Raw genomic sequence first — 60,948 nt, forward strand, 5'->3', positions numbered from 1 at the left:
TTTCGATAAAAGGGTGAAACACCCCTTAAAAGTCATGAGCTGCACAAATTGACTTGATGAAGTCGTTTTCCCAGATTCGACCCTCTAGTGGGCTAAAGGGAGAGGAAAAATTAGAAAAAATTAGGTATGTATAACATACGAGTGGGTGATCGGATCTTGATGAATTTTGATATTTAGAAGGACATCGTGACTCACAGCTATTATTTTATATCCTGACCGGCATTAAGCCTCTTATTTTCCTTTTAAGTCAATCTATTGATTCATTGAATTTTGTTAGAGCTCATACCATATGATCTCTTGGCTCTTAGCTCTTCTTGCCTCGTCACAAGTGCCATATGAGCTCTTAGCTCTTGTTTTTTGCTTAGTTTCTGATCGTTTTTGTATAATGGCGGGAAATCTAGTTCCCCCTCTATGGTAAATTCTTTTCCTCCTCGATAAATTCCCTAATGGAAAGATTCTCTCACGTACCCTCCCCCGCCAGAGAAATCCTCCCCCAAAAAAACATCCATCCCAATTGCCAATACTATATATAAGCAATGGGCCAACTGCAAAGCTTGTAGCCCTTCCTCCGGGGGCTTTAGGGGGTGAAGTCATCATCAAAGACAGCTATTAGAACTTTTTAATATAAATTGAGCAAAATGGCTATCCCAAAATTTTGGGAAAAATGGGCGTGGGAGGGGGCCAAGCAGCCCTCCAATATTTTTTCACTTACAAATGACACTAGAACTTTTGATATCCAATCAAACGAGCCCTCTCGTGGTCTTCTAGGATCACTAGTTCGACAACTTTCAACTAAAAAATTCATTATTGATCAATCATAATAAATTATGAATCGGTAAGAGTATGTGTGAGTGAGGCATAATTTTTTAAATTAAAAGATTGAAGCTTAGAACAATATTTTTGTCCATCTGTGAGATGAATCTGGCAAACCATACAAACATAGTATTAGTAGCCAGTAAGTGGGAAAAAATAGTGTGGATCCAAGCTTTTTAAACCAATTTCTTGCCATATAAATAGTCCCTTTTTCCGTAGGAATAAGACATTAAGTTCAAGCAAGTCATTCCAAAATCTTAGCTTGTTTTATCTACAGGTTTTCGCTTGTTCTGAGTAGACTGCAAGCATCCATCCCCTTGCTTACCAGAAACTTCTGAAGTAGCTTGCGATGACATTTAAAATGAGTATAGCAGCTCGCGAAACAGCAGGTGTTAGTTCTTGAATAATTAAAGCGGTTCAAGGCAACTCGAGTAGTAAAAAGATACGACACAGAATGATAAAATTGAGTCATGATAATAGTCAATATTTTCGATAAACAAAAAAGAATCTTACAGTTTATACGCTGGGCCGAATATTATCTAGGGAGTGTCTAGGGAATACACACTTGGGTTATGCTTGAGGTGACCAGTGTGAATGACAGATCAAAGAGAGGCTCAAAGGCAGAGTTAACTTAACTATTTAGTTTCTTAAAGTTAAGTTTCTTATAGGCTGAAAGAAAAGGCTGAAAAAACTAAAACTTTTTAGTTTTACTGCTGATGATGGACACTGTATATGTGTTCAAAATATACAGTTAAATAATTTTATATCTATTCACTGTCAATAAAAAGGTTTCATCCCTATTTTGAACTGCTTTACTTTCGTCATGGAAAGGCAGTGTGGTCTTCGAAGTTATCTACGTCATTATATGGATTTCCGCATGTTTACGCCGTTGTCAAAGAAAAATTCCAAGTCCTTCAACAGTATGCTACATGAAAGGGTATCTCCCTTTCAGGTATGTGTTTGTAAATTAATAGGGGGGGGGGGTATTGGTAAAAGAAGTTAAGTATTACAGTATAAAACTATTTCGTCACAAAAGAACTGACTTCAGAATAATGTCTCCCGCATACTTTTTTTCTTCAGATTCAATTTTGTAATGATCCGCTTGGTTTACTGTATCAATATATTTTATTATGAATTGTTGCCTAGCAAAAGACAGATTATGTCAATAAAAACCAGATCTCAGAAATAAAAATGTTAAAAACTTATACATAAAAAGGATCAGCTTTTCAAAGTTAAATGTAAATACACTTTTGTCAGTTTTAATTTTCGCCTTCAAATGGGAATGCATAAGAAAATTAACATTCAGATTAACGTTCAAAAGTATACACTTTTGTCAGATTTAATTTTCGCCTTCAAATGGGAATGCATAAGAAAATTAACATTCAGAAGTTGGCTAATATGGGCGATAATTTACAAGAAAAAATACTATCGAAAATAATTCTTGGACTTGCTCGAAAAGTTGCCTGTAGTCTCCTAGCTTCAGGACTTACTGCCGCGGGGTGACGTAATTTGACCTAAATATTTAAGCAGTCCATCTAAAGGACCATTCCTGCCAGTCAATAAGACATACAATTCATGAAATTATGTGTCTGGTACATGAAAATCTGTGATGAAATGTGTATATGGTCCTCTTTGTGTGATAAAAATTAGTAGAAATGAGTCTATAACTGTACGCGGACTATTCTGAGCCAAAAGACAGCTAACTTTTACGTAACGTATTCCGTTTAAGAACGAAAATAAAAACGTCAGTACGAATAATAAGGATTATACACGTGCAGTTTAAACTTTGTTTTATATCTTAGCCTGAACGGTCCTTAAGATGAACGGCTATTATAGGCCGTGTCATCCTTAAGATGAACCGCTATTATAGGCCGTGTATAGGGTAGCACCAACGGTTTATACAATGTCCCGTAGTTCAGCATCAGCTATTAAAAGGAAGCCCTGTGGATTTGTGTCTATGTGTGTGGGGGGGGGGGGGCGGGGAGGTCATCCAGTTGCGGTTCTGGCTTCTTGCGCCCATTGTAAGATCTTGGTTAGTGCCTCCAGGGAAAATTTTGACAAAAATGTCATTTACTAACAAAATGCTACAAAAACGTAAAAATCAATTAAATTTGGTATAGTTATTTATTTTTCAAAAGTTGTGATGAAAGAAAATGTCGGAATCAGTTTGGTTATACTTACTGCGTACTACCCCATCTACTTTATTTTAGTAAAAATAACAAAATTACAAAATGATTATAACCGTTAAATTATTTGTTTGGAATTTTGTCCTCCTAAAATTTTTGCACCCGGGGCAAGTGCCTCCTCTATCCCCCCTAGAACTGTCACTGGGCACTCCTCAAAGTACATTTTCTATGCTAAAATATGAAAATTTGCTTCAAACACCGTTCATTTCAATGTCAGAGATGGGGATTTGCCCTGCCCCCCCTCCGATTCCTCTTTGTTTGGAGGAACATATCTGAACCAAGCGTTCTATATTGATGTAAAGAGGATGATAAATCTCCTACTGTTACAGAATGAGGTGTTTTGAACGTAAAACTAGTTTTTAATTGAAAGTTGATAAAAGTTTTGCTTAACTCGTAACAATTAGGGCTTTGAGGGGGTTGGCAACCTTCTGTATATTTAAAAGATCAGTAAACATGACAATTGTAATTACTAATTGACTGTATTTGTTGCATTCTATAGTGTTTTCAGGAACAAGCTAGTCAAAGCGTAAAAAGTAGGGGTGTAAGGGGAGCGATGACCCCCATCATGTATAGGATAACTTATATTCGATATATTTTCAATTTTGCTTTATTTTCATTTGAAAAATAACTTGTTTTATTCGCTGCTTAAAAAGGAATTTTCCGATGGAATGGGCTGCTTTAACTAGCTTGCCCTATATTTTTTTTTACCATCTCGAAACGATGTATATACAAGATCATAAATTGTTATTATTATGGGTGGTACGCAAATAATGGAGTATTGGATGCTAAACTGGGGGACACAGTTGCCGAGGGTAAGGTCCAAAATCTGACAGGGTGTATAAAGGATTGAGAAATTGGCCCCTAGTCTTCAAAACGGATGTTATTTGGAGGGACGTTAAAGAAATGGGCCCTTGGGTCCTCAACTTCGGCTCATTTTGGTGAGTTCACCCACAACAATAATAATGGGTGAAATAACCAAATTAAAGTTATTACCTCCACGGACCTAATATTATATACATATCTGTTGTGGATCTGAAACCTTTACTGCAACTAAAAGCCGTTGTGAGGAGATATTTTGAAGATTAAATGTCTTCTGTCTTATATAAAAGATTTTTTTTCATGTTAAAATCTCTCATCTTTAAAATTTAACAAAAATAATTAGCTCTTTTAGTCTACTGGTGATAAAAAAATTTTATGGACTTTTTGTTAACTATAAGGAGAAACAGAGTTTTCAATTACAATTAAAGAGCTGTGTTAAAACTGAAATGAACGTGAGCTTGCCTTAGGCAACCCATCCTCAGAAAGTTGGAGTGGGTGCTTGAGACGAATCATTCTACATGTTATTATTGACGACATGTTTTTTTTTTTTTGAAGATCAGCATAATTTTTTTTTTTACTAAATGAGCTTTGTTTTATTATATAGTGTGTTCTAGGGTAAACGCCCATTTGTAAATTATGAGAGGGGTGTTAAGATGGCTCTTTCAAATCCGTAGTATTTTTGGCCATATGGCCCTATTTTCTGGCGCAGTCGCAACAGATTCTAAGAAGCACGTAGGGGTCAAAATTACCTGTCGAGTAGGGCCTTTATCATCGTCCGTCAGACGTCCACTCGGTTGGAATTACTGGTAAAAACGAGCTAAGAGCTCATACGGCACTTGTGACGAGACCGGAAGAGCCAAGAGCTTATATGGTATGAGCTCTAGCAAAATTCTAAGAACCAATAGATTGATTTAAAAGGAAAATCAGAGGCTTAATGCCGGTCAGGATTTAAAATAAAAGCTCTGAGTCACGAGGTCCTTCTAAATATCAAAACTCATTAAGATCCGATCACCCACTCGTAAGTTATAAATACCTCACTTTTTCTAATTTTTCCTCTCCCTTCAGCCCCTCAGATGGTCGAATCGGGGAAAACGACATTATCAAGTCAATTTGTGCAGCTCCCTGACACGCCTACCAATTTTCATCGTCCTAGCACGTCCAGAAGCACCAAACTCGCCAAAGCACTGAACCCCACCCCCTAACTCGTCCAGAGAGAGCGGATCCAGTACGGTTACGTCAGTCATGTGCTTACGACATTTGCTTATTCTACCCACCAAGTTTCATCCCTATTTCTCCACTCTAAGCGTTTTCCAAGATTTCCGGTTTTCCCCTCCAACTCCCCCAAGTGTCAACAGATCTGGTCAGAATTTGAAATAAAAGCTCTGAGACATGAATTTCATCTAAATATCAAATTTCATTAAGATCTGGTCACCCGTTCTTAAGTTAAAAATATCTCATTTTTTCTATTTTTTTGATTTAACCGTCCCCCAACTCCCCCCAGATGGTTGAATCGGGAAAACGACAATTTATAATTTAATATGGTCTGGCTCCTGATACGCCTGCCAAATTTCTTCGTCCTAGCTTACCTGGAAGTGCCTAAACTAGCAAAACCGGAACGACAGACCGACAGACCTACCGACAGAATTTGCGGTCGCTATATGTCACTAGGTAGATACCAAGTGCCATAAAAAGGCTATAAAAACTGTCATGTTCCACGCCACATTGCATTTGAGATCTGATACTGTCAGAAAGGGTTGATAAAAATATGGTACTTACGTGTTATAGTGACCACACTCAAGTTCTTGATATGATTAAAACCAGTTTCTGTGTCTAAATTCGGAAATAATTAGCTTAGGCTCAGTGAGATAAACTACTCTACAGGTATATTTTAATTAAATATTTAATATACGGAATTGGTTAGGTTAAGTATTTAACATAAAGCGTTCTGGGCGGCCTGCTTTTCATAATTCTCTGTTTCAGTTTTCATAATTTTATTACTAAAGTATTATATTTTCATCGTATTTTAGTATCAAACAGTTCGTGGTAACGAACTGTAGTAAGGAGCGACCCGGCTCAATAGTAACCAAAAATCTAAAAAATTGAACTTTGATATCAATAGCTACATCAAAAGAATCGCATTTTAATGCTGATTTTAAATACATAAGTTTCATCAAGTTTAGTCTTACACATCAAAAGCTACGAGCCTGAGAAAATTTGCCCTATTTTAGAAAATAGGGGGAAAACTCCCTAAAAGTCATTGAATCTTAACGAAAATCACATCATCAGATTCAGTGTATCAGAGAACCCTACAGTACAAGTTCCAAGCTCCTATCTACAAAAATGTGGAATTTTGTATTTTTTGCCAGAAGACAAATCACGGATGCGTGTTTGTTTGTTTGTTGTTTTTTTTTCCAGGGGGGATTGTATCGACCCAGTGGTCCTATAATTTTGCGAGAGAGCTCATTCGAACGGAAATTAAAAGTTCTAGTGCCCTTTTTAAGTGTCAAAAAAATTGGAGGGTACTTAGGCCCCCTCCCACGCTCATTTTTTCCCAAAGTTGTCGGATCAGAATTCTGAGAGCAATTTCTTCAGCATAGTCGAAAAACCTTATAACTACGTCTTTGGGGACGATTTACTCCCCAAAGTGCCCGTGGGAGGGGCTGCAAGTTACAAATTTTAACCAACGTTTGCATATAGTAATGGTTATTGGGAAGTGTAAAAATTTTCAGGGGGATTTTTTGGTTGGGAAGAGAGGTTTAGAAGAGGGGATTATGTGGGGGAAGCTTTTCATGGAGGAATTTTTCATGGGGGAAGAAGATTTCCATGAAGGGGGGTGCAGCATTTTCTAGCACTATAAAAAATAAAAAATGAAAAAATAAATATGAAAAAGTTTTTTTCCATTGAAAATAAGGAGTAGCATTAAAACTTAAAACGAACAGAAAATGTTACGCATATAAAGGGTTCACCTTCTCCTAATACCCTCACTCTTTACGCTAAAGTATTTTTAGTAATTTCAACTATTTATTCTACGGCCTTTGTCATTCAGGGGACAAAATTTAAGCTTTAGCCTAAAGAGTGAGGTATTGACGAGTGGGCCAACTCTCTCATATACGTAATAAAAACATGCGATTATAGAAGTTTGTTATGTAAGTTAATTCGTAAGTTACGTATATCTTTTACTAATGAAAACATTCGTAAAAAACTAAAAGTTCTAGTTGCCTTTTTAAGTACCCAAAAAATTGGAGGGCAACTGGGTCTCCTCCCCCCTCCTTTTTTCTCAAATCATTCAATCAAAACTATGGGAAAGCCATTTAGCCAAATAAATAAATATGTACATTTTGCTTTAATTATTCATCTGCGGAGAGCCGAAATCAAAACACGGATTAACTAAAAAATGTTCAGAAATTAAAAAAAAACAAGTTTTTTTAACTGAAAGTAAGGAGCGACATTAAAACTTAAAACGAACAGAAATTACCCCGTATATGAAAGGGGCTGTTCCCTCTTCAACGCCCTGCTCCTTACGCTAAAGTTTTTACTGTTTTAAAAAGTAGAGTTGATAGAAAGAGCCAAACTTTAGCGTAAAGAGCAGGGCGTTGAAGAGGGAACAGCCCCTTTCATATACGGGGTAATTTCTGTTCGTTTTAAGTTTTAATGTCGCTCCTTACCTTCAGTTAAAAAAACTTATTTTTTTTATTTAATATTTAATATTAATCTAAACGTAATATTTTATGTTCGGTTTAAGTTTTAATGCTACTCATTACTTCCAGGTGAATTTTTTTGTATTTAGTTTCTCATTGTTTTTTTTTAAAATAATACTAGAAAATCCTGTGCTCCCTTCATGGAAATTCTCTTCCCTCATGATGAATTCCTCCATGGAAAGATCCTCGCACGTAACCCTCTCCCCCCGACCCACTCCCACCCCAACGTGAAAGTCCCCCTGAAAACGTCTTTACACTTCATAATAACCATTACTATATGTAAACAATGGTCAAAGTTTGTAACTTGCAGCCCCTCCCCCGGGGACTGTGGGGGATTAAGTCGTCCCCAAAGACATAGTTATTAGGTTTTCGACTAGGCAGAACAGAATGGCTATCTCAGTTTTGATCCAGTGACTTTGGGGGAGAATGTGCTTGGGAGGGGGCCTAGGTGCCCTTCAATTTTTTTGGTCACTTAAAAAAGGCTCTAGAACTTTTAATTTCCGTTAGAATGAGCTTTCGCGACATTCTAGGACCACTGGGTCGATGCGATCAATCCTGGAAAAAAAACAAAACAAAAAAAAAAACAAATAAATACGCATCCGTGATCTGGCTTCTGGCAAAAAATACCAATTCCACATTTTTGGGGATAGGAGCTTGAAAGTTCAACAGTTAGGTTCTCTGATACACTGAATATGATGGTGTGATTTTCTTTAAGATTCTATGGCCTAGGGTGTGTTTCCCCCTATTTTCCAAAATAAGACAACTTTTCTCAGGCTCGTAACTTTTGATGGGTAAGACTAAACTTGATGAAACTTATATATTTAAAAACAGCATTAAAATGTGATTCTTTTGATGTAACTATTGGTATCGAAATTCCGTTTTTTAGAGTTTCGGTTACTATTGAGCCGGGTCGCTCCTTAGTTCGTTACCACGAACTGTTTGAAAACAGCGCCTGTCAGTCAGTGTGGGCGGTTAGTTCCCAACGCCCATGATCAAGTTGGTATCGAACAAAAAAAAAACACCAACTTTCTTCAACAATCAACAAGATAAATAAAGAAAACTCTGAATCTAAAGGCTTGAGCAGATCTCCCCTACCCCGAAAAGCTTTGCCCGAACTTAGTACCTGTATTAAACCCAAACTCAAAGACTTTATCACTCGTCTACATTTTCATGTTTGCGTTTCAAATTAATTCTGCAATTGACTGTTTCACTTAGAATTGCTTTAAAATAAATCAAAATTGATTTAAAATAAGATTTAAATTAATCTGAAATACGATTCATTTCGGGATATATGAGTTTATCTGCTCACAGGCAAGATAGAAAGCGTCTTCTTCGGGAATTGATTGGGAAGCGAAGTAGAAACTGAAACTGGAAAAAAAAAAATTCAGAAAAGGGAGAAACCCAGAAATCCCTGCCCCCCTCGCAAAAAAATTAACTTGCCATAACACTTTTATGTGCAACTTCAAATTGACCAATAAATGAAAAAAAAGAAGACACATCGTCTCATTTATCCGCATTAAAAGCCAACTTGGATATATAGTTGCCAAGATGTAAAAATTGAAAATCAAGTTTCAGTTGACTGCATCAATTGACTGCAAATATGTCAACAAGTGACAGAATAGATAGAAATTTAGAATTTGGACTTTATATTTGCACATTAGGGGGGGGGGATAAAGTATTTGGACAGTGTGAAGTTAAAAAACAATTCTTACTTCATAATATGCAGAATAGTTGTGCCTTACACATTTTGCATGCAGATCCACTATACTTTACTACCCCCCTAATATGCAAATATATAGCCTAAATTTGTTTCTAAAGTATTAGGTTTTCATCATATTTGTGATATTTTATTAGGATTAGTCAGAGAAACAGGTTCTACTTAGATAAAGAACTTAACATAGACACTATAACAGAAGTAACATAGGCACTATAACAGAAGAACCGTTTTTTTTGGACGTAAGACCCAGAACTGTAGTGTTTTTATGTACCTTTTTACACTACAACATACAGTCTAATTTTCTCCCGTCAAGCCTCCTTCTTCCTCTACCCTCCCCCCCCCCAAATATTGTCCAGTAAAGTAGCCACAGAAAATTTTCCTTAATGAAAGGTAATGACAAGTTTGTATCCCCTTATTTATGTACAACCAAAAATCCTTGTGTAACTATGTATTTTCAAAATAACGGCTACAGAATGATAAATTTACGCGTAGCTGTCCCAGGTGTTCATTTTAGGTATGAGATAGATATCTTTGATGTTTCGATAGTTTTAAACGCGATAAAGAGAAAAGGGTAATGATGAACTATTTAAAGTTTCATGACAGAATAATTTTGTCAAATTAGGTGCATACAAAAGCTTTATTTAAGTGAGAAGCTTTTAATTGTTTTAAAAAGTAGAATTGTGGCAAAGAGTCAAACTTTAGCGTAAAGAGCGAGGGATTGCGGAGGGGACAACCCATTTCATATACGGAGTAATTTCTGTTCGTTTTAAGTTTTAATATCGCTCCTTACTTTCAGTTAAAAAAAAACTAGTTTTTTTTTTATTTATTTTTAAGTTTTTTAGTTCAAAACTACTAGTTTTGTTTTATTTATTACTAGTTTTGTTTTATTTATTTTTCCAAAATAAGACATATTTTCTCAGGCTCGTAACTTTTGATGAAAAAGACTAAATTTGATGAAACTTGTATATTTAGAATCAGCATAAAAATTCGATTCTTTTGATGTATCTTTTAGCATTAAAATTCCGTTTTTTAGAGTTTCGTCTACTATTGAGCTCGGTCGCTCCTTACTACAGTTGGTTACCACGTACTGTTTGATATATTTAAATTGTAAGAGCAGAAGTAGTAATAGTAGTATCTTATAAAGTTTCAACTTAGAATCCCCAATTGTTCTCGATATATTGCTGAGGTGTCTTATTGGCAACTATAAACACAATGCCTTTTTAAAGCAACATTTGGTTTTAATACATAATGGGCCAATTACATCATTGTGGGAGGCTTACACACCTAATATCTCTAAAAACATTATTACTGGACCGTTCTACTATGCTGAGCACGACTGTATCAAAATTTTGAGTGGACGCGGTTAGAAAATGAATGGGTTTGAGAGAAAGACTGCTTGCCCTCCAATCTCTTTTTACACTTAAAAAAGTCATCAGAACTATTAATTTTGAATCGAATTAGCTCCTTTTAAAGGTCAATTATATTCGTAGCTATTACAGAGCGGTGTTGCCTATGATATTGTTTATATACCCTTTTGAAAACTTGCATGCATACAGTTTTTCGTTTAATTGTGGTAGCAGTATACGCATAACACCTTTAATTTCTTGAACATTTCCCTCAACACACGCTGAAAGTTTCAGCTTAATACACACCGTCAACCGCTCTTGAAGTATTTCTTATGTGTCTGCTTGACAACCTGTGTGGGCTTAGTGTGTTTCAAGTTAGTTGCAAACAGTTTCTGTATATTCAAAGATTTTTGCTTTAATATCTTTAGTTTTACTTGATGTAGCAGTAGCAATAAAATAAATTTTAGTTGCCTGAGCTTTAGTGGCAGTAGTAATGATAGTAACAGTAGCAGTAGTATGAGTAGAAACAGTATTATTAAGCTGCAAATATTTTCTTTTTGTTAGTTCAACATCCCTCACAACAAGCCCTGTTAGTTTCAACTTCACATAACAAACTGTTCCTAAGATTTTGCTGTTTAACACTTTCGACAATATGCATGTAGAGGGCGTGTACTAATTTCACCTTCATAACCCTAGGCATAGTTGTAATAGTAGTCACAGTAGTAGTATTGATATTACTAGTAATAATATTGAATAGCGGCAGTATTACAATCATCTTTTTTCATTTTGGTCAGTAGAACATCCATCTCATAAAGTCCAGGAAGTTTCAACTTAATACAATTAGCCATCGTTATGACATTGCTGATATGTCCTATTGATAGCCTGTATGTTCATATACTTCTTGAAACTTTCACCTCATTGCTCTTAGCCCTTCAATTAGCTACAATAGAAGTAGTTATACTAGTAGTAAATGTAGCAGTAACGGTAGTATTAGCAGTAGTTGAAATGATCTTTCCCTTTAATTATTCTCTAAAAATTCCAACTTAATATCCAAATCAATTCTTGGGATAAACTATTTTTACAATGTGCTTGCATATGGAGTGTTTTGGTTTAGTTCAAATTTCCCCTTAATACGCCAAATGGAGTAGTGTGGTTTTAGTAGTGGGGGTAGTTTTAGTAGTATTTGTAGCAAATATTGCAGCCACCCATCGCGTGGTTTACCCGCTTCAATCCAAACTGAAAACCAAAACTTAGCAGAAAATCAAGTGTTTCGGAATTTATAATTAGTTGACCATTGTCCCGAAGACTGTGGGGAAGGTTACATCCCAAAAGACATAATTATTGGACCTTTCAACAAGGGTGAAGAAAATAAATCCATTAAAATTTTGATCGGATATGTTTTGGTGAAGGATAGGCTTGGAGGGGACTGATGGCCCTCCATTAATTTTCGACTCTTAAAAAGGACACTAATACTTCCGACTTCCAATCAAATGAGCTCTAGCCGATCCAAAGCTTATACGACAAACCATTCCATAAAAACCTTATATGCGCTGGGGCATAACTTGCAACTGTTGCCCATGGGCTCTGGGGGGATTATGTCCACCCTAAAGACATTGTTATATGATTCAGTTATATGATGATTGTTATATGTTATATGAGGACGTCAGGGAGAGGGGGGGGGGATAGCTGCTCTTCATAATGTTTGACTTGAAAGGGAACTTGAACTATTCATTTTAAGTCAAATGAGACTCTTCTAAAGTTCGAACAACCACCCCTTTCATAAAAAACTTATATGTGCCTGAGGCATAACTTACAACCCTTACCCTCAGATTCTGGGGGATTCTGTCAACCCCAAAGGCCTTATTATATGATCCTTGGACTTTTTCTTGAACAAATGGCTATCTGAAAATTTCTATTGGATGTATTTGTGGAAAATACGACGTTGGGGAGGGGGGATTGGCTACCCTCCGACCCCTTTGACTCATAAAAAGGGTAATAGAACATTCTATTTCTAATCAAATGAGTCCATTCCAGAGTTTTTGCGACCAGGCTTTTCAAAAAAAAGATTATATGCTCTTGGAGCATAACTCACAGCCCATGTGCTGATAGCTGTAATTGGGTGGGGGATGTCATCCTCAAAGGCATAATTTCCAGACCCTTCAACAATCCTGAAAAAATGGTTATCTCAAAATTTTGACTAGATGTGCTGGGACTTGATGTGCTGGGTGGGGGGGGGGATGCTTGTTGCCCTCCAATCTCTTGAGTAATAAAAATGCCACAAATCCTTTACATTTCCAATCGAATGAGGCTTCTTCGAAGTTTCTACAAAAGCAAATAGCCATCTCCAAATTTCTATCAGATGCATTTCGGGTAAATATGAGGTGTGGGTGGGTATCCATCCTTCGATCACTCTGAATCTTAAAAAGGATACTAGAATCTTAAAATGGATACTAGGATACTGTTATACCCCCCAGGGTATAACACAACCCTTGTCTTGAGGGCTCTTGGAGGGGGGGGGAGGGTTGTCATCCTCAAAGACATTATTTCTGGACCTTTCAAATACGTTGAAGAAAAGGACTATCTCAAAATTTTTATTGATTGGGTTTGGGGATATGATGGGCATGGGAGGGGGGATAGTTGCCCTCCAATCACTTTCGACTATGAAAAAATGCTCTAGCCCTTTCAATTTCCAATTGAATGAGCCCCTTTCGGAGTTTTACAACAAATGGTCATCTCAATATTTGTATTAGTAGCATTCTGGGAAAATATGAGGTGTGCGTGAAGGCGGGGGGGGGGGTATTCACCTTCTGGCTGCTGAATCTTAAAAGATGCATTAGAACTTGGGATTGCCAATCTAATGAACCCCCTCTGAAGTTTATTCGATCACCCAATATACATATATACGTTATATGCCCAGAGCATATTTTTCAATTTTTGCCTTGAGGGCTCGGGGGGGGGGCGGAGGGGATCTATCTTTCTCAAAGAAGTACTTTCCGGACCTTTTAATTAGGTTGAACAAAATGGCTATCTCAAAATATTTATTGCATGTCTTTTGGGAATTTGTGGTAGTGTGGGGGGGGGGGTTAGTTACCCTCCAATCAATTTTGACTATTAAAAAGAGCACTAGCCCTTGTAATTTCCAATCGAATGAGCTCTTTTTGAAGTTTCTAGGACAACAAATGGCCATCTCAAAATTTCTACAACATTCATTTTGGGAAAATATGTAGTTTGGGGGGAGGGGGTCTACCCTCCTATCACTCTGAATCTTAAGAAGGGCACGAGAACTTCTAATTACCAATCATATGACCCCCCTCCGAAGTTTATACAATCACCTTTTCTGAATATACTTTATAGGCTCCAGGGCATAACTTACAACCTTTGCCCTGATAGTTCGAGGGGGGGAAATTTTTCCTCAAAGACATAATTACTTTGAACAAAATGGCTATCTCAAAATTGTAATTGGTGCGATTGGAGATTCCAATCGAATGAGCCCTTTTTGAAGTTTCTACTACAGCTTCTATACGAAATGCCCTGGTATAAAAAAAACATAAAATGATAATACATTTTACCCACATTGCTCTTAGCTTGGAAGCGCTATGGAGCTGCCTATGATTTATATGTTCTTTAGTTGATATGTTTGTTCTATAGTTAGGCTATTCTGGAGAAGCATTTTCTATAACTGATATAATTTTTGTATTTACCTCTGTTTGTCTGAGATTGTTTAGACTTGACCAACGATTAAAGACAGAAATTGAAAATTTCACTTTATAGAAAAGGCGTATCAAGAGAAAAAATTTATTTCAATGGGTCTCAATTCCTTGGAAAGAGTAGACCCTATCACTGGATTGTCAGGGCTAGAAAAGGACGCCATCCTTAGTACATGGGGTAAAGTCCGTGGAAATCTCCAAGAAGTTTGTAAAGCTGCTTTTGGAAAGTAAGTAACTTGTTTAATAATGATAAATTTTAAATTAACAAAGCCGTACAGGAAACTCGGATGTTTCAACCAAATGATCCGAAGAGCCATTATATAAAAAAAACATTTGAGCCAGCTCTCACTCCACTACTGTTACCCTCATTAGGGTTTCTTCATCTGCTTTAATAAGCCAAATGTGTTATTATGTCCTTTCTTCAGCATATACTATCCTGCTGAAATTTGAGAATAACATTTTTCAATTAATTGAAAAAAAATTCCAGCTAATGGAATTTATGTAAAAAAGATAAATAATGCATTGAAAATTGATAAACTGAATAAAAATTTCCATTTATTGAAAATAGACGGCAGGGTATAATGAAATTTGAAATTTGAGAATAATATTTTTCAATAAATTGAAAAAAATTTAAAAAGATATTGAAATTTAAAAAGATATTAAAAAAGATAAATAATGCTTTGAAAATGGATAAACTGAATAAAAATTTCAATTTATTGAAAATAGACGGCAGGGTATAATCAAAAATTTTATGGGCCATTTTATAGCCTTATTCGAACGCATTTCGTTGCTAATACATGTATAGTTTACGTTAATTAACATGGCCTTACAACAAACGTGGGCGGTTTTCCCACATCATTCAAAGAGCTATTGTGGAAAAAAATTTTTTGGGCTGCTCCCACCCCAAAATTGTTACCCACCATCAGGTTTAGACTATGCAGCTTATAACGGCATCATAAACAACTTCTAGAGTTTCGGTTTGTGAATATTTCTTTTTTCTCTTTATTGTAATATTACTTCTAACTATTGCTCTTGAAAACGGGGTAAAATTCAAAGAGCCCCTAAGAAGAAACGATCAATAGTTGGGCCAGCTCCCAATTTAAAGTTTCATTTCTCATTAGGATTTCGTCAAAGGCTTTAATAAGCAAAATTTGTTATTACGTCATTTTTGGGCACAAACATGACCCTACCGAAATTTGAGAATAGCATTTTTCAATAAATTAAAACACGTTATTATGCCCTTTACTTCCAAGAAAACTAGGCAAATGTTACTATTTCCAATTTTTATATTTGTCATCTGCGCATATAGAAACGGAATAAAATGCAAATGGCATGAATCACATTTATTCGACTACTAAATCTTGAATTCAAAGTTTTAAGTTTTCTGGCAGTAAAGGGATCTAATTTTATTCGGTTAAGTGAAATGAAGTCTAAAACTAAACAAAAACTAAAACAAATTGTATCAAACTACCAAATAGTTACATTCGTTGTACTTAGAAAAGCTTTCCACTAAGCTCTATAGGAACCATAGCCTAAGGAGTGGGGGGGGGGAGAGCAAGGAATGGGGGCTCCACTCATACAGGACGTATTCCGTTCATTTTAAGCTATAATGTTTCTCTTTACTTTCGTTTGAAAAACAAGTTGTTATGTTTGTTTGGTTCGAGATTTACGGTTCAAGATTTGGTTCGGGATCGAGATATGGTTCGAGACATAAAATGTGATTTTTTAAGTTTGAGCTAATTCCCCCCCCCCCCAAAAAAAAAAAAAATTTTTGAAGTTTTTTGGTTTTCCATAACCAGCATTTTTTTGGAATCGGTGATAATCAGTGTATTTTGCTTATCGGCAGATCAAGAGATTCGATTCTAAGATCCTCAATGGTGTCTTCAAGAATCATATCCCTCAGGATATCCTTTCAAATGGAAGTGCAAAATCTTTTAGAAATCATATCCCTTGGGAGGGGTGTGAATCTTAAATTACATGCCCTCCTTTGAAATGCACCGGGATGTGAACTTCCATCCAAATCGAAGTGCTGTGTCTTAGAAAAATGTTCTTCAAGTTGTCAATGATGGATGACCAATATAATATTCAAAATTAGCGCAATTTAGTTGTTCGAATAACAAGGGAATTTATGCATTAGTAAACAAAATCTTGTAAAATTCTTATTAAGAAAAAAATTAAATGAGGGGCATCACAGGAGATGGAAGGTAAATGGCCCTGTCTCAGATTCACAAAAAAGTAATCATATGAATCTGAAAAGTTTGGTTTATATATATGATGATGGTTTGCTAATTATGATTGTTTTTACAATTTCAGGCAGAAGAGGGCCAGAAATTCGGGGCTTGTGCCTTGTTATAGCCCCTATATTAAAAGCATCTTTCATGATCAATTTCATCGAATACGATCCCCAAAACATTATTTTCATGGATGAGGAGTTTCTACTCAGCAGAAAAATCTAGATTCTTATGATTCTCCAAATATGTTTCTCTTATAATCTACTTTTTTTTTATCACCCCCATGCTGGAGTAAATTCCAGCAGACACACCGTGATTTAATTTCATGTATCTGTCACTTTTGTATCAAATGTTTTTAATAACTATACTATGATATGGTTTGTTACATCGTATTTTATGATAATAACATGCTGCCTTGCTGCTACTGCTATAAATGCTCCTACTATTAACTCCTCACAGTGTTAAGGTGCCTGAAACCACCAAAATAGATGCATCACCTTTGGAGCCTCTGATTTCTCCAGCTCCCAATAAACTTTCAAATTTTAGAACCATTTTTGTGTATTCTCCTCAAAACAAAATTTGGGGCGCCAAGCTATTCTCCTTTCCCTTTGTGAAATATTTAGTAAATCTATTGAAAGCATTTGGTCTTTATGCATCTCATAAATATCTTAAATATTAAGCCATCTTAAATATTTTATATATATAAATGCTAGGTTATATTTGGGGAGGGGGGACCGTGTTTGAACAAAGGCCCCCAAAATTTTTGTCTGACTCGTAATAAAGCAACAAATGGATATAGACATTTTTGATGTTTTGTACCCCTTCCTCCCAAAAAATTAAAACCTTTCTCCAGTAAAAAATACACCTTCCCCCCAAATCCAAATAATACATGATACGGCCTTGCATGTGCTTAGTTTTTACATGTGTAGCATAATTTTTTACAGTGTTAATTACGACCATCAGTTAGTATATTGTGATGGTCAATAGGTTACTAGGCATGTTTTAAATTGTTTCCTTGTTCTCATTTTTGGGAACTCTTAAAGACAAGATTTGGTAATAGAAAAAAAAATATAGTCAAAACATTGATCTTGGTTTTTGAATATATACAATTCTTTGCATTAAACTAGTTCTTAAGAAAAAAGAGATGAGAAATCCGTTTTAAAAACAGTAAAAAGTACCTACCAATTAAGGAATGAATATTTTTTTAGACTATTCACTGCTCATCCAGAATACCAGCAGATGTTCCGCTTCTTCCAAGGTGTGCCATTAGTTAATCTAGTAGAGTCTCCTAAGTTTGCTGTCCATACCCAGCGTGTCGTGTCAACTCTTGACCAGACTCTCTTGGCTTTGAACAGACCATCAGACTTCGTATACATGATCAAAGGTAAACAATCATTTCTTTCAATGAAAATCCTTAGGTTTTTCAAAATATACAAAATACCTGACATTTCACAATTTCCCAAAATACCTGAACCAATGATTAAGTATTAATATGAACACGTGTTCATTTATTCGGTTATATATCTATAGGTAACACGCAGACCATAAAAAATGAGGGATGGGCATTTAGAGGTGGTCCAAACATCGGATCATTCGATATATATTCGGTGAAAATTGAAGACTACCTATAATCAATGTATTTGGTACATGTTATGTTTCAGTGCAAGATAAGTTTGGGTGCATATATTCGGTGCAAGATATGTTCTATCCATTTATCAATAATCTAATTAAAGAAACGCCAGAGACCTTTCTAAGTATAGCTTAATTGTGCCTGTTTCATGTAATATGACGAAAGGATACTGTTTATTATATAATTATTGACACTCCTAAGTTTGTCTAATGTGTGTGCCATGCCATTGAAATATGATTAAGTAGTCTTAATCGGACTGTTTTCACCTGAGTTAACTGTGGCGCCATCTTTTTTTTTTGCAAAAATTCTAAGTTTAGCTTAATTGTACCTGTTTCACGCAATATAACGAAGGAATACTATTTATAATATAGTTATTAACACTATTAAGTTAGTCTTATGTGTGTGCCATGCCATTCAAATATGATAAAGAAGTCTTAATTGGACTGTTTTCACCTGAGCTAACTGTGGCGCCATCTTTTTTTGCAAAACTCGTAACATTAAATTTGCTCGGAAGAACGCCAGATGACAGACCACTGCCCCAAGAGCTCCTGTCTAACCGTAAGAAGCGGAAGCGATGCCGCAAGCGTGGCGGAAAACGAGGTCAGCTGATGATCCCAGTTATCGTTTCATTAAGATCAACTAGTCTTGCTCCGAAAACCTCACCCCATCAACGTATCCTTGTTAAGATAGACTGTTCTACAAATGCCAATATGCCATCTCTTATTCCCTTCAATCAAGCTCCGGTATGTTCGACTAGTAGTGATCTGCATCCCCCCTCTATTAAGGTCAGTGACTTTTAATTCGAAAAATAGAATGCCGAATTTTCTCGTTATAAACTGCCAGTCATTATGTAACAAAATGGAATAATTTGAAGTTATCGTCCGTCAAAATAGTATCCCAGTTATCGCAGTTACAGAAACTTGGAATCTTGATAGGTTGTCAGGGCATATGGCAGGCTACGAAATTTTCCTGAGCACACGTGCTGATCAAGGTGAGCATAGACTAGGTGGAGGTGTTGCCTCGTACATACGGAAAGACATCCCCTGCAAATTATTACCGGAATTATTTGATCCAACTCATGAAGTAATCTGGGCTATTTGCAAACCTAAATCTCTTCCCCGGCGCTTTTCCTGTATTATAGTCGCTTCAGCATATTACCCGGTAAGTGCAAGAAACCGGGGTGACTTGGTCTTCTACCTCCAAACGACTGTTGATCACCTGAGAAGTATATACAGTAGCCCTGCTTTTATTATAGGAGGAGACTTTAACCAAACCAAGAAGAGTTGGTTATCATCTTGTTTGTCTTTAAAACAAGTAGTACACATACCCACCCACTCTTTGGGGGGCATATTGGACCTTATACTCACAAATTGTGATGATTTTTACTCCCCTTCCTTTTCTCTTGGTCCCGTTGGTATGTCAGACCACAATCCAATTCTTTGGAAAGCAAGAGAGTCTTTACCAAAGCCCAAACTATCCCGTGTCACTGTTCGTCCTTGTACGGAGTCGGCCATCTGTGAATACGGTCGATGGATTGGCAATTATGACTTCCCCGAAGTGTACAATACCGGGCTCTTGGAAACTAAGGTATCCGATTTCAATGCCACGTTATACAGTCAATACCTAAAGATCTTTACAACAAAATCATTTGTTGTTAGTGAATACGACAAACCATGGATATCTCCAGCTATTAAATCACTAATAAAAGAGAGGTCTCGCCTCTACTCCCGTGGTGATATAATCAACGGCAAGAAATTGCGAAATCAAATAGTCTCTTTGGTAAAGAAAGCCAAAGCTCGGTATGGTCGTGAAACCATGCCCTCCCAATTACTTACTTCAGACCCCAAAAAGTGGCACAACGCTGTGAAAAAGGTGGCCGGCCAAGCTTTTGACAGCAGTGTAAAGATCAGCAATGATGGCGGGTCCTTAATCAGTGCAGAAGAAGTGAGTGAATTTTTCACCAAGATCTGTACTACCTATCCAACTATTACGGCTCATGAAAAGTCCACCATACTTGAAAAATGTGAGCCTAAGAACAACATAATAGTCAGTGAGTTTGATATTTACACGGAATTACGGAAGATCAAACCGAATACATCTTCATACCCTGGTGAATTACCTGCCAAACTGCTAAGTGAATATGCAGCCTTCATAGCATTACCACTGTCCAGCATCATTAACGAGTATTTTGCTTCTGGCTTTTTCCCGTCACAGTGGAAAAGGGCCTATATTAGAATTATTCCAAAAACGCGCGCCCCTAGTGCATGCGACGATCTCCGCTCGATCTCACTTACATCTTGTTTGGCGAAAGTAACTGAGACCTCTAAAATCAAGTTTCTTCTGAAACAAATTCATGGGCGTATTGATAAATTCCAGTACGGTGGACTCCCCAAGTGTAGTACTACGATCTACCTAGTACGGATGTTTGACTGCGTCCTCCAATGGCTTGAAAAAGGTAGCTGTTTCGTCGACATTTGCGCAGTGGATTTCCGAAAGGCCTTTGACCTAATCCGCCACCGGACTGCAGGCATGAATCTCCAGGAAATGGGGGCCAAAAGATGCACCCTTGGCCTTGTACTTGACCTCTTAACTGGCTGAAAACAAAAAGTCTTTGCACTCCACGAAAACGATTCGGATTCATCATGGTCAGATACTTCTTGCGGGGCCCCACAAGGCACAAAATTAGCTGGAATAATTTTTCTGGCTGTAATTAATTCCCTGCTTAACCATCACGACGACCGTTACAAGTTTTTAGATGATCTGTCCATAGTGCTCGCTTACCTGGTCGAAAACACTATCATAACAAAGCAGTTTTCAGACCAGTTATTTGATCAGCTAAGGACCGAATGCTCAAGTCATGATCTTGCCATTAACGTAGCCAAGTCGAAGATAATTCGATAATTCTGAAGCGGAATATAGATATGCCTCTAGTGTCTTTCCCGATTGTGAACGAAATAAAAATCTTCGGAGTAACTTTCACTAGTGACTGTAGTTTCTGTGCCCATATTAATTTAACCGTCCACAAGGCTAATGCAAGCCTTCAGACACTTACCATAATGAGGCGTTTTGGGTGTGATACTAAAAGCCTTCTCCATGCCTACACGTGTTATGTTCGCCCGTTGCTCGAGTACGCGTGCCCGGTGTGGGGTGCATCTGCTATCCGCACAGCGTACCTATTACTCGACATAGAGTGCGTCCAGAAAAGACCAACAAGGATTATACTCCGAGACCGTGGCATACCCTACGATCAAGCCCTCGCTAAATGAAATTTATCTCCACTTAAAGTCCGGCTGGAACACCTTATTCACCAATTTGGAAAATTCATCCTAGCCAATAAGAGCCACCGATCTTTACTACCCGAACCAGCCCCTCCCAATAGCCGAACTCGATTACGAAATAAACTTGTACCCCCTAAAGTACGAACCAATCGATACGCAAACTCATTTGTGCCTTTTTTGACATCAGTTTTTAATGCTGAGTTGTAGTGTGTGATTTTTGTTTAAATGTATAATTTTTGTGAAAAAACTGAATTTAGCTCTATGCTACGATGGTTTTTAAATATACCGATCTCTCTCTCTCTCTCTACCTATTATATGCCAAAATAAATGGTCATTTGTTTTAAATGTGGCTAGGCTTTTATCCTAAAACATTGTATCTTCTTCTAACTTAAAACATAAGAGAAAAACAAAATAATATACAATGGCTAAACGGTATAACTGAAATCTTTCGTGACTTTTTGTGTCAATTTTAGCACACAAAACATTAAGTAAGTAAATATTAAGTAAGCAATGGGTCTCAATTCCTTGGAAAGAGTAGACCCTATCACTGGATTGTCAGGGCTAGAAAAGGACGCCATCCTTAGTACATGGGGCAAAGTCCGTGGAAATCTCCAAGAAGTTTGAAAAGCTGCTTTTGGAAAGTAAGTGACTTGTTTAATAATGATAAATTTTAAATTAACAAAGCCGTACAGGAAACTCGGATGTTTCAACCAAATGATCCGAAGAGCCATTATATAAAAAAAAACATTTGAGCCAGCTCTCACTCCACTACTGTTACCCTCATTAGGGTTTCTTCATCTGCTTTAATAAGCCAAATGTGTTATTATGTCCTTTCTTCAGCATATACTATCCTGCTGAAATTTGAGAATAACATTTTTTAATTAATTGAAAAAAATACCAGCTAATGGAATTTATGTAAAAAAGATAAATAATGCATTGAAAATAGATAAACTGAATAAAAATTTCCATTTATTGAAAATAGACGGCAGGGTATAATGAAATTTGAAATTTGAGAATAATATTTTCAATAAATTGAAAAAAATTAAAAAAGATATTGAAATTTAAAAAGATATTAAAAAAGATAAATTATGCATTGAAAATAGATAAACTGAATAAAAATTTCAATTTAGTGAAAATAGACGGCAGGGTATAATCACAAATTTTATGGGCCATTTTATAGCTTTATTCGAACGCATTTCGTTGCTAATACATGTATAGTTTACGTTAATTAACATGGCCTTACAGCAAACATGGGTGGTTTTCACACATCATTCAAAGAGCTATGGTGGGAAAAAAATATTTGGGCTGCTCCCACCCCAAAATTGTTACCCACCATCAGGTTGAGACTATGCAGCTTATAACTAGCATTATTTAACTGTCATAAACAACTTCTAGAGTTTTGGTTTGTGAATATTTCTTTTTTCTCTTTATTGTAATATTACTTCTTACTATTGCTCTTTAAAAGGGTTAAAATTCAAAGAGCACCTAAGAAGAAACGATCAATAGTTGGGCCAGCTCCCAATCTAAAGTTTCATTTCTCATTAGGGTTTCGTCAAAGGCTTTAATAAGCAAAATTTGTTATTACGTCCTTTTTGGGCACAAACATGACCCTGCCGAAATTTGAGAATAGCATTTTTCAATAAATTAAAACACATTATTATGCCCTTTACTTCCAAGAAAACTAGGCAAATGTTACTTTTTCCAATTATTATATTTGTCATCTGCGCATTTAGAAACTCAATAAAATACAAATGGCATGAATCACATTTATTCGACTACTAAACCTTGAATTCAAAGTTTTAAGTTTTTCTGGCAATAAAGGGATCTAATTTTATTCGGTTAAGTGAAATGAAGTCTAAAACTAAACAAAAACTAAAACAAATTGTATCAAACTACCAAATAGTTACATTCGTTGTACTTAGAAAAGCTTTCCACTAAGCTCTATAGGAACCATAGCCTAAAGAGTGGGGGGGGACAAGGAAAGTTGGTTCCACTCATATACAGGACGTATTCGGTTTATTTTAAGCTATAATGTTTCTCTTTACTTTCGTTTGAAAAACAAGTTGTTATGTTTGTTTGGCTCAAGATTTACGGTTCAAGATTTGGTTCAGGATCGAGATATGGTTCGAGACACAAAATTTGGTTTTTGTGAGTTTGAGCTAATTTCCCCGCCCCCAAAAAATGAAGTTTTTTGGTTTTCTATAACCAGCATTTTTTTTGGAATCGGTGATAATCAGTGTATTTTGCTTATCGGCAGATCAAGAGATTTGATTCTAAGATTCTCAATGGTGTCTTCAAGAATCATATCCCTCAGGATACCCTTTCAAATGGAAGCGCAAAATCTTTTAGAAATCATATCCCTTGGGAGGGGTGTGAATCTTAAATTACATGCCCTCCTTTGAAGTGCACCAGGATGTGAACTTCCATCCAAATCGAAGTGCTGTGTCTTAGGAAAATGTTCTTCAAGCTGTCAATGTTGGATGACCAATATAATATTCGAAATTAGCGCAATTAAGTTGTCCGAATAACAAGGGAATTAATGCATTAGTAAAAATTTTTTTGTAAAATTCTTATTAAGAAAAAAAATTAAATGAGGGGGATCACAGGAGATGGAAGATGAATGGCCCTGTCTCAGATTCACAAAAAAAGTAACCATATGAATCTGAAAAGTTTGGTTTATATATGTGATGTTGCTTTGCTATTTATGGTTGTTTTTACAATTTCAGGCAGAAAAGGGCCAGAAATTCAGGGCTTGTGCCTTGTTATAGCCCCTATATTAAAAGCATCTTTCATAATCAATTTCATCGAATAGGATCCCCAAAACAATATTTTCATGGATGAGGAGTTTCTACTCAGCTGAAATGTCTAGATTCTTATGATTCTCCAAATATGTTTCTCTTATAATCTACTTTTTTTTATCATCCCCCTGCTGGAGTAAATTCCAGCAGACACACCGTGATTTAATTTCATGTATCTGTCACTTTTGTATCAAATGTTTTTAATAACTATACTATGATATGGTTTGTTACATCGTATTTTATGATAATAACATGCTGCCTTGCTGCTACTGCTATAAATGCTCCTACTATTAACTCCTCACAGTGTTAAGGTGCCTGAAACCACCAAAATAGATGCATCACCCTTGGAGCCTCTGATTTCTCCAGCGCCCAATAAACTTTCAAATTTTAGGACCATTTTGTGTATTCTCATCAAAATTAAATTTGGGGTGCCAAGCTATTCTCCTTTCCCATTGTGAAATATTTAGTAAATCTGTTGAAAGTATTTGGTCTTTATGAATCTCATGAATATCTTCAAGTCATATTAAATATTTTACATATATAAATGCTAGGGTATATTTGGGGAGGGGGGTGACCGGGTTTGAACCAACTCCCCCAAAATTTTTGTCTGACTCGTAATAAAGCAACAAATGGATATAGACATTTTTGATGTTTTGTGCCCCTTCCTCTCAAAAAATTAAAACCCTTCTCCAGCAAAAAATACACCTTCCCCCCAAATCCAAAAAATATATGATACGGCCTTGCATGTGCTTAGTTTTAACATGTGTAGCATATTTTCTTAGATTATTCACTGCTCATCCAGAATACCAGCAGATTTTCCGCTTCTTCCAAGATATGCCATTGGCTAATCTAGTAGAGTCTCCTAAGTTTGCTGCCCACACCCAGCGTGTCGTGTCAGCTCTTGACCAAACTCTCTTGGCTTTGAACAGACCATCAGACTTCGTATACATGATCAAAGGTAAACAATCATTTCTTTTGCTGAAAATCCTTAGGATTTTGGTTAAATCCTTAGGATTTTGGTTAGGATTGATGCTTAAACTCTTCACTTGGTTTGTTGAAATTTGTAATGTTTCTTAAAAATTTGTTACAGTTTTTTCTAATTTTTATCTTTGAAGGGGTGTTTCATTCGGACAGTTATCGAAACCTTAATTGTATACGTCGATTCATAAGTTATAACATTAAAGCTTACGTGGGGCTATTAGATGTTGATGCCTTGGGTTTCTTTATAGCTTTGGTTGCAGCTGATCTGTTGATTGCTCTTGTTGGAGCATTGTATGTGTGTTGGATGTCTTGCTTTGTTGAGTTACTGTTCAAGTATGACTCAATATCAGATCGTGTATAATTTTCAACTGTAAACATTTTCTTCTTAGGTCAACTTAGTCTTGCTGTACTGGTATTGGGGATGTTGATCTTCGTTATAAGAATGGGATTGAAGGTGATTATTGAATAATCATAGTTGGTATTTTCCCAAACAACTGGTATTATTGAGGTGGTCTTGTATTATTGAGGTTGTTTTGGTATGGGAAATATCAGTTGTGTGGGTTTTTGGGCATTTTTCGGTGGTTGATAAATCATGGCAATAGATGTTACTCTTTCCTTGATTTTTTACCATAATGGATGGTTGGGTGGTGCCATAGTATTATAGTTCCTATAATGAAAATTTCTTGGCAGAATCACATTATTAATAAGCAGAATAACACACAAAAACAGGTAACATCATTATAACAAAATTGTAAATAATACATAAGTAATTTTTAAGCATTATTACTTCGCCACTAATTACAACATTGTGGCGGTGAATACAAGATCACTGTTTTATAAAATAGCTAACTATTTGGTAAGTGTTAGAGGTCTTAATTTTCCATATAATATATTCTGCCAAATTGTTTTTTTTTTCTGATGTATGATTGTGTCGAAAAGAAATACAACTTATTGTTGCATAGTCTTTCAACTTCTATACATTAGCAATATTTATTTACTTTAGGGACTGGATATTGCAATATACTAAGAGACGACCTCTTAATTCTCCTGTATTGCTATATTCTCCCAGTTCTTACGGCTCAGATTGCATCGGGAGCAGTGGGGTTTAGCTGATGCATTTCTTATGTCGTGTTTGGGCTTTTTTGCAGTTTTAAGAGCTATTCATCTCAACGTTAGCAGTGCTCTTATTGTTAATGAAATGAGAAATACCAGAAATATAGTAATTATAATATTGCACCAGGAAATTGGCGAGAATAATCCATACTGTCTTTCTACATATTTTACTCTTTGGTCCTCATTAGTGAAGTGGTATATGTAAATCTAATGCCTCGTTTAACTTCGTCAATTGTATTGTATCTTTGATTTTCTTGATTTCTGGCCTGATAGAAGATTTTGATTCCTCATTGTTTATATTTGGGATTGCGAATGACAGATTTACTCCTTGAGAGTCATTACTTTCTAGTCAGTAACCTTGCTTAATAGTGATTGTTCCAACGTCCTGTAAGAGTAGTTCTTTTTGATGAATGGAGTCAATTTTCTCTGTACTGTTGTAACAGGATAGGGTTCCTACTGTCTTTTGGGTACAGTAAATAACCATAGAATATTTCGTAGATTGATAAATTTTTCTCTTTTTGTTCTTCCTATTAGAGCTTCACACGAGTTAGGAATATCTTGTTACTGTGATTCTTTTAGAGAAAGGTCCAAAATACATGATCCTATTTTCACGCTATAGATTGCGAAAAGTTGCTCATTAATTTCCGTGATATGCACCTTCTGTTTGATATAATAATTTTTATTTTTATTTTCAGGCCGAAAAAATAATTTTTCATATTTTCTATAATTTACAAAAAAAAACTACAGAAAAAAGAGTAAAAAAGACTACTCTAATTACTAAAGACCAATTAAGTTTAGAAACACTAAGTAAAGACAAACTATAAGGAAAGAAGAGTAAAAGTTCATTTAAATATTTTATCAAAAGCGAAAGAGTAAAAGAATAATTGGCACAGTCACAGATGATATCAAAACGATTTTCAACACCGCCCACGTGCAGAGTGTATTGTCCATTTTCCCGATTCTGCGAAGGATATAATTTAGGTGGCTATGACCAGTTATAAAATGGGTTAAGGGAGGAAATGAACTTTTTACAAGACAAAAGGTCATCCTTACTACAAAAAATTCATTGTTCATCTACCCAACTATTTAAATATAGTGTACCAATTATGATATATTGCATTGGTGAAAACGGTACATGGCAGAGCCAGATGGGATTGGTATTGTTTCTTGTATTATAATTGAGCAGCTAAAAAATTGAGCAGCTAATTCTTTAGTAAAGGTGCTATAATCAGCAGAATGATGAAACAACGGCAGTACAGGGGGTGAAAAATATAGCCAGACACTGAGAAAATCTTTGTTAAAACAGCGTAACAAATATATTTCAACAGCCTTATGATTATTTGGAGTTCACCAGAAATGGCGTCTATGACCTCAATTTAAAAAGTCCTTAAAGCCAGAATATGCAATAAAAATTCCATTCAATTAAAAATTCCATTCAAGCATTGGTTAAACATTTAAAGTACAACAGCCTTATAAAAACTGAAGAAACATTTGAAGTCCCAAGGAGTTTTAAAACCGGGTATGTATTACTTTAATTATGGAAAAGTCAGAGTTTAGTAGAGTTGGTAGTCTGTCATCAATTATTACATTCTGCCATGGCCATACTGCCAAAGCCTAAAGCGGAAAATTCCAGGATATTCGCCATAGTTAAAGGACTTTTCTTCTGGTATGACCTTCTTCAACTGAACTGGATTTAGAGTCAAACTGATCATTGCCGCCACCAGCCAACATCTGCCTCCCTGCTTCCCTTGAACATTGTGCCTAGTCGAGTCTCCCACCAGAAACTGTGGTACGTAGTTTCTATGATACATAGGTACCATTTTTTGTGATATTCCTCATCTTCATAAACTTTATTAAAACTTTGGGATTTAAGCGGACTACCACCATTTTCGTAAAATATTTTCTGAAATCCTTAAAGGTCATCCAAAACTCCCCGTCAGGTTGGAAGCTTAGTCCTGTCCTTCTCTTCTCTTGGTCAGCTATATCTTGCCATTTTGGTGAATTGTCACTATAAGTTCCATTCCACTCCTTGTGGTTCCCCCTGGATTTCTTATTCGTACCACGGGGATCGTATTACTGGCGATTCGGCTGAAGTTAGTAATACTGTAGGCGTGGTGTCTATATAAGTTAAATTTTGTTTGATCTCCGGAACCGTCTTGGGCTGACTTAATGTTACAAGTCATAAGACATGATCTTTTAAATGATGTATCCGCTATTTTAAAAAGCTTCCGATGCGCTTTAGGATCATGAATAATTGTCAGTCCCCCAGTAAAATCCTCCATGGCTTCGGATTCGTTGCCACCATTAAGGGCGTCATAGCTCCAATGCAACTTGGCATACGCCTTCTCCAACAATACACTCCAAAAAACTTCTTTTTTTTGGGAATGTGCGTAGGTAATTTCATCAGAGTTTAGTAGAGTTGGTACTCTGTCATCAAATATTACATTCTGCCATTGGCCATACTGCCAAAGCCTAATGCGGAAAATTCCAGCATATTCGCCATAGTCAAAGGACTGATCTTCTGGTGCGATCTTTTTCAATTGAACTGGATTTAGAGCCAAACTGATCATTGCCGCCACCAGCCAATATCTACCTCTTTGAAGCCCTTTCACATTGAGCCTAGTCGAGTCTCCCACCAGAAACTGTGGTTTCATACCATCTGAGCAGATTTCATGCGGCCTTCGCCAGGTTATTCTCTGATTCTTGAAGTTACCCAAGTTACCCATGGCTTGCTCCAGAGGGAAAGACGTATCTTCAAAAAGTTTTCCTTTTGCCAGTAAATCTTTTTTAATCTTGTAAAAGTGTTGGTCAGATATTAATTTCGTCATATTTTGATTTGTGTCATCTTTCCAGAAAATCCAGTCATCACGTAGTCTAATCCAGTGGTTCAATCCTGTTGTCTTGAGCTGGTCTTCACTCTGTGCAGCTTTCTTCTGCAAGTCTTCACCTATTGCCACAACAGCTTGCTCACTTTCTGGTGCTGATTTAGTTTTGTTTTTGACCCACACCATATACAAAGTAAAGAAAACCCAAAATGCCCACAACGATGATAAGTAGGAGTAGATATAAGTAGTCTATAATAATTGAAAAGAATGGCCTTCTTTTTTGATTTTTGGCCATTGTCATCCTCTCTTTATCTGTTCTACTCGGGCGTCCTTTCCTCTTCATTTCACCGCCATTAGAAATTGTTGCTGCTGGTGTTATATAATATAAAATAAGTTTGCAAATTTTGGCTCTACTGGCAAATAAGCACCACATGTTAAGTCGGTTTTTATTTTATCTAGAATGTTTTTCAAGCTTAAGGGGTCTACTAAGTCGTAGGATAGAGTTCCTGCCGTTAGTTCAAATAGTGCGAACTCGAACTTACTGACATCGGTAGCCAGATTTAAAACTGACATCGTTACTATATCAACTGAAATCATCGTTAAGCTTGAATCAGAAATCACTTGTCCGAATCTTCAAGGGTTATACGGAATTGACGATTGGTCCAAAATGTCTGTAAATTTTTTCGGTAACCACCAGCAGTTGCTCCGCGAGCCCAAGCTCCTTCAAAGCTGTTTAGCTCCCACTTTTTCTTGCACTCCTCATCTTCCACTGCTTCGTCGTAAATTTCTGGACTTAAGTGAACTATCTCCATCCGTGAGAAATATTTTTTGTAATCCTTAAAGCTCATCTAAAACTCCCCGTTAGTGTTGAAAGTTAGGCCAATTTTTTCTTTTTCTTCGTCAGGTATATATTGCCATTCTGGTGATTTGTCACTCCAAGCTCCATTCCACTCAGCCTCGTTGCCCCATGGATTTCTTATTCGTACCATATGGATATGACCTCTCACACGAGGAGTTTTGAATACGGATTAGCCTGACGTCTGTAATAGTGTAGGCTTGACCTTTGATAAATCTAACTGGTGTTTCTGCTGCGACAAAGTTTGAGTCTGGCTCAATGGCACAACTCATAAAAGATGTTCTTTCAAAAGATTTGACCATTTTTTTGAAAATAATAGTAATAATAATTTATTTATAACCCACAAAATACATAAAACTGTGGAGTAAACACACACAAAAAAAGAAAAAAAAACAAGACAAAAAAACATAACAACATAAATAACATAACAGCATAAAAAATATACAACATAAATAAATAAATTACCTCAATTCAAAAAATGGTCAAAGAGGGTCAAAAACCCCTACCATTTGCTGAGTTTTAAGAGATATATCTTAGATAAATGTTTCAGTCGCGAGGGCGCATCAATGATGTCAAATTTAGAAACGACTGTATGATTCTGATACCACCGAGGCAGACGCATGGACTATCTCACGGATGGACTATCTCCATCCGTGAGAAATATTTTTGTAATCCTTAAAGCTCATCTAAAACTCCCCGTCAGGGTTGAAAGTCAGGCCAGTTTTTTCTTTTTCTTCGTCAGGTATATATTGCCATTCTGGGGATTTGTCACTCCAAGCTCCATTCCACTCAGCCTCGTTGCCCCATGGATTTCTGATTCGTACCATAGGGATCTTACCACTCACACGAGGAGTTTGAATACGGATTAGCCTGACATCAGTAATACTGTAGGCATGACCTTTGATCAATCCAACTGGTGTTTCTGCTTCGACAACGTTTGAGTCTGGCTCAATGGCCCAACTCATAAGAGATATTGTACCACTTTTTACAAGAATTTGGATTTCGATCCTACGGATAAATATGTAAAGTCGATTTGAAAGGAATTGGAGTCCCTGAAAAATAATTTACACATTACCCCACAATTTTATAATAAATTTTATCTAAGAGGTTGTTTCGCACCAAAGAATTATGGTCTACCCAAAATATTCGTCCCATTGTATCAACTTTTTCATCACCAGTGGCAAAATTAGGAAAGTGGTTGTCAGTGGCATTGCGTCCACTCTTAGGAACACAAAAATGATATATTAAAAATTCCACTGATCTAATAAGCAAAAAAATTTCACACTAGAGGAGAATTCAATTCTCTGTAGTTTTGATGTCGTGTCCATGTATTCAAATTGTAACGTGATAAAGTGCGAGGATAAATTAAGGATTAAATTACAAAAGCACTTTGATTTGATACAAGATGTGACCATGGCGAGTTTGGAGATTGAAGTCATTATGAAATTGGTTATTCTTTCAAATGAACATTCTCTTTATTTTGGTTTTAAAGGTGAATTTTACAAACAGGTGTTTGGTTTGGCTATGGGGGCATCTCTCTCCCCTTTGTTGGTAAATCTCTTCATGTAATCTATTGAAACCTCCGCCATACACAGTTTTAGGCTCTCTCCTTATTTCTGGGGTAGATTCATGGATGATGTGATTTGCATTTGGAAACACGGTTTAGAGTCTTTAGACCTTTTCCATAAACATTTAAATAGTTTTGAAAAAAACGCAAAATTTACAGTGGAGTTTTAAGAAAGTGATAAACTACCTTTTCTGGATATCTTATTGATTAAAAGTGGGTTCCATTTACTTTTTTCCGTTTATAGAAAGCCTACTCACAGTAATAGGTGTTCGAACTTTCACTCTTGCCACCCTATTTCAGTGAAACGAGGGGTTGTGATTACACTGGGGGATAGTGTTTTCAGAATTTGTTCCCGGGAGTTTTTAGATTCTGAATTGTTATATTTGAGGGATGTTTTATTTTGTAATAGCTACCCGATTAAATTCATTGATGAAATAATAAGAAATAGACGCATTAAACACAACAATAGGGTTGTTGGGGTTTTACAGTGCACAGAATTAAACTTACCTAAAAGTTTCATTTCTTTACCTTATGTACCTATTTTGGGGGAGATTCTTAAAAGTATTTTAGGTAAACATAACATTGATACTTGTTTCCAATCAGTGAGACCATTAGGTAGTTTTCTTAATTCTGGGAAGGATTTAACCCGGGGAGATTTAGTTAGTGGGATGTATAAAATTCCTTGTTCCTGTGGAAAGTTTTATATTGGTAGAACTCACCAACAATTTACTGAAAGATTTATTGAGCATCGCAACTCAATAGAAAAAATCCTACAACTAAGAAAGCCTCCCGAAACTTTTGTTTCAGCTCTAGCTGAACATACATTCTTTTATCCCGAACTTTTTATACAATTTGATGAGGCTATTGGTAGAACTCACCAACAATTTACTGAAAGATTTATTGAGCATCGTAACTCAATAGAAACAACCCTAAAACTAAGAAAGCCTCCCGAAAATTTTGTTTCGGCTCTAGCTGAACATACGTACTTTTATCCCGAATATTTTATACAATTTGATATTTCTAATGATAGAGGTTCTCCTCAGTTGCTCTTTGATTCTCATTGAAGTAACTCAAATAGCTGCTTTTCCCTATGTGGATAAGTAGCAACAATTGTATTCATTATTATTGGTGGTGGTTTTTATTTCTTTTTAGATCAGTTTTCTTTTAATTTTCTATCTTGTACTGAAGACGCCTTGTTTGGATACAGGCAAAATATCCGTGTTGTTTTAGTCTTTCAATTCTACTGGCCGACGTCTTGTTTGAAGTTTTCTTTTTGTAGAGTTTTATCTTTCTTGGTTGTTTATTGTCATGTCTGGCCAGTTCGGCTTAAGAACTTTCATTCGTCAAGCTTACGGGCAGCAATTAGCCGCTTCTGTCAATTATTTTGTTCTTGGTTAAAAGCATCTAGAACTATGATAATTAAGGTAATCTTATTGGCATAATTACAATATTGTGAAGCTTATAACACAACACCTTGCATTAATCTGATACGCTTGAACAAAATAAAGGTTTATACTATGATATCTAGTTCCAATTGTTTTAATTATACTACTAGTTTTAATGAGACGTACTTTTTAATAAAATTTATTTTAATTCAACTATCTCACCAATTGATTCAAGGTATTCCAAAATATTAAAGTATATTTGTCAAGTTATTTATACATCAGCAATTAAAAACACTTGTCGGTTTTATAATGTTCTGGAAATCACTACTGGCATATTCTGATTAATGTTTTACTAATTTCGTTTTGTAATTTTTCTCTTTAAGTTTGTTTAGCCGATAATCACAGCTGGCACATTTTTTCATAATTTATCAATAAGATGTTATTTTCTTTCACATCTAATCCATAATTTTTATTGTTTCCACTGCCTATTTCCCTTTTTGTTTGGGTTAATTATTGTTCATCCTTTAGTATAAGTTTTTGATGCTTAAACTCTTCAATAGGTTTGTTGAAATTTGTAATGCTTCTTAAAAATTTGTTAAAGAGTTTTTTCTAGCTTTTATCTTTGAAAGGGTGTTTCATTCGGACAGTTATCGAAACCTTAATTATATACGTCGATTCATAAATTATAACATTACTCCTTACGTGGGGCTATTAGATGTTGATGCCTTGGGTTTCTTTATAGCTTTGATTGCAGCTGATCTATTGATTGTTCTTGTCGGTATTGATTGTTCTTGTCGGAGTATTGTATGTGTGTTGGATGTCTTGCATTGTTCAGTTACTGTTCAAGTATTACTCAATATCAGATCGTGTATAATTTTCAACTGTTTACATTTTCTTCTTAGGTCAACTTAGTCTTGCTGTACTGGTATTGGGGATGTTGATCTTCGTTATAAGAATGGGATTGAAGGTGATTATTGAATAATCATAGTTGGTATTTTCCCAAACAACTGGTATTATTGAGGTGGTCTTGTATTATTGAGGTTGTTGTGGGATGGGAAATATCAGTTGTGTGGGCTTTTGGGCATTTTTCGGTGGTTGATAAATCCTGACAATAGATGTTACTCGTTCCTTGATTTTTTACCATAATGGATGGTTGGTCGGTGCCATAGTATTATAGTTCCTATAATGAAAATTTCTTGGCAGAATCACATTATTAATAAGCAGAATAACACATAAAAACAGGTAACATCATTATAACAAAATTGTAAATAATACATAAGTAATATTTTAAGCATTATTACTTCGCCACTAATTACAGTATTGTGGCGGTGAATACAAGATCACTGTTTTATAAAATAGCTAACTACTTGGTAAATGTTAGAGGTCTTACTTTTGCATATAATATATTCTTCCAAATTGTTTATTTTTCTGATGTATGATTGTGTTGAAAAGAAATACAACTTATTGTGGCATAGTCTTTCAACTTCTATACATTAGCAATATTTATTTACTATAGGGACTGGATATTGCAATATACTAGAGACGACCTCTTAATTCTCCTGTATTGCTATATTCTCCCAGCTCTTATGGCTCAGATTGCATCGGGAGCAGTGGGGTTTAATTGATGCATTTCTTATGTCGTGTTTGGCTTTTTTTTGTAGTTTTAAGAGCTATTCATAGCTCAACGTTAGCAGTGCTCTTATTTTTAATGAAATGAGAAATACCAGAAATATAGTAATTATAATATTTTACCAGGAAATTGGCGAAAATAATCCATACTGACTTTCCACATATTTTACTCTTTGGTCTTCATTAGCGAAGAGTGGTATATGTAAATCTAATGCCACCTTTAACTTCGTCAATTGTGTATCTTTGATTTTCTTGATTTCTGGCCTGATAGAGGATTTTGAGACCTCAATGCTTATATTTGAGATTGCGAATGACAGATTTACTCCTTGAGAGTTTATTACTTTCTAGTCGGTAACCTTGCTTAATAGTGATTGTTCCAACGTCCTGTAAGAGTAGTTCAGTTCGATGAATGGAGTCAATTTTCTCTGTACTGTTGTAACAGGATAGGGTTCCTACTGTCCTTTGGGTACAGTAAATAACCATAGAATATTTTGTAGATTGATAAATTTTTCTCTTTTCGTGCTTCCTATTAGAGCTTCACACGAGTTAGGAATATCTTGTTACTGTTATTCTTTTAGAGAAAGGTCCAAAATACATGATCCTATTTTCACGTTATAGATTGCGAAAAGTTGTTCATTAATTTCCGTGATATGCACCTTCTGTTTGATATAAAATAAAATAAGTTTGCAAATTTTGGCTCTACTGGCAAATGAGCACCAAATGTTAAGTGGGTTTTTATTTTATCTAGAATATTTTTCAAGCTTGAGGGGTCTACTAAGTCGTAGGATAGAGTTCCTGCCGTTAGTTCAAATAGTGCGAACTGGATCTTACTGATATCAGTAGCCATATTTAATACTGACATCGTTACTATATCAACTGAAATCATCGTTAAGCTTGGATCAGAAATCACTTGTCACAATCTTCAGGGGGTATACGGTATTGACGATTGGTCCAAAATGTCTGTAAATTGTTTTGGCAACCACCAGCAGTTGCTCCGTGAACCCAAGCTCCTTCAAAGCTGTTTAGCTCCTACTTTTTCTTGCACTCCTCATCTTCCACTGCCTCGTCGCAAATTTTTGGACTTAATTGAACTATCTCCATCCTTGAGAAATATTTTTTGTCGTCCTTAAAGCTCATCTAAAACTCCCCGTTAGTGTTGAAAGTTAGGCCAATTTTGTCTTTTTCTTCGTCAGGTATATATTGCCATTCTGGGGATTTGTCACTCCAAGCTCCATTCCACACAGCCTCGTTTCCCCTTGGATTTCTTATTCGTACCATAGGGATCTTACCACTCACACGAGGAGTTTGAATACGGATTAGCCTGACGTCAGTAATAGTGTAGGCGTGACCTTTGATAAATTCAACTGGTGTTTCTGCTGCGACAACGTTGGAGTCTGCCTCAATGGCACAACTCTAAGAGATGATCTTTCAAAAGATTTGACCATTATTTTGAAAATAATAGTAATAATAATTTATTTATAACCCACAAAATATATAAAACTGTGGAGTAAACACACACAAAAAAAGAAATAAACAAGAAAAAATTAACATATCATAAATAACATAACAGCATAACACCATACAACATAAATGGATTCCCTCAATTCAAAAAATGGCCAAAGAGGGTCAAAAACACCTATCATTTGCTTAGTTTTAAGAGATATATCTTCAGATAAATGTTTCAGTCGCGAGGGCGCTTCAATGATGTCAAATTTAGAAACGACTGTATGATTCCGATACCACCGAGGCAGACGCATGGACTGTCTCACGGATGGACTATCTCCATCCGTGAAAAATATTTTTTGTAATCCTTAAAGCTAATCTAAAACTCCCAGTCCGGGTTGAAAGTCTGGCCAGTTTTTTCTTTTTCTTCGTCAGGTATATATTGCCATTCTGGGGATTTGTCACCCCAAGCTCCATTCCACTCAGCCTCGTTGCCCCATGGATTTTTGATTCGTACCATAGGGATCTTACCACTCACACGAGGAGTTTGAATACGGATTAGCCTGACGTCAGTAATACTGTAGGCGTGACCTTTGATCAATCCAACTGGTGTTTCTGCTTCGACAACGTTTGAGTCTGGCTCAATGGCCCAACTCATTAGAGATGTTGTACCACTTTTTACAAGAAATTGGATTTCGATCCTACGGATAAATATGTAAAGTCGATTAGAAAGGAGTTGGAGTCCTTGAAAAATAATTTATACATTACCCCACAATTTTATAATAAATTTTATCCAAGAGGCTGTACTGCACCAAAGATCTATGGTCTACCCAAATTTCATAAGACGAGAGTCCCCCTCCGTCCCATTGTGTCAACTTTTTCATCACCAGTGGTAAAATTATGAAAGTGGTTTTTGGTGGAATTGCGTCCACTCTTAGGAACACAAAAATCATCTATAAAAATTCCACTGATCTTATTAATAAGTTAAAAAATTTCACACTGGAGAAGAATTCAATTCTCTGTAGTTTTGATGTGGTCTACATGTATTCAAATTGTAACGTGAAAAAGTGTGAGGATATATTAAGGATTAATATATCCTTATTAACGTTTGATAGTGTGTTCCATAGTCAGCTCATTTTTTCCTTGTATGATTCTGGGGTCAATCTCTATTATAATGCTTCTTAGGTTTTGGTATTCAAATTCGTTTCTTCAATTAGGATCTGCACCAGACACTATTATAAGAATGCGAAGAGGTGTTAGGCAGGGTGGTGTTTTGTCCCCTACGCTTCTTAAGATTTGTATTTCTAGTTTGCTGGTTAAGATTTCAGGTACATAACTTTCTGGTCTTGCGGATGTTTCTTATCTTGCGTATGCTGACGACTTGCTTCTGATTAGCCGGTCCAAAAAGGGTCTTTCCAATATGGTCTCTATAGTTTCTGATGCTTTCTCTGATATTGGCTTTTCAATTAATATTGATAAATGTGAGTTTCTTCCCTATAACTGTATTACCGCTACTCCCCTTCACTGTAATAACTTCACTATCCCTCTTGTTGATTGTATTCGTTGGCTTGGTATCTCTATTACTAACAATATTTCGAGCTTACGTCAGCGTAATGTTTGTGATATAAGTAAAAAGATTCAGATTGGTTATGCAAAAATTGTTGCAAATATCCGCGTTGTTTTAGTCTTTCAATTCTACTGGCCGTCGTCTCGTTTGAAGTTTTCTTTTTGTAGAGTTTTATTTCTCTTGGTTGTTTTTTGTCATGTCTGGCCAGTTCGGCTTAAGAACTTTCATTCGTCAAGCTTACGGGCAGCAATTAGCCGTTTCTGTCAATTATTATTTTTCTTTGCTTAAAAAACATTCAAATTTGTTAAATCAGCAAATTTTCTTAAAAACTTGCAAGAAGGAATCAGTGATTCCTAAATCTTTTAGAATCAAATCCATTTTGGTACTGAAAATGAATCAAAATTAAAAAACAAATTAAGCCTCATGGCTTTAAATCACATGACTTCCGAGCAAAAACAAGGACGTTTTAAGTTGTCCAACGACTTAAATTTTGTCGAAAATTTTTTGAGGAATAACCTTCCGTTTGACATTTTTCTGAGGATTAAGGAAATGGCCGTTAGATCTTTCCACCATGATTTCCATTTGTCAAAGGTTCGTTTGGTAGACAAGTTCAATAGACTTTTGTTTGAAAAATTCCAGAATTCGAATACTTTTTATCCTCGTTTTTATCTGGGTCCTGCCCCTAAGAACTTGTCGTCTAAAACTCTTTAGTAGTCAACAAGAGGCAGTTTTGTCGAAGGGTTTTAGATTCTGCTTTCCAACCCCAATTTCTTACTCAAAAATAATTTCTAAGATAGTCAGGAATTATGGCTTCTATTGATAAAGTCGAAGCTCCTCAAGAACTTAGAGCTGAAATCGTAAGGCAACTTAAGACTTTTAACACGAAAAAAAAAATTGAAAATGATATAACAAAAAATGACATTAAAATACTTTCTGATTTGAAAAAGGAAAAGACCCTTACTTTAACTAGGGCAGATAAAGGCAATACTATTGTAATTATGGACACTGATGATTATGATCGTAAAATGAATACAATCATTTCGGATACCACTTTTTACAAGAAATTGGATTTCGATCCTACGGATAAATGTGTAAAGTCGATTGGAAAGGAATTGGAGTTCCTGAAAAATAATTTACGCATTACCCCACAATTTTTTTATAAATTTTATCCAAGCGGTTGTTCTGCACCAAAGATCTATGGTCTACCCAAAATTCATAAGACGGAAGTCCATTCTTTGGAACACAAAAATCATATATAAGAAATTCTCTGATTTTACTAATAAGTTAAAAAATTTCACACTGGAGGAAAATTCAATTCTCTGTAGTTTTGTTGTGGTGTCCATGTATTCAAATTGTAACGTGAAAAAGTGTGAGGATATATTAAGGATTAAATTACAAAAGCACTTTGATTTGATACAAGATGTGACCACATGGCGAGTTTGGAGATTGAAGTCATCATGAAATTGGTTATTCTTGCAAATGAACATTCTCTTTATTTTGGTTTTAGAGGTGAATTTTACAAACAGGTGTTTGGTTGGGCTATGGGGGTATCTCTCCCCTTTGTCGGCAAATTTCTTCATGGAATCTATTGAAACCTCCCCCATACTTATTTTTAGACTCTCTCCTTGTTTCTGGGGCAGATTAATGGATGATGTGGTTTGCATTTGGAAACACGGTTTAGAGTCTTTAGACCTTTTCCATAAACATTTAAACAGTTTTGACAAAACGTAAAATTTACAGTGGAGTTTGAAGAAAGTGATAAACTATCTTTTCTGGATATCTTATTGATTAAAAGTGAGTTCCATTTACTTTTTCTCAGTTTATAGAAAGCCTACTCACAGTGATAGGTATTTGAACTTTCACTCTTGCCACCCTATTTCAGTGAAACGAGGGGTTGTGATTGCACTGGTGGATAGAGATTTCAGAATTTGTTCCCGGGAGTTTTTAGATTCTGAATTGTTATATTTGAGGGATGTTTTATTTTGTAATAGCTACCCGATTAAGTTCATTGATGAAATAAAAAAATAGACGCATTAAACACAACAATAGGGTTATTGGGGTTTCACATTGCACAGAATTAAACTTACCAAAAAGTTTAATTTCTTTACCTTATGTACCTACTTTTGGGGAGATGCTTAAAAGAATAATAGGTAAATATAACATTGATACTTGTTTCCAATCAGTGAGACCATTAGGTAGTTTTCTTAATTCTGGGAAGGATTTAGCCCGAGGAGATTTAGTTTTTGGGGTGTATAAAATTCCTTGTTCCTCTGGAAAGTTTTATATTGGTAGAACTCAGCAACAATTTACTGAAAGATTTATTGAGCATCGCAACTCAATAGAAAAAACCCTACAACTAAGAAAGCCTCCCGAAACTTTTGTTTCGGCTCTAGCTGAACATACATTCTTTTATCCCGAACATTTTATACAATTTTATTAGGCTACAGCTATTTCTAATGATAGAGGTTTTTCTCAGTGGGCGAGGGAGGCTATAGAAATTAAAAAACATATATTTGCTAATATTTCAATAAATAGAGACACAGGGAATTTAAATATTGACACAGGGAATTCAATATTCTTTTGAAAAATGAACCAATAGTCGATAGGGGAATTAAAATTTTACACACTCACCAGGGGACAAGATTACCGACTAGACCAAAAAGAGTTGCTTCAATCTTAGCTTACAAGAGGATTACAAGAGATTACAACAGAATAATTGACTAAGTTTCAATTTTCATAATTTTTCCTCAGTTGCTCTTTGATTCTCATTGAAGTAACTCAAATAGCTGCTTTTCCCTACGTGGATAAGTAGCGACAATTGTATTCATTATTACTGGTGGTGGTTTTTTATTTGTTTTTAGATTAGTTTTCTTCTAATTTTCTATCTTGTGCTGAAGACGCCTTGTTTGGATACAGGCGAAATATCCGCGTTGTTTTAGTCTTTCAATTCTACTGGCCGTCGTCTTGTTTGAAGTTTTCTTTTTGTAGAGTTTTATCTCTCTTGGTTGTTTATTGACAAAATACATAAAACTGTGGAGTAAACAGTATGATTCAGTCGCGAGGGCGCATCAATGATGTCAAATTTAGAAACGACTGTATGATTCTGATACCACCGAGGCAGACGCTCGGACTATCTCACGGATGGACTATCTCCATCCGTGAGAAATATTTTTTGTAATCCTTAAAGCTCATCTAAAACTCCCCCGTCAGGGTTGAAAGTCAGGCCAATTTTTTCTTTTTCTTCGTCAGGTACATATTGCCATTCTGGTGATTTGTCACTCTAAGCTCCATTCCCCTCAGCCTCGTTGCCCCATGGATTTCTTATTCGTACCATAGGGATCTTACCACTCACACGAGGAGTTTGAATACGGATTAGCCTGACGTCAGTAATATTGTAGGCGTGACCTCTTATCAATACAACTGGTGTTTCTGCTTGAACAACGTTTGAGTTGTTTAATGGCACAACTCATAAGAGATGATCTTTCAAAAGATTTGACCATTATTTTGAAAATATTAATAATAATAATAGTTTATTTACAACCCACAAAATACATAAAACTGTGGATTAAACACACAAAAAAGATAAAAAACAAGAAAAAATAAACATAACAACATAAATAACATAACAGAATAGCAACATACAGCATAAATAAAGTACCTCAATTCAAAAAATGGCCAAAGAGGGTCAAAAACACCAATTATTTGCTGAGTTTTAAGAGATATATCTTCAGATAAATATTTCAGTCTTGAGGGTACATCAATGATGTCAAATTTAGAAACGACTGTATGATTCCGATACCATCGAGGCAGACGCAGCAAATACTTGCAATACTTAAAATATCTTGAGCGTAATTTCTTTGTATCCTTCTTGCGAAGGAGGGAAGCAAAACCAGAAAGATAAAAACAGCAGGGGCACAAAAACTAGAATAAAGACGGCAAAGTCCTTTTCGGTTATACCGACCACGATTTGGTGAAATTTTGTCGTAACCAACTCGCATACTTTTCAGCACGCTGGACGTAATAGCGGAACAAGTAGACGAAAGTGACGTGGGAAAAGAGAGACCCAACCATTTAATAATTGCTGAACACGGTATAGTTGAAGAACCCAAGCAAAGTGGTGATGCTGGTGGAGGACTCCCAATTCACAAAAACTCACATTTGGAGGCATTAACTGAAAGGCCTACTGTGGATAGTGCGGCAGGAAGCCGGTCAAAGCTGGTAATTTGACTATGTTTTGTCTGGCTAAGAAGCAGAACATCATCAGCACATGTAATGTGACTAATGCCTAAATTATGATTGTAAAATATTGTCGGTTGAAGACGTTGGAGGCATGAAGCTAAAACACATTTAAATATGTTCGGGGATAACACGGCACCTTGCCTAACGCCTTTTTTAACAGGAATATACTCCCCTACACTACCATTTCACTTCACCCTAACTGAAGAATTAGCATACCAATACTTAAGCACGGAAACAATAGAAAGGTTAGCACCGGAGGCTGCTAAAGAAAATAAAGCATTTGAATGAATTCCATTGTCAAAAGCACTAGATAAGTTAACAGTCAAACAATACAGGGGACGTTTTTGAGCAACAGCTTGTTTCATTAGCCGACCCACAATATGGTGACCTTTAACGCAGCCCATACCTTTTCTAAAACCAAGCTGGGAGGGCGCAAAATTGCACTTGGAGTTAATGGCCGGTAGCAGTACATATTCAAATAGCTTACTAGAAGTATAACACCAGATTCCACCGATAGCACTTGAGATTGGTTGATGCGAATTGGGAGGATTGAGTTGACAAGCTTTGTAAAATGATTTTGGAGATTAACATTAAATGAAAGCAGAATAACTTTATAATGAGAAACAAAGTCACATAGCCGAAGAGACGAATTAATTGGAGATGAACACTTTACACTGTTTATAACACGATTATGGCACGTGATGGGTGAATGACCGTCGTCGATTTTAGAGTCGTCCACATGAACTATTGATGAAAGTAGAGTTGAATCTGACACAGTTACATGATCAAGGTTGGAAGTAAGACCACCACGATTTTGAATATAAGTAAATAGAAGATCTTTATCACCAAGATGGAATCCTCCGGGTAATGAATCGAGAAAGATTTCAGGTCGGTCAGAATTAGATAATAAGTCATTGTTATTGTCGTCGGCGAGAACCCATTTGGTATTTTGTTTTGAAAGGTCACTAAGTAGTGTTCGTAGGCGATTACATGCTTGTGAAAAACTAGACAGTGACTGCACAGTCTTTTTATTACAAGGGAAATAAATGTTTATAAATGCGGTATCACCACATTTTATTGCTAAGATGTTAGCGTCGCTTTGCAATAATATCGGCTGAGTCTTGTGTCTGAAATAGATGACCTGATGGTCTAGCACGGGTTTTCTGGGTGGATATCAAAAAGATAATGGGTCCAAAAACACTTTAGGCGATCAACATTCACTTTAGAGAGAAGGTGCTCCTGTAAAAACACAATATCATTTTCAAGCAGCTCACTAATCAGTAGATTCTTGTCTTTTGTACCAGTAATATTAAGGATCACAAAGCTAAACGCAGTTTGAGTATTTATTAGTATTGTTGAGAGCCGATTGGAGAACTTTGCATTTCAGAATAAAACATATGTGTTCCATAGCGTAATTTGCACATTTTGGCGAGGCTTGGCAAGGGTTTTCTTTGGAGTTCACATGAGGGCCGGAACATCTGGAACACTTGTGATGTGCTGGTGAGCCGGGACAAGCTCCAATCAGGTGATCAGTACTTTGACAGCCAAAGCATCGACGCGGAATGGATTGAAAGGGCTTCTTTCATCCTATCATTTTATAAATAAACTGAAGTGAGTGAAACTGGATTGTGATAGCTATTGGCAGCGTTAGTTCTGAGGATAGAAGTAATTGGTGCTAATTAATCTTCACTCCCCTCGTTGCATGGAATGCCATATTGGAAAGGACAACAGCATACTCAGCTAAGGCGAACCAAGTGTATACATAAGGTTCACAATATTTGTTATGACGCACATAAAGATAAACAGCAAATGCAGCTCCAAGGCAGTTGACTAGAAAAGTGGTAATTTTTAACTGTCGACTTTTCCTCTCCAAAGTGGATTCTTTACTTCTTCTGTAAATTTGCAACACGACTAATGTGAGCAACATGTATAAAGTAGTGCATAATACAAACAGTGTAAAACAAGCAGCATGAAGTTCATGGATAAAAGTAGAAGAGATCAATGAAAGGCCCAAAAGGGATAAAATCTCAGCAACATTTAATACTACCGTCATCCAGGTTAGCCATATAGATGAAGGTACTAAAATTGTCTTATAATGTTCTAGGTAGACAGACGCCAAAAACAATCTTGGGGCAGTGTGTAGTGCTATTCCTAACTTCCAAACATTGCTTTGGGGGTAATGACCAATGGCACTTGAAATTGAGGGCAGATAATTGACAACACCACAATGAGTAGCAGTAGTTTGTCTGAAACTGAACAAAAGAGACCAGATTATGCAAAATGAAAAACAAAAGAAGGGTAAAAAAGTGTTGCTATGGCTGCAAGACGAAAAGAAAGTCTTATTCTATTTCGAAAGACCGGCTCACTCCCATCTCTTCCCTCCTCTTCTTTAGAAAGACTTTTCATTTCATTTGTGTATAACAAGCTTCCTTTGAGGAAAGTCAAACATGCTTTTTATTGTTTAGTTCATACAGTTCTGCCACTCCCCGAGTAAAGTCCTCCATGGCTTCAGAGGTGGTGCCACTTTTAAGGGCTTCATAGCTACCATATAATTTTGCATCAGCCTTCTCTAAAAATGCACTCCAAAATTCAGTTTTCTCTTGGGATTGAAGGTAGAATAACTTACCGTTATACTTGGTAATTTGTCATGTATGACATCATCCACCCGTTGGCCATACTGTTAAAACCTGAAGTAAAAACTCCAGCATACTCGCCATCGTCAAAGGACTGATCATCAGGTACAATTCGTTTAAAAAGAACTGGATTGATTGTAAGATTTGTCATATCAGCCAATATCCACCAATCACCAATCTCTCCTTGTTGAATATCAAATCTTCATGCATCGTTCACCACAAACTGTGGATCTGAACATATTTCATGGGGTCTTAGCCCATATAAAGATATGATAAAGATATAAAGATATCATAATTGTTGATTTTTTATTAACTTCACATTCCAGAATACACGTTTCAAAAATCATTTCTACATTCCAAATCATTAGGTCTTGTCTTATTTTCGATTTTAACTCTTTTCTTATGATAAATCCTAATCCACCATGCTGATGGTGTTTTCTACCCTCATGAACAAAATCATAATCAAGAAACATTACATCATTAATATTCCTATCATTTAAGAAAGTTTTGCTTAAAGCTAAAGCTTCAATTTTATTTTTATTAATTATGTCATCTTTGAACTCAATGCTACAAAGTAAACCTCTGCAGTTAAAACTAGAAAAACCTACATTACTGCATGTGAGGATAGAATCATCCATAAATGAATATTTGTTTTTCGGGCTATCTTCCAAAATTACTGCTTCATCATCCTTAACATCCCTAATGCATTCCAGTATATCAAAAGGATTTTCCTCTAACAGTTTAGTTCTGCTTGCAAGATCAGGTAAATTATGTAAACTCAATATCATAAATCAACAAAAAACCTCAATTCAGTTAATCAACAATTTAACAAAAGACCACTCAAAAAAGAAAAAAAAGAAAACATATAACAACCGCACACGTCGGAGAATTCCATTGCATTTCGGTGGAAGTATGTTCATTCTATTCAACAGAGAACACGCACATTTTGGCAACAATGTGCGCATACCAACACATTTGCGTATTTATGTAGTGACTATTATGAACAAATCCTAACAAATTCCTAATAATGACAAAAAAATAACACAATTTATTCAACTGGTGGGACGTTATACCACTTCTTTTTTGTTTCGCTCCGTCCTGGTCTATGTAGCATAATGTGGGTGGTACCGTGGGTGGGATCCATGCAACAAAACCTTTATCTTTCATTTCTTTCTTTTTCTGATTCAGCGTAGTGCGAATCTCCCTGCAGGTTTGACTAGCATCATCACTGAAGAAAACTCCATTGTAATCAAATTTTGTCACTTTATCAAGTTTTTTTCCAGGGCTTGGCACGTAATTGTTTATTCGCTTGAAGTACCGAGAATTTGTCATCCGAGTTCATGAGTCGTATTTTAACAAATTTGTCATGTACTTCTTTAACTTCAAAATTAATTTTTAGTTGTAAGAAGTTTTCCAGCAAATGTTCCATTTTCGTCGAGGCCTCCGGCACTGAGGCAGCCTTTAAATTCCAAGCAATAATGTTGTCTTTCTTTTTCAAATTCTCCAATATGAGGACCCTATCAGTGAGAGGGCCTAATCCATGGGTTTTTTTCTTTCGTATATCTTTTAATTCTCCCTGAATCTTTGTTATTGTATCCGAGTGGGTCGCAGTTATGATTTCAATATCATCTACTTTGGAAGTTAGACCACTAATGTCTGAACTGATTTCGGATAATTCAAATCTCAAACCTTGTATCTCTTCCCGCGTTGCTTTAACTGTTTCTAAAATCTGATTGACCGAACTGGTCAGCGCATCAATTGAATCACGTATTGTCCCTTGGGCTGTTGAATCTTCGACAGATAATCGTGTGGGTTCCATATCATTATGTCTCTTTTTCCTGGTCATAAAAACTATTCACAGGTGTTCACAAGATTAGCATAAAATAAGTCAAAAAACGCGCTCTCCGATACTGAGATGTTAACTCGAGGAGAACACTGAATGAACATTGAGCATTGAAATGTTTAGTTCATACATTTCTGCCACTTCCCCAGTAAAGTCCTCCATGGCTTCAGAGGTGGTGCCGCTTTTAAGGGCTTCATAGCTACCATATAATTTTGCATAAGCCTTCTCTAACAATGCACCCCAAAATTCATTTTTCTCTTGGGATTGAAGGTAGACTAATCTATGACATCATCCACCCATTGGCCATACTGCCAAAACCTGAAGTGAAAAATTCCAGCATACTCGCCATCGTCAAAGTGTATCCATAAAAGCAGAAACAGAACCAGAGGGTGAGCGATATATTTCTCCAATCAATATCTTTTTCTTAGAAGCCCATATAGCTGAAGGAAAAGTGATTCAAAAATGCCTTCAACATTCCGGCTCAGTTGATTGTTAATATGCACAGCATATTCATTCCTCGCATAAATAGCCAATCCTCCTCTGCGAGCTTCTTTTCTATGTAGAAAATTTGATTTATAGCCTGGGATATCTAGGAGGCTATCCGTTTGTCCTGTAAGGAATGTCTCACATAATCCAATTATGTTGGGTTGCAGTTGGTGGCACATTGAAGTTATTTCCATAAACGACGAACATAATCCTTGACAGTTAAGTTGAAGCACAGAGAACTGAGATTCAGAGTGCCCCTTGGTTAAATCTATTAAATCAACATATTTACTTCTAGAATAATTACTTTCACTAAATAACGGCAAATCATCTTCATTACTTATTTTTTCATCAAAAATTTTCTCTAAATCCAAAAAAGAATTCTCTAACTTTTTTAACCGGTTATAATTTTTTGGCAATGACGAAGTGATTAGCCCCCGGGATGAAGAATAGGAACTCATTACTTACCTAATAGTTTCCAGGGGACAAGGCCATATCTTGAAGTGAAGCAAAAGTCATGAGAAATACACACACCCGTAGGAACTTTTTTTAACATTTATAAAAAATAATAACAGGCATATTCCACTTATGGAAAAAGCCACCATCACATAAAATTTTATCACACCCAGTTGCAACAGGAACATTTGGAAGTGTCACTAAGATTCTGAGATTTGGACACTAAATCATCCAGCTTTTCACCACGTTGCAATACAGCTTCAATCGTGTTATGCATAATAATTCTAGTTTCATCCAAATCAGCCTGCATCTTTGCTAGTGAATCTGCCTCCTTAGGATTTTGATATTTAGCCAGAGTCGTTTCAAGAACAGGGTAATTAACTTCTTTCCCAGAAGCCCAGTCTCCAGCTGGAATTTTCTTTGTAAATTCCTCTAAAACTTGCATTAGAAGTGAATGGGCTACCCTAGTAGGATATTCTCCATCCGATATGACAACAGCAGCAAGGTTATCAGTTCTTACATAACAATGACACATATGATCACCCTGTTTAATGGATTGTCTTGTTCCAGGTTCAGTTCTTTCAGTGACTAATTTGGCAGAGAAGGACATGAATTCTTGAGCACTTGACCTTTGGAAAAATCCAAAACTCATTAAATCATAGGCAACAGCTAGCTTCATAGCATTAGTAGGAGTCCTGTAAAGCACAGCAATACTAAATAATTTTACCATATAGCTCGTAGTATCTTCAAGAACTGCTCTATTTCTCTTAGGCTTCCTTGAAGCCTGATTAATTTTTCTTTCTTCTTTACTATCCTTCAGCCCAAGATTTTTGCAAACATTTAATAATATTCAATAAAGTTTGATATGCAAATATTTTTTCAATTACCTGTTGTTTGCTCTTAAAGCAATTTAATGTAACCTTTTCCGTGCATAAAAACCTTCAATTTTTCCAAATAACGTTACATTCACTCTTGTGGTTGGGGGGGGGGGGTGATGATGATATAATTCATCAAACTTCTGGTTTTCTTTTTTAAGGTTTTTGAATTGTTGTAATCCCTTGTCAAAATGTATGCAAATACTTCTGCAATTACCAGTTTTTTGCTCTTAAACAATTTAATATAAACTTCTCGACAAACAGCACGCGGCAGGCTTCTATATATGCATTCTCATTGTCGCTTGTCTTCTAACCGCAGACAATTTGTTGTCTGTTCATACTGAGTCCTTTCAAAGAGATTTGATTATTAAAGCAAGTCCAATTTCTAGAAAACGATATCTACTAAGCTTCATACTTTCAGATCTACAACCTGAAACATAACGCTCTACCAATATTAGTTACGCGCCATTGTAGTTGTGTCCCTGTGTCTTTTAGTTTTATTATTGGTTTTTACCTTTTTTTTAGCTTTTTTAGTTTTTTTCTTTTTTCTTTTTAGTCTTTTTTCTTTTTTAGTTTTTAGTTTTTTTAGTTTTTTTATTAGTTTTTAGTTTTTCTTTCGTTTTAGTTTTTTTTTCGTTTTTTTAGTTTTTTTTATGTTTTAGTTTTGTAGTTTTTACGTTTTTTTAGTTTTTTTTTCTTTTTTAGTTTTTAGTTTTTTGACTTTTATTAGTTTTTTTAGTATTCTAGCTTTTTTAGTTTTTTTTTAGTTTTTTTCCTTTTTAGTTTTTTTGTAGTTTTTACCTTTTTTAGTTTTTTTCTTCTTTTGTATTTAAGGTTTGAACCTGGAATCTTTCGAACCTAGAACCTGGAACATACCGCGTTACCAACTTAGCTACATCAGCTTGTATATTTTCGTTTTTGAATTGGTATATGATGAAATAATTCAGACGTCATATGCGGACAGACAGACAGACAGACAGACAGACATAACCCACAAACAACTCATTTTTATATATATAGATATACTAGCTGTTGGGGTGGTGCGAAGCGCCACCCCAACACTTAGTTGGTGGGGCGCTTCGCGCCCCCCCAAGCCCCCCCGCGCGCGTAAGTCGTTACGTGCCATATTAGTTACGCGCCATTGTAGTTGTGTCCCTGTGTCCCACGTGTGAATAGAGATAGATATATGTTTTTAACTACGTAAAACATGCGAATATACAACATTCTTCGCTGTCCCATTGTCTGTGCATATAAATAGATTGCCAGGTTTACTGACTCTTGAACCTGCAACATATAATTGTCCATGGCAAAAACAATCCGTATTCAGATCTATACCTCATTATTCTAATGATGTGTCCCTGTGTCCCGGTCGTCATTTATATTCCCTGTGTCCCGGTCGTCATTTGTGTTCCGGTGTCCCAGTTTGTAATTTCTCTTTGATTGTCCCGGTCGTCATTTATATTCCCTGTGTCCCGGTGTCCCGGTCTGTAATTTCTATTCGAACAATTCCTGTGTCCCGGTCGTCATTTATATATCCCGCCTGTGCCCCCGGCGTCCCCGTTGTAGTATCCCTGTGTCCCGGTCGTCATTTATATTCCCTGTGTCCCGGTCGTGATTTGTGTCCGGGTGTCCCAGTCTGTAATTTCTCTTTGAGGTTCCCGGTCGTCACTTATATTCCCTCTGTCTCGGTCGTCATTTGTGTCCCTGTCTTTAATTTCTCTTTGAGTGTTTTTTCTTTTTAGTTTTTTTTAGTTTTTTACCTTTTTTCTTTTTTCAGTTTTCTTTTTCTTCTTTATTTTTCAGCGTCACTATGAAGTACATATCGCCGAACCTTTGTTTTTTTAACTTAAATCTTCTTTAAGCGTTCTTCTTTTGCGTTCTTTAGCCGCAAGCCTGTTTTCTTGCTGCTCTTGTGATTCCTCGGCACGCTTTCTTTTCTTACTTTCTCTATCAGCCGCAAGCCTGTTTTCTTGCTGTTCTTGTGATTCCTCGGAACGCTTTCTTTTCTTACTTTCTCTATCAGCAGCAAGTTTTTTGGTATAGACTCTTTGGGCAGCTTCCTCGGCTGTTGCCATTGTAGGTTCTTCAGTCATTTTACAATTAAACATTTTTCCGTGAACGAATGTCTTAAATACCTTTAATGACGTCATCATCATAACAAACATGACGATAACTAACTTCATGACGTCAGTTGACACACAAACATGACGTCACTCGACAGACACACACACAGACAACTTATTTATATATATATATATAGATATATATGTTTTTAACTACGTAAAACTTGCGAATATACAACATTCTTTGCTGTCCCATTGTCTGTGAGTATAAATAGATTGTCAGGTTTACCGACTCTTGAACATGCAACATATAATGGTCCATGGGAAAACAATCCGTATTCAGATCTATACCTCATGATTCTAATGATTGCCCTTGAGCTTTGTTGATGGTGATTGCTATCGACCATTCCCTGTGTCGCCGTTGTCGTTTATATATCCCCCTGTGCCCCCAGCGTCCCTGTTGTAGTTGTGTCCCTGTGTCCCGGTCGTCATTTATATTCCCTGTGTCTCGGTTGTCATTTGTGTCCCGGTGTCTCAGTCTGCGATTTCTCTTTGAGTGTCCCGGGCGTCATTTATATTCCTTGTGTCACGGTGTCCCGGTCGTCACTTGTGTCCCGGTGTCCCGGTCTGTATATACATTCGTTTTTGAATTGGTCTTTTTTTAGTTTTTAGTTTCTTACCTTTTTTTTTAGTTTTTTTAGTTATACCTCATGATTCTAATGATTGCCCTTGAGCTTTGTTGATGGTGATTGCTATCGACCATTCCCTGTGTCGCCGTTGTCATTTATATATCCCCCTGTGCCCCCAGAGTTGTAGTTGTGTCCCTGTGTCCTGGTCGTCTTTTATATTCCCTGTGTCCCGGTTGTCATTTGTGTTCCGGTGTCCCAGTCTGTGATTTCTCTTTGAGTGTCCCGGGCGTCATTTATATTCCTTGTGTCCCGGTGTCCCGGTCGTCACTTGTGTCCCGGTGTCCCGGTCTGTATATACATTTGTTTTTGAATTGGTCTTTTTTTAGTTTTTAGTTTTTTACCTTTTTTTTAGGTTTTTTAGTTATACCTCATGATTCTAATGATTGCCCTTGAGCTTTGTTGATGGTGATTGCTAATCGAACATTCCCTGTGTCCCCGTCGTCATTCATATATTCCCCTGTGCCCCCCGGCTTACCCGTTGCAGTTGTGTCCCTGTGTCCCAGTCGTCATTTATATTCCCTGTGTCCCGGTCGTCATTTGTATCCCGGTGTCCCGGTCTGTATATACATTCGTTTTTGAAATGGTATATGATGAAATAAATTTTTGTATTTTTCCCCTTTTTTTCTTTTTAGTTTTTTTTTTGGTTTTTACTTTTTTTAGTTTTTTTTGTTTTTTCTTTTTTCTTTTTAGTTTTTTTTATTTTTATTTTTTTAGTTTTGTTTTTCTCCTTTATTTTTCATTTTTTTTTCCTTTTTCTCTTTTTTAGTTTTTTAGTTTTTTAGCTTTTTTGTTTTTTTTATTAGTTTTTAGTTGTTTTTTCTTTTTAGTTTTTTTTTGCAGTTTTTACCTTTTTTTTGTTTTTTTAGTTTTTTTTACTTATGTCCTGGTCGTCATTTATACTCCCTGTGTCCTGGTCGTCATTTGTGTCCCGGTGCTTTGTTGATGGTGATTGCTAATCGAACATTCCTTGTGTTCCGGTCGCTTTCTCTTTGAGTGTCCCGGTCGTCATTTATATTCCCTATCTGCCGGTGTCCCGGTCGTCATTTGTGTCCCGATGTCCCGGTCTGTAATTTCGTCAGTCGAAAACATGACGTAACTCGACACACACACACACACACACAACTTATTTATATATATATATATATATATATATATATATATATATATATATATATATATATATATAAGTTGTTTGTCTGTATGTCGACTGACGTCATGTTTGTGTGTCGACTGACGTCATGTTTGTCGACTAACCAAACTACAGACCGGGACACCGGGACACAAATGACGTGTTATGTCTGTTATAACGTAATAGAGGCAACAATCTTGACAGGGCCTTTTGAGGGTGAGGCTTTTCTTATTCCATGTCTCAGGCTTGAGGCTAAAGAACGCAAAACCGCGCAGTTAGATGAAGATCCACCTGGACAGCGAGAGTCAAAACATATCAAAACTGAAAATGATAGCGATGATGATTGGGTTTGGGATCTTGACTTTGATAAGGTCATCAATGCCTACCAGATTTTAATTAAAAAAACAAAGGTTCGGCGATATGTATTTCCTAGTGAAGCTGAAAAATAAAGAAGAAAAAGAAAACTGAAAAAAGAAAAAATGTAAAAAACTAAAAAATACTAAAAAGAAAAAACACTCAAAGAGAAATTACAGACCGGGACACAAATGACGACCGGGACAGAGGGAATATAAATAACGACCGGGACACTCAAGGAGAAATTACAGGCTGGGATACCGGGACACAAATGACGACCGGGACACAGGCAATATAAATGACGACCAGGACACAGGTATTTAAGAATATCGTTCAAAGACAAATTTTTAATTGTAAGAAGACCGTTGAAAGAGAAATTTCTAATTGTAAAATGACTGAAGAACCTACAATGGCAACACCCGAGGAAGCTGCTCAAAACGAATGTATTCACGCCGAAGTAGCTGAGTTGGTAAAGCGTTATGTTTCAGGTTCTAGGTCCGAGAGGCTCCAGGTTTGAACCTTGGCTTTAGCATTAATACAAAAGAAGAAAAAAACTAAAAAAGGAAAAAACTACAAAAAAACTAAAAAGAAAATATATATATATATTTATATATATCATCTTTTCCACAAAAATAATAATTTAGTGCTTCTGCTTAAAAAGAGCAATCGAATTGATGCCTCCTGATGCGCAACTATCAACAAAGTGGCAATCGTTGTGGTCGGTGATCAGTTCTTACCTCGAGATAATATTCTTTATAGGCGAAACAATCAGTTGACAAGAATTGCTTAAACTCATCGATGCTACGATGCCCTACAATATCCTGACGAATATAAATGACGCCCGGGACACTCAAATAGAAATCACAGACTGGGACACCGGGACACAAATGACGACGGGGACACAGGGAATATAAATGACGACCCGGACACAGGGATACAACTACAACGGGGACGCCGGGGGGCACAGGGGGATATATAAATGACGACGGCAACAAAGGAAATGGTCGATTAGCAATCACCATCAACAAAGCTCAAGGGCAATCAATAGAATCATGAGGTATAGATCTGAATACGGATTGTTTTCCCATGGACCATTATGCGTTGCATGTTCAAGAGTCGGTAAACCTGACAATCTATTTATAAGCACAGACGATGGGACAGCAAAGAATGTTGTATATTCGCAAGTTTTACGTAGTTAAAAACATATATATATATATATATATATATATATATATATATATATATATATATATATATATATATATATATATATAAATATATATATATATATATATATATATATATATATATATATATATATATATATATATATATATATCCGATGAAGATGCTCAAAGAGTCTATGCCAAAAAACTTGCTTTTGATAGAGAAAGTCAGAAAAGAAAGCGTGCCGAGGAATCAAAAGAACAGCAAGGAAACAGGCTTGAGGCTAAAGAACGCAAAACCGCGCAGTTAGAAGAAGATCCACCTGGACAGCGAGAGTCAAAACATATCAAAACTGAAAATGATAGCGATGATGATTGGGTTTGGGATCTTGACTTGGATAAGGTCATCAATGCCTACCAGATTTTAGTTAAAAAAACAAAGGTTCGGCGATATGTATTTCATAGTGAAGCTGAAAAATAAAGAAAAAAAGAAAACTGAAAAAAGAAAAAATGTAAAAAACTAAAAAATACTAAAAAGAAAAAACACTCAAAGAGAAATTACAGACCGGGACACAAATGACGACCGGGACAGAGGGAATATAAATAACGACCGGGACACTCAAGGAGAAATTACAGACTGGGATACCGGGACACAAATGACGACCGGGACACAGGCAATATAAATGACGACCAGGACACAGGTATTTAAGAATATCGTTCAAAGACAAATTTTTAATTGTAAGAAGACCGTTGAAAGAGAAATTTCTAATTGTAAAATGACTGAAAAAACCTACAATGGCAACACCCGAGGAAGCTGCTCAAAACGAATGTATTCACGCCGAAGTAGCTGAGTTGGTAAAGCGTTATGTTTCAGGTTCTAGGTCCGAGAGACTCCAGGTTTGAACCTTGGCTTTAGCATTAATACAAAAGAAGAAAAAAACTAAAAAATGTAAAAACTACAAAAAAACTAAAAAGAAAATATATATATATATTTATATATATCATCTTTTCCACAAAAATGATAATTTAGTGCTTCTGCTTAAAAACAGCAATCGAATTGATTCCTCCTGATACGCAACTATCAACAAAGTGGCAATCGTTGTGGTCGGTGATCAGTTCTTACCTCGAGATAATATTCTTTATAGGCGAAACAATCAGTTGACAAGAATTGCTTAAACTCATCGATGCTACGATGCCCTACAATATCCTGACGAATATAAATGACGCCCGGGACACTCAAATAGAAATCACAGACTGGGACACCGGGACACAAATGACGACGGGGACACAGGGAATAGAAATGACGACCCGGACACAGGGACACAACTACAACGGGGACGCCGGGGGGCAATGGGGAATATATAAATGACGACGGCAACAAAGGAAATGGTCGATTAGCAATCACCATCAACAAAGCTCAAGGGCAATCAATAGAATCATGAGGTATAGATCTGAAAACGGATTGTTTTCCCATGGACCATTATGCGTTGCATGTTCAAGAGTCGGTAAACCTGACAATCTATTTATATGCACAGACGATGGGACAGCAAAGAATGTTGTATATTCGCAAGTTTTACGTAGTTAAAAACATATATATATATATATATATATATATATATATATATATATATATATATATATATATATATATATATATATATATATATATATACATATATATATATATGTTTTGCAATCGTACACGCATATTTGTAGTTAATTTTAATATTTTTACGTGTGCCCATAAATTAGAATTTTTCAGGCAAGCATTCATTTCGTCTGCAGGAGTTAAACTACGTAAAAATTGCGAATATACAACATTCTTGGCTTTCCCATTGTCTGTGCATATACAAAGCCGTATGCACTAATAATGACGTCATATGCAAACGCTCTTTTTACAAACAAACAAACATGCATACCTACAACTCGTTTTTATATAGATAGATAGATAGGTAGATACAATACAAATTAACTGCGTAAAACTTGCGAATATACAACATTTTTCACTGTCCAATTGTCGCTGCATATAAATAGATTGTCAGGTTTACCGACCCTCGAACATGCAACGCACAATTGTCCATGGGAAAAACAATCAGTATTAAGATCTATACCACATTTTTCTAATGATTGACCTTGAGCTTTGTTAATGGTGATTGCAAATGCTAATCGAATTGGGAATTGCAATCTTTTAAATTGAAAAGGCAGATCCGTTGGAATCATGGGAATGCGAGGAATAAGAACAGCCTCACCCTCAAAAGGCCCTGTCAAGATTGTGGCCTCTATTAGGTTTTCCATTGTTTTTTTTTACGGCAAGTCGCGTGCCATTGCAAAGCTTTGGTGGGTTGATATTTCTTAAAAGTATTATTGGTACGCCTATTTTTAGTTGTAGCACGTGTGGTGGAAACCCTGAAAGATCTATGGAATTTAAAAATTCAGATGGATAAATAACCGCTTCATTTGGTCCCAAAACTGTGTCGACTGACTTGTAAAGGACTGCCTGGTCTCGAATCTTGGTCAAAACAATATTGTTGATTTCGTGGACGTCTATATTTTTGGGTGCGAGAATCGCTCTTTCACTTAGCCCTTTATTATTTTTATAATTTTTTAGAATATTCGGAAATACTTTTTCAATCAATTAATTTTTGGACGTCACTAAATTACAGAAATCAGCAGGTAGTTGTATACGTCCTGAAATTGAGTCTATCGTATCATAAATGTCTTTTTGTTCCGACGTTAACTTGGAAATGTTATTTTGTACATATGACAATAGATCATTCGTACTGTAACTTTTTTCACGATCCAATTCTACACATGTCGAAACAGCAGCGATACGGTTAGGTGAAGGCATTCCCAAATCCTGAAGAGGTTTGTTTGCCATACGTACGCACAAATCTTCTATAATAACTAAAGTGTAGTTATAAATTTCTGATGTAAAATCAAAAGTCATATCTGACGTCTCTAACTGTTTTCGATGGAGTATATCTTCGGACATTTTTCACTTATATTTTTCCCATAACTCTGTAAGAGCTGATGGAGAGCAAGTTGTTAAAATGATGCCAAACAATGCACGAATTTGACTTGGGGTTGACGTTTCGCACTAATGGGGAATATGGAACAACCCACTGGTTATCTACTTCGATGGTGGTACCGTTGCCATTGTAGGTTCTTCAGTCATTTTACAATTAGAAATTTCTCTTTCAACGGTCTTCTTACAATTAAAAATTTGTCTTTGAACGATATTCTTAAATACCTGTGTCCTGGTCGCCATTTATATTCCCTGTGTCCCGGCCGTCATTTGTGTCCCAGTATCCCAGTCTGTAATTTCTCTTTGAGTGTCCCGGTCGTTATTTATATTCCCTCTGTCCCGGTCGTCATTTGTGTCCCGGTCTGTAATTTCTCTTTGAGTGTTTTTTCTTTTTAGTATTTTTTAGTTTTTTACTTTTTTTCTTTTTTCAGTTTTCTTTTTCTTCTTTATTTTTCAGCTTCACTGTGAAATACATATCGCCGAACCTTTGTTTTTTAAACTAAAATCTGGTAGGCATTGATGACCTTATCCGAGTCAAAATCCCAAACCCAATCATCATCGATATCATTTTCAGTTTTGATATGTTTTGACTCTCGCTGTCCAGGTGGATCTTCATCTAACTGCGCGGTTTTGCGTTCTTTAGCCTCAAGCCTGTTTCCTTGCTGTTCTTTTGATTCCTCGGCACGCTTTCTTTTCTGACTTTCTCTATCAGCAGCAAGTTTTTTGGCATAGACTCTTTGAGCATCTTCATCGGCTTTTGCCATTGTAAGTTCATCAGTCATTTTAAACTTAAACATTAATAGATTTCTACGTGAACATATATGTCTTAAATATCTTTAATGACGTCACCGTCATAGCAAAAATGACGACAACTAACTTCATGACGTCAGTTGACACAGAAACATGACGTCACCTGATCCACAGACAGACACACAGACAGACAACTTATTTTTATATATAGATAGATAGATTATGTCATAATTACTTTCGTTTGTTCAAGCAATCTTAACGAGAATGTTTCATTGACAAGGAGTAGGGAAGCAAAATCGTGAATTCAGAACTAAGAGAGAGCACTGCTTAGATAGAAAGCTACCTTTTTGCTCAAGCTGATAGATTGGGTTAGCAGGATGATTTTAAGAAGAGTATATTTCTTGGTAATGGGTATTAGGTATAATGGTTTATTCTTGGTAAGAGTATATTACTCCCAGTAATTGGTTAAATTGCATGGTGAAGCAGAACACCATCGTGGGAGGATCCTCTATAGGAGGACAACTGCGGCAGGGCTTAAGATCCAGATTTATGGACAACGGCCTCTGTAAAGGGCTGCCTCGACCCTTTCGGGGTACCTGCAAGACTGGGAAACTTGCGGTCAATTTTTCCCACTTGAGGAGTGGCGCCCCTCGAGGAAATTATAGCCTAGTAAACAACACAGCACTCGTACGGGATTCTGATTATTGGATAATTTTCTGGGCTTGGTTTGTTTTGAGGGGCGTTTTTGGGCTGAAAAACATCATCCTAGCTAATTAATCTAATAAGGGTTACCTCCCCGTAATAGCATAATATTTGTAGGCATGAATATATAATGAGTCGGAGGTAATAGGCTTGGGACTGTCTGTGCAGGATTTCGACTCTTGTTGATAGAAGAGCATCGCCAAGTGCTGAAAACCATGTTGTGACCAAGATGGGCCCAGAATTGCACAAAGCCTCCAACTTACTGGAGGTCCCAGGGAATTCTTGCTGTCCGGTTCTAAGCCGGCTTAAGCGCTTCGGTGTAGACTTGAGAAGATATGTTGGTCCCCATCCTGCACTGGTATCCGGGATCACTGCTTTTCTTGAGGCCAAAATAATTTCAAAGATTTAAAGAACATGAAAATTGGAACTTGGAATGTTACGACGTTAAAAAATGACTATCGCATCGACATTTTGACTGACGAATTCAGACGGTTTGAACTGGATTTATTAGGAGTTTCAGAAACTCATATCCCAGGGGTAGGAAGCATGAAATTAGGTGATATAGAATTTGTTTACTCAGGAAGGAAGGATGGGGTACATAGACAGGGAGTAGGGCTCATGATGAATAAGGAAGCTGCTAAGTCTTGTTTAGGCTGGGAAGGTATTAATAATAGAATACTAATTGCTCATTTTATGACTAAAAAGTTTAGGGTATCAGTTATAGTAGTATATGCCCCCATTGAACCAACTGATGGAGATACTAGCGACTCAGATGAATTTTACTTACAGTTACAGGAGAAAATAGACAGGGTACCAGGTAGGAATATGGTGTTTTTGCTAGGAGATTTTAATGCCCAGGTTGGTAGAAATAGGGATAGATGGTATCCTAGCCTAGGTAAATTTGGTGTAGGAAAAGAAAACAGTAATGACTATAGGCTTTTGCAATTTTGTAGGTATAACAACCTAGTTATAACCAATACGGTGTTTGGTCACAAAATGGCCCATAAGTTGACATGGTATTCACGTGATGGTAAGACAGCAAACCTTATTGATTATGTTATTGTAAACAGAAGACTAGCAGGATCAATACAAGATACTAGGGTGTATAGGAGTGCCGTTATTGATGTTAAAAGTAAAGATCACCATCTAATAGTGTCTAAGGTTAATTTAAAGCTGAAATTTCGGAAGAGTAACTCCCTCCCGGAAAGTTATGATGTTGGTAGACTTCAGGATGAAAATTTGAGAAAAAAATTCCAGGAACAGTTGAGTACTAAACTTGAGGGTTTAAAGTTTGACAATGTGGAGGATGGATGGAATGATTTCAGAAAAACAATTTGTGAAGTTGCTGATGGCGTCCTAGGGAAGAGTGCTAAGACAGCAACTAGGAATATTAGTGAAAAAGCTTTAGGTTTAATAGAGAGTAGAAGGGGTTTGTATAAGAATTATCTGAGCGATAGGTCGTATGAAAACAAAAGGAATGTAAAGAAAGTGGAGAAAGCATTAAAGTATGAACTAAGGAGATGTGAAATGGAGGCGATGGATAAAATTGCTGAGGATCTGGAAGATGCGGCTAGACGGCATAATAGTAAAATATTATACTGGCATGTTAATAAATTGAAAGGGAGTAGCCGATCCGGACTAGTCCCAGTTAAAGATAGAAATGGGGCCACAATTAGTGATAAGGAAAAAGTTAAAGAAAGATGGGTGGAACATTTTGAGAATGTGCTAAACCGAGATACAGTTGCAGGAAAAGATATAGATGAAAATGAAAAAGTTTGTGATACCTTGGATGTGAAGGAAGATTTGTTTAGTGAGGAAGAATTAGCGACAGTACTAGAAGGATTAAAAAATAATAAGGCCCCAGGTGCTGATAGTATGATTAATGAGTTCCTTAAATATGGTGGCTCTGAGGTTAGGAATAAGCTACTGAAGATTATGAACATGATTTTTGAAAAAGGGGAAGTACCCAATGATTTTAGGAAAACCTTAATTAAACCACTGTATAAGAAAGGTGACAAGAGTGAATGTCGTAATTATCGAGGCATTAGTCTGGTCTCTGTAGGTAGCAAATTACTGAGTAATATAAAACTTTTTAGACTGAGACATGCTGTAGACAAAGTTTTAAGGGAAGAACAATGCGGTTTTAGAAAAGGTAGAGGATGTGTCGACCATGTTTTCACTCTTAGGTTAATAATTGAGAAGTCCCTTCGTTGTCAAACACCTTTGGTCCTTAGTTTTATCGATTATGAGCAAGCTTTCGATTCTGTTGATAGAACAGCGTTAACAAAGGTCTTATCGTTATATGGCATACCAGAAAAATACATTAAAGTGATTTGCGCTATGTACGAGAATAATACTGCTGCGGTTAAGGTAGGAAATGAGGTTAGCAACTGGTTTTGTATTAAATCAGGAGTTAAGCAGGGTTGTGTTCTATCCCCCTTTATATGGATCATTTTGATGGACTTCGTCTTAAGGAGCACAGGAAAGGCAATTGGAGACCATGGAATCAAATGGGGAGGAAGAACGCTCCTGGACTTAGATTATGCTGATGATTTAAGCATATTAGATGAAAGTGTGAGCAAAATGAATGAATTTTTAGAGGTTTTACGAGTTCAGGGTGCTAAAATAGGCTTGAAAATTAATGTTAAGAAGACTAAGTCACTAAGGCTAGGAATAAGTGAAGATGAACAGGTGACCTTAGGTAACGAAAAGATTGATCAGGTTGGGAGCTTCAGTTACCTTGGTAGTATTATTAGTAAAGATGGTGGGAGCAGTGAAGATGTTAAAAGTAGAATAGCTAAAGCTCAGGGTGTTTTTTCACAGTTAAAAAAGGTTTGGAAGAATAGAAAGATAAGCCTACAAACCAAGATTAGAATATTGGAAGCTACAGTGATGACAGTGGTCAAATATGGCTCTGAAGCATGGACACTCCGAAAAGCAGATGAAAATTTA

At 36.3% G+C, this 60,948-nt stretch overlaps 3 protein-coding genes and 1 pseudogene across 3 annotated transcripts; all 4 read right to left on the reverse strand.

The window, feature by feature from the left end:
* Positions 1–28,296: 28,296 nt before the first annotated feature.
* On the reverse strand, positions 28,297–29,328 carry LOC136040053 (calpain-8-like). The gene has a single exon (XM_065724119.1). The coding sequence runs from the start codon at positions 29,326–29,328 to the stop codon at positions 28,297–28,299; it is 1,032 nt and encodes a 343-aa protein (XP_065580191.1).
* A 431-nt stretch (positions 29,329–29,759) lies between these two features.
* Positions 29,760–46,280, reverse strand: LOC136040054 (calpain-A-like; annotated as a pseudogene).
* On the reverse strand, positions 43,426–44,015 carry LOC136040152 (post-GPI attachment to proteins factor 2-like). Its single transcript, XM_065724268.1, has one exon. It carries the CDS (start codon positions 43,879–43,881, stop codon positions 43,504–43,506), a length of 378 nt encoding a protein of 125 aa, XP_065580340.1. The 5' UTR covers positions 43,882–44,015; the 3' UTR covers positions 43,426–43,503.
* A 1,087-nt stretch (positions 46,281–47,367) lies between the features above and the next one.
* On the reverse strand, positions 47,368–48,002 carry LOC136040151 (synaptobrevin homolog YKT6-like). The gene has a single exon (XM_065724267.1). The coding sequence runs from the start codon at positions 47,971–47,973 to the stop codon at positions 47,407–47,409; it is 567 nt and encodes a 188-aa protein (XP_065580339.1). The 5' UTR covers positions 47,974–48,002; the 3' UTR covers positions 47,368–47,406.
* Between the last annotated feature and the right edge of the window lie 12,946 nt (positions 48,003–60,948).

Source organism: Artemia franciscana, chromosome 20 (genome assembly GCF_032884065.1).
Source record: "Artemia franciscana chromosome 20, ASM3288406v1, whole genome shotgun sequence".
Classification (NCBI taxonomy): Eukaryota; Metazoa; Arthropoda; class Branchiopoda; order Anostraca; family Artemiidae; genus Artemia; species Artemia franciscana.

Excerpts from the sequence above, each read along its gene's own strand:
- LOC136040053 (XM_065724119.1), bottom strand. The coding sequence starts at position 29,328 with ATGGTGTGGGTCAAAAACAAAACTAAATCAGCACCAGAAAGTGAGCAA.
- LOC136040152 (XM_065724268.1), bottom strand. The coding sequence starts at position 43,881 with ATGACGGTAGTATTAAATGTTGCTGAGATTTTATCCCTTTTGGGCCTT.
- LOC136040151 (XM_065724267.1), bottom strand. The coding sequence starts at position 47,973 with ATGGTAAAATTATTTAGTATTGCTGTGCTTTACAGGACTCCTACTAAT.